Source organism: Gossypium raimondii, chromosome 13 (assembly GCF_025698545.1).
Source record: "Gossypium raimondii isolate GPD5lz chromosome 13, ASM2569854v1, whole genome shotgun sequence".
In the NCBI taxonomy this organism is placed as follows: Eukaryota; Viridiplantae; Streptophyta; class Magnoliopsida; order Malvales; family Malvaceae; genus Gossypium; species Gossypium raimondii.
The window spans coordinates 46,491,766-46,563,854 of record NC_068577.1 but is presented as its reverse complement, the minus strand read 5'-3'; the positions used below and the strand labels follow the sequence as shown (position 1 = coordinate 46,563,854).

Genomic DNA, 72,089 nt, shown 5'->3' with positions numbered 1-72,089 from the left:
TGGGCGGTGCGTTTAGCCGTGGTTAGTGTAAAAATAGCACTAGCAGTGAAATTAGATATTATAGCGTGAGACAAAAAAAGAAGAAGCTAAACACACCGCAGATCCAGACCACCCTAACATTGTTAAAATACATTGACATGGTGTTGATGTGGCATTGATGGCCAATAGTATGTTAACACTGTGACAACCTCATTTTTTGACATGTGACAAAAAAAATTTCTATTAAATATTAAATATTTTTTATTTTTGCTACGTGTCAAAAATTACATTTCTTTTGAAGATAGTAGATAAACCGTTTTTATTTTTACAATAATTAAGAAATTGTTTTTTTATAAGAATACGTGGAATTCAGCTAATTTTTTAGTAAAAAAGAAACTTCACTATCAAATAACATTTTATAGATTATTCTTTTCTTAAAATCACTATTCCACCAACAACTACAAACTTGTTAATATCAAACAAATATTTCTCTCTTAATTTGCTAATATTTTGGTTTCAATAAAATAAAGAAAAATAATTAATACTATATTAATGGTAGAATTTTTAAATTCTGAATTATATTTATATTTAAATGTTTACTAAAACTAAAATATAGATTAGTCTTTAAACCCATCTTACAAAATCTAAAAAAAATTACTAACTAAATAAAAGATTTTAAATTCTATAGTGAAGGGAAAAGGAAAACCCAAAGAAACGAGAAATAAAACAAAATAAGGAAGCAAAAGCAAAAAGGGAAAAGTAGAGGAGGCAAATAAAGCCAATCTACAAATCCAGATATGAAGAGGGATAGGCATTGGGTGTTGGTGGTTAATAGTAGAAATTGCCTTGGCAATATCAAATTTTTCAAAATAAGAACGCATCTTGTTCGCCTTAAAATCCAAAAATCTCACAACACGTCGCGTCGATGATTATGAGAGCCAACGCATGGATAATACAAGTACAAAAATACCCCTTTAAAAAGCCTTTTATGTCAATTTTTAAATTAAAATTTTCAAGTCTTCACATTTACAAGAAATATATATATGTTATAATGTACAAAACGTACAACAATATTGTAGTTGTGGTTGACAATGTAGGGGTTAGGGGGTGCGAAAAGTCGAAATGGAGGTGACTCATATGGTAAATTATGTAAATAGCCATTAAAAACATTTATTGAGAGAAGCTTAGAAGAGTACAGGTTTCATATGCTATATGAGTTTTCTCTTGTCTCGATGCTAAGAAGAGAGTATTTGTAGAAGGAGACTAGTTTGGACTTGGCACTATAGAAAACTATTGGAATTGACTTAAAGGAACTAGACAAAATGTGCACCAAGTTAATGATGCAATAGATTAACAGATGTTATCAAAAACTCTTTCCAATATATCTTTAGAGGATCGTGATGTTTAGGCAAAACATTTTTAAGATGGGACTGTTCTCCTAGCAAGACCATGAGGACAAGTTTTGTTGTGTTTCCACAATCATTAGACATTCTAACGAAGTGTGCTATGGCAAGAGTATAACCATAACTTCAAATTTTTCAATCTCCAACTTATTATATATATACTCATTTATCTTTTTATTTGCAATACTCGGTAGATTGATTGGCCATAAAAAAGGTGTGCATTTAAATGTAATTAAGTTCCATTATATTGAGACAGTTACATAAGCAGTGACTTACGTAGTGCCACAAGCAGTGCTCACTACGCTTAACTCTATACAAGTTATATAAATTGCTTTATTTGGTGATTAACAATTTTTTGTAACAAAATTTTTGGGATGTAATCATTGCTAATATTTTTGTAACATCCCAAACCCGGCCTGGACATTATGGTCGAATTTGACGATGTCACATGATAGTCTGTTTAATGCTCGTGTTTAAAAAATCGTAACTTTGCTTAAAACATTTTCCGTTTAGATATCGTCGTTGTCCTTTATTAATCCTAAAATAGCGATTTTCTATTTAGTCGTTAGTTTGTAAAATATTGTACGTTGCGGTAGGTGCATATTTTGTTAAAACATTTGATTGGTTTTAAAAACTCGATTATCCCTACTACTAGCAGTTGTAAGTAAAAACAAAATAAAAACCCCAATTTAAAAGTCAAAATCCAAAGAGGCCATTATTATAGTAAAATACCACCAAAATAAAAGCAAAATTATTATTAAGTACTAAGTCAAATAAAATAGGTCATGTGGCCACTATTAAGTCCTCCGTCACACCGAACTGTCTATGTCTGGGGATTACCTGTACAGATTAAACAGAAGGGGTGAGTTTACGTAAACTCAGTGTGTAAGTCCCCATGCAAACAAACAGACAATAACGGATAATCTCAGTTTGGGCCTAAGCCCATTTCATTATTAATAAGCATTAGGGCCTTGGCTCATCACAATATAGTAACAATGATAGTTATGCAATTATAATATCCTACCCAACCAGCCTCTACACTCCATCTCCGTCCAACCCTACACTCCATGTGGGGATATAATCAACCCACCTAACCCTACACTCCAAGTAGTACCGAATACGACACTAGACAGTAGTTGTAGCTGAGCTGCCAGTAAGTTAGGCTAAAAGCCTTTCAGTACACTTCCTCCAATTAATATCAATCCCCGACCTAATGCAATGTAATAAAACAGTTATGACATGCTATATAATGGCAACAATGCATACAATGTCAATTCATTAAATATCATCATACTCGATAACATGTAAATGTATATATCAGCCATAGTCATTTCAGTCAATTAGAGGTCTAGGTAAGCTTACCGACCCTACAGTAGGTCCACAGTTGACTCGGGTGACCCGTGCAACCTTAACAAAAAAATAGTAAAAATAGGCCCACGGGCCCATATTGCAAGCCTATATGGGCCCACACGCTTGTGTGACCCATACGGCCCCAAATGGCCTTGACCGTGTGGATCACACGGCCTAGCCAAATATTTCCACACACATGTGTAGTTCACACGTGTGGTTCACACACGCCCATGTGGCCCACACGACCCAATTCAGCCCGGCCCATGAATCGCTCACGGTCAACCTCGTCGATCACACGCCCATATTCGATCACACGGCCTACCATAAGGGCGGCCTCATACCAGAGTGGCGTTGACAATCATTTCTTTTCGGTTTTTCGTAGATTTCTGCTTCCAATATTGTGTTTACACACCTGTATTACTTTTGACGTGTAAGCACTCCCAAGCGCATCGAAGCCCTAAAAAAATCATTATACACAACATCGATTAGCCATTAAAAGATTTAAAACTAACGAATTCATTGATTAAGGAATTGCCCAAACTTGACTTACCGCCGACATAGGACCTTTATAACCACTTCTCAATCCAAGAACGAACTTACTGCTCCACAATCTTCCCCTAAACCATCAATTCCAAAGAAAACTTTAGATTCCCACTCAAACGACAATACTTGTTACAAGAAGGGAATGATAATTACAATAAAATAGAAAAAGAAAAAAAAACAGGGAGGATTCATGGAGAATTTTGACAAAAATGAAAGAAAAAGAAAAACAAAGCCGAAGAGGAAGAACAGAGAAATTCGACAATATGCAAGATGAAACTGAAAAAAAAGCAGAATTTTGGAATTAGGGAGAGAAAAATAACTTTTCAAAAGGAGAGAAAAATCTGAGCTAAATCAAATAACCCTTCAATCTTTCAATCTGCTCCCACACTCTCCCATTATAACTCAAACACGCTAAAACTGTCCACCACTTTCTCCCTATCCAAAATCCATTAATTATCTCCATCAACCTCTTCATGATCAAAATGTTAGTCTATCACAAACTCATACATGGCACAGGAAGCAAAATAAAACCCCTTGTTTGCATAGAAATTCGAACTCAAGACCCCCAGCACACTGACACTGCACTTAACCATCAGACTAGCAGACCCATTCTGATATAAATTTACAACCTTTAAAATATCAGCCTATTGAACCCAGTTAAGGCTTTATTCATAACAATACCAAAATTTTTTCCAAGTTAAGGTTTGAACTTGAAACCACATACAGACATCTAGAACACTTAACCACTAAAGTAGACAAATATTTGTGTCATAAAAACACAAAAATAAATATAAGAGATTTTTTTGGGTGTTACAACTCTAGCCCCTAAAAGAAAAATTTCGGCCTCGAAATTTTACCTGATAAGAACAGATGAGGATACTGTTGTCGCATCGCATCCTCAGGCTCCCACGTGGCCTCTTCAGAGCTATGATTACACCAAAGAACTTTAACCAGTGGGATGGATTTTCTTTTTAAAACCTTTACATCTCGCTCCAATATCTGAACTGACTCCTCCTCAATGGTCAGATCTGGCTTGACCTCGATTTCCTCAATAAGAACAATATGCATGGGATCAGAGCGGTAGCGCCTCAATATCGAGACGTGAAAAACATCGTGTGTGCGATCCAACTTTGGAGGTAATTCCAACTGATATGTCACTGGCCTCACTCGTTTCAGAATGTGATAAGGCCCAATAAATCTAGGGCTCAGCTTGCCCTTGCGGCCAAACCTCAATACTTTCTTCCATGGTGAGACCTTGAGAAAAATGAAGTCCCCTACAGAATACTCTATCTCTGACGCTTTAGGTCTGTATACAACTTCTGCCTATCAGATGCTGCTTTCAGTAGATCTCGAATCAATCTAACTTTATCATCGGTATCTGAAACTAGTTCAGGGCCTAGAACACGTCACTCACCCAACTCAGTCCAACATGAAGGTGTGCAACACCTATGACCATATAATGCCTCGTAGGGTGCCATCTGAATGCTAGACTGATAGCTGTTGTTATAAGAAAATTCTGCTAACGGCAGGTAATCCTCCCAACTGCCTTGGAAGTCAATCACTCAACTTCTCAACATATCCTCCAGTATCTGAATCACCCTCTTTGACTGACCGTCCTTCTGAGGATAGAACGTAGTACTGAAGTCCAATCTTGTACCTAGATCTTCATGTAGGTTCTTCCAGAATCGAGAATTGAAGTGAGGATTCCTATAAGATATTATTGAAACCGGTACCCCATGCAATCTAACTATCTTAGACACATACAATTTAGCCAGCTTCTGCAGAGAGTAGTCAGTACGAACCGGTATAAAGTAGGCAAATTTGGTCAATCGATCTACGATGACCCATACAGAATCCTTCTTAGTAGGTGTGAGGGGTAACCCACTAACGAAGTCCATAGTCACTCTCTCCCACTTCCAAAGCGAAATCTTGACTGGTTGCAACCAACCCGAAGGTAACTGATGCTCAGCCTTAACCTGCTGGCATGTCAGACATTTACCCACAAAATCTGTAATCTCACGCTTAAGACCTGGCCACCAACATAACTTACGAAGGTCGCGGTACATCTTATTTCCGCCAGGATACATAACATATGGGCTATTATGCACCTCTTTCAGTATCAATTACCTCAATTCAGTATCCTTCGGTACACAGATTCTCCCATGAAAACAAAGCACTCATTCGCTATTTAGTCTAAAATCCTCGGTATTTCCATTCTCAACCTATCGAAAATGAAGCCCTAGCGACTCATCATCTATATGTTTACTCTTAATCTGCTCTACCCACATCGGTTTAACTTGAAGTTTTGCTAACAAACCAGCATCATCAAATAAACTAATGCGAGCAAGCGTCGCCCTCAGGTCAGTCATAGCTCTACGGCTCAGTGCGTCGGCCACCACATTAGCCTTACCAAGATGGTATTCAATAGTAAAATTGTAGTCCTTAAGCAGATTAATCCACCTACGCTGCTTAAGATTTAGCTCTTTCTGAGTAATGAGGTACTTGAGACTCTTGTGATCAGTGTAGATGATACACTTCTCACCATACAGATAATGCCTCCAATTTTTTAGTGTGAAAACCACTGCGGCCAATTCCAAGTCATGTGTTGGATAATTCACCTCATGAGTCTTAAGTTGACAAGACGCGTACACTACCACCTTACCCTCTTGCATCAATACACATCCTAAACTGACATGTGATACATCGCTGTACACAGTAAACTCTTTTTCAAACTCTAACTGTATTAGAACAGGGGCCTCAGTCAGTACAATCTTGAGCTTCTCAAAGCTTTCTTGCTGCGAATCAGTCCAGTTAAACGACACACATTTACACAAAAACTTAGTCAAGGGTGTGGCAATCAGAGAAAACCCCTCCACGAATCGTCGATAATACCCTACCAGTCCCAGAAAACTGCGAATCTCAGATATAGTCTTAGGCTGCTTTCAATCCAAGACAGCCTCAATCTTTCGAGGATCGACTCTAATCCCCTCAGCAGAAACCACATGTCCCAAAAACGTTACTTCACGTAACCAAAACTCACATTTACTGAATTTGGCGTACAATTGTTTCTCTCGCAGAATTTTTAGAACCACTCTGAGGTGTTCATCGTGTTCATCCTCAATTTTCGAATACACCAGTATATTATCAATAAATACCACTACGAACCGATTTAGATAAGGCTGGAAGACTCGGTTCATCAGATCATAAAAGTTGTCAGTGCATTCGTCAGTCCAAATGGAATCACTAGGAACTCGTAGTGACCATAGCGAGTCTTGAATGTCGTCTTATTCACGTCAGCCTCTGTAACTCTTAACTGATCATACCCTGACCGTAGATCAATCTTAGAGAAAATTGAAGCACCTCAAAACTAATCAAAGAGATCATCTATCCTCAGTAGGGGGTACTTATTCTTTATGGTCAACTTGTTCAGTTACCGGTAATCAATACACATACGTATGGATTCATCCGTCTTTGTCACAAACAGAACCGGTACTTCCCACGGAGACACTAGATCAGATGAACCCACGATCCAATAGCTCTTGGATTTGGGCCTTAAGCTCCACAAGCTCTTTTGGTGCCATTCTATAAGGAGCGATGGATACCGAAGCTGTACCAGGAAAGAGCTCAATCCCAAACTCTACTTCCCGATTTGGAGGTAACCCAGGTAGCTCTTCAAGAAAAATTTCTGGAAACTCCTTAACCGTCTTAATTTCTATAACCGAAGAATCTACAGAATCTGAAACACTAATATAAGCCAGATACGCCTCACATCCCTTACAAACCAACTTTTCGGCCCTCAATGTAGAAATCACATTCGATAAGTAGTCCTGACGTTCCCCAATTACAACTACCTCACTGTCCTCCTCAGTTCTCAGTAAAACCCGTTTAGTGGCACAATCCAAGCTCACTCGGTGTTTAACTAGCCAGTCCATGCCCAGTATCAGATCAAATTCTCTAAACAACAGTTCCATAAGATCATCCAGAAAGACTCCTAGAAGATAGAGTCATAGATGTGACTGATTGAATTGACAGTATATCGGATAGGACCCAAGCAGAATACATCCTAAATCCGTTTATAGATTTATTCATTTGTGATATTCATAGTGTGGCATACCTTAATCCTGAGTGGATTATGGACTATGTATGCGTGACTCGTATACTTTGACGTAAGTAAAAGCCTAAGTTCAAATAGAAAAGAAACCGAAAGCTAGTGCGTTGGATACACGACTTTTGCAATATGTAGCATCATTCACAATAGTGGAATTCATAACCCAAGAAATGGGTAAATGATATCCTCTCATTAGCATTACATGATAGACGAAAAGTAAAAGTGGCCACAAGTCATTTGTCTTTGTTATAAACGACATAAATACTATTTGATAGTTATTGACTTTTCATGAAGAAAGATGTAATGGTTATCATAAGATAAAATAGGATCATAATGGGAGAACGAATTTATCCTAAAAAGATTAAGGATATCCTATAAGGGTGACACACTTATGACAAGTTCATTGAACGAGCAGTGATGGAGTAACTTTTGTAATGATATGTAATTAGGGAGGGCTCAGTGACAATACTATAGTCAAATGATTTCGTGACTAAATGAGTTTATAATTAATAGGCGAAAAGTTGGAACTTAATTATAAATCATTTGAACCCTTATTACATATGTTCAATCGATCCATCCGCTAGCTCGTTGAAACCATAAATGAATTGCATGTAAAATCAAATGAACAAAAATGGATAGAATTTGATAGAGTTAGATAAACATGTTACATTCGAAAATTAATGTGGTTTCTTACCAAGTATGGAAATGATCTAAAAATTAATTTAAAGTTTTTGAATTATTATTTAATTAAATAATTGAAGTTCAAAATGGAATTAAATTAATCGGTCATTATGAATCCGTTGAATATTGAAATTAAATATATTTTCTCATAGATTCTTTTACGGTAAAGTTGCCACAACTTTGACGGAATTAGAATTGGGTTGAAATCATTTAATTGGAAAATTAATTTATTTAAATTAATTTAATAAATAATATTTATTTTGGGAAATAGAAAAACATGTACTGGGTTGGATTAAATTATAAAATGGTGGATTAAAAGTCCAAGAAGTACATATAATTGAACCCAATAAATGAGAGGCGCAATAGTACCCCTTCTCTCCTAATAGAATTAGGGAACTAGTTTTTCTATTAGACAAGATTATTCTATCTCTCATTATAAATAGATGACATTGGTAAGGTTAAAATCGTAAGTTTTTAGTACTGTTATTCTGCCCAAAAATAATGGGAATTTGTAACACCCCAAACCCAGCCTAGACGTTATGGCCGAATCTAGAAATGTTACATAAATATTTATCAATTCGGCTTTCTCTTTTTTTTAAAAAAATAAACGTCATGAACCTTTGCCATTTAAAACCCTATTTTTTTTTAAACATTTGTCATACTTAAAATTTAAAATCGTTAATTGTTTACAATTTCTAAATACATCGAATAATTTGCAACGGAAGTTCTTAAGATGTTATATTTTGGAAAAAATCGAGTTTGTTTTCTTAAAAACAGTTGACCGGCGAAACATAGCTATTTCTTGAAAAACCCTTTTATCAAATGTCATGCCAAAACCTAAAATAAAAGTCCAAATCTAAAAATAATCTCAAATGTCTAGAGGAATGAACACTACCGAGTTCCCGTCGCACCGAACCGCCTAAGTTTGAGAGTTACCTGAAATTATCAGACAAACAGAGAGTGAGTTTTTATAACTCAGTCTGTAACTTGAAAGAAAACAAAGTTTTAGACTTAATCACATGGCAGAACAGATATAAACAAACACCTTATAGAGAATAATATCAGAATAGTACAAAATGTAGATATATGTTTTATCCTACCCCCATCCTCTACACACCAACTCCGACCATCCCAACACACCATGTGGAGTATAAAGCACCCAGCCAGTAGTGCTATCAGTATAATGGCGAGATGTCGGCTCACATAGAACACTTCCTCCACATAATATATGTCCCACCCCATAATCAGTCATAAACAGAAATAACAGAAATATCAAATATCAGAATTCACTTATCATACATGCTCGTTTAACAAATGTAGAACATGCTTTATACATAACAGACCATACATATCTCACCACAATACATGAATTTAAACGCTAATTACGTCAAGTCTTATACTAGCAGATTAACAAAATTCATTATTTATTGCTTACATAACCACATACCAACCCTACGAAAGGCCCACAGGCAATTGGGACGACATGTACGGCCCTAGGAACAATTTTTGAATTTTATTTCCACACACGCTTGTGGCCCACATGACCCACACATGACTGTGTGTCGTGCATGACCTACCACACGGTCATGTAGCGCGCACGACCTACCACACGGCCGTGTGGCGCGCATAACCTACCACACGGCCGTGTGGCATCGACAAGCCCCAAATTCGGCTTTCGTCATTCGTTGTTTTTTGAGTTTCTCATTACACACCTAATTCAATTGTGACGTGAACGCAACCCCGAGATAATGAATACCTGAAAACAACAATTAATCATCCAAAATTAGCCACTCATTCCCCCAATTTTACCAAACAACTTACTTGACTTGAATGCACAAACAACAATTCCAACACCAAAATTAAACTCCACAATGATCAAACACTTACCCAACGTCCACAACAGTTCCTAACGCAATTGAGTCGCTAGAGAAAAATCCTGAGCCTCTTGGTTTTCCCCTATTCGAGCATAAAAAGAACACAATCAACAATCTTCCCATTACAACGAGTAAAGAAAATCCCAACTACTCATCTACTATCCAAGAGTAACCTCTTTACTTACCCCGAGTACGTATCGAAATGAACAACAAAAATATATTCGAAAACAATGGAGTCGCAAAAAAAATGTATCGATAAATTGAAGGAATTGCAATCAAGATTAAACTTGAATTTGCTGGAAAATAAATAAAACAAATGGCAACAAAGACTGATAAACCCCAAGCAATAAAAAGAAAATGAGGGAAAATTAAAAAAACGTGGAAGCAAATTGATTTTTAGAAAACAAAATTAAGTAAAAAGAAGTAAAAATAAAATAAAATTAACTAACACAATATCCCCTGAACCCCTATAATTAAGCTATTAATTTAAATTTAAACCAACTCTAACTACCCACTAACCAACTCTAACTTCCAAGAGTTAAATTTTAACTCAACTTCCTCCATCTGACTAGCACAAAACGAAAATACCCAAAATGCTCTCTCATGGACTCGAACTAGCAACTCCAACCTCCACACTGAAGCAACCACCTGCTAGAACAGATTACCTTACTTGATACAATTTAACAAAACAAAGTACATAAGCAAAAGAAAAATTGGGGTGTTACAAATTTTATTTCTAAGTATAAATTCTATTTTTCAAAATAACAATTTTGTCAATTTGTATAAAGAGAGAGATTTACTTTCTTACTAAAAGTAAGAAAATTATTTTTGGTTTCGTATATGATTCGTGATTATTCAAGCCCACACTCAAAAGTGGCTCGTGGTACGAGAATAGCATAGAAGGTCGTTCAGTTGAAAATCAGGAACGTTTAAGATTTGTCTCACACAGGGCACAAGTACTTTTCTGGAAAAGTTTATTGCTATAAATATCATAGTTCAACTCGATTGTCAAATTTTAAATTTTTTGTTGTGATAGAAAACCGTTTTTGAACCGTATTTTTTCCAACAATACCTACACCTAGAAAGCTCATCCCACATCCTATCCACCTTATAGGTTAATGCCATTTATTAGAATCATCTTACGAGCTAATGAAACCTATGAAGACTTCGTGAGCTCACGACCTTACGATCCCACAATCTTGCAAGTAGGGGTGTAAGTGAGATATTAGTGCTCACAATGTAACACCCCAGCCTAGATGTTATGGCCGTATCTGGCAATGTCACACGATAATGTTTTTGAAACCTCTTTGTTACGATGAAAAAATTCCATGTTATTATATTTAGTAAACCTTTGTTAGAACTTAGGAAGTCGTCTTTATTCATTTAAAACATTTGTTTTGAAACATCCCTCGTTGCGGAAGCTTTAATAAAAAAGACGAAGTGATCATGCATTTAGAAAATACTTTAACTTTTTGAAAACCGAATTTCCTACAACCAGCAGGTATAAATCCATAAAGTAAAATAAATAAATACCTAAAATTTAAACCCAAAATCCTAGAGGGTCCTTAAATTACAAGCCAAATAATCAATAATAATCAAATCATAAATCTTAATTAAAAACCATGAAGTCCAAAAATTATTGTGGTCACCGCTGAGTCTTCCGTTGCACAGATCCATCTAAGTTTGGGGATTACCTGTGCACATTAAACAACAAGGGTGAGTTTACATAAACTCAGTGTGTAATCCTGTAGAAACAAACAAATAATCAAAATTCATAGTGCACAGTTGAACCGTTTTGGGCCTAAGCCCTTTTCAGTATCAGTGATAGCTTGGGCCTTAGCCCATCTCAATACAGTGTCAAAAATGCAATAGGGCCTTAGCCCATCACAATATCAGTAGCAGTAACAGTTAAGAAATAGCAAAATCCTACCCAACCAACCTCTACACACCATCTCCGTCCAACCCTACACTCCATATGGGTATATAATCAACCCACCAATCCCTACACTCCAAGTAGTACTGAATGCGGCACAAATCAGTAGTTTGCAACTGAGCTGCCAGTAAATTAGGCTTAAAGCCTTTCATTACACTTCCTCCAAATAATAACCCCCAACCCATGGATGCAATGCAACATACCATGGATGATATGCTATTATGCTATTTCAGTACGTATATTCAGTTCAGATATTAACATGCTTAGTAAAAATATCATTCAGTCAATTTCACACATTTAGGGGTCTAAGTAGCGCTTACCGACCTTATAGTAGGTTCATAGTCGACTTGGGCGACCCGTGCAACCTTACAAAACATTTCGATAAAAATGGGCCCACACGCCCGTGTGTGCTCACGTAGCCCACTCGGCCCAATTTGGCCTTGGTCGTGTGATCCATTTTTACTGTAACCCATGCTAGCTAAATATTCATTTATGTTTCCACTACTTACTAATATGATCATTCAGAGCTATCTACTTGAATTATTGTCACTAAATTATTTATAACTTGAGCTACAAAATTCCAAATTAAGATCCGCTTGATGTTTTCGAAACTAGACTCAAATACATTTCTACCCTAAAATTTTCAAAATTTATAGCTTACCAAATAATTACAGTAAAATCTTCAAAGTTATCCCTATTTTGTTGTTTGACAACTTCGACCTTTCCTTACTAAAAATTATTTGTCTCTTAGTACGAAATTTGGATGATGTTTCTGTTTGTTTCTCTTGAAAGTAGACTCATTAAGGATTTAAAGGTATATGTTTAATCCCTTATATTTTTTTTTTTACAAATTTTGATGATTTTCCAAACTCAAAACAAGGGAACCCGAAACCATTCTGACATTGTCTCACAAAATTCATTATATCTCATAACTTACAATTTCATTGCTTACACTATTTCTTCCATGAAAAACTAGACATAATAAACTTTAATTTCATATTTTATTCAACCTCTAACTCAATTCTTACTATTTTTTATGATTTTTAAAATTTAGACTACTGCTGCTGTCCAAAACTATTTTAGTGCAGAATGTTGATTTCCAAGTTTATAACACCCTTATTTCCTTTCTCTACAATTTTTCGTATCATTTTCTCTTAATTCTCTTATTTCACGACAGCAAGAAATTTCAAATTTTCGTCAAATCTCATTTTCTGCTTTTTGGGTACACACCTGGTATTTATTCGCTGTGCAAAGTAACCCAAGCCTTTAGAAACCGTGACGAATCTGATAACCAGTCGTCTCCACACACTAGAATATCCGCTTTAAAACTTTGAATAGCACTGAAACAGATGAAGTCGAAAGTTGCACCCAAAGAGATGACTCGTAAAAAAATACAGAAACAAAAAAGAGGGGAAAGAGAAGAAATAAGATTCGGCCAAAGGGGAACAAAAACCAAAAGTGAACAAGAAGGGAAAAAACACGGTAGAGAAACAAAAGTCTAACATCAAAAAATTTGTTGTGAAAAGAAAAAAAAATAGAAAATAGAAAACTGATAAGGAGAAAATCTTATTTTGATAGTGTCTCCCCAATTATCCCACTAAAACACAACTACTCAACAGTCCAGTTTAATTTGAACTCCACCAAGCCACACGCCTCAAACAAAAATTAATTCCCTTGCTTGCGCAGGGACCCGAACATAGGACCTCCTACATACTACCACTCCGCTTAACCACCAGACCAGCAGGGCCATTTTGATAATTTTTTACCAACAATCAAATAAAAGCCTACTGAACAAGAGTAAGGCCTAATTCATTCAAAATACCAAAATTTTCCCAAGTGAAGGCTTGAACTTGGGACTTCCCAAACACTCCCAGAACTCATAGCCACTAAAGCTGACAAATATTTATGTCATATTTTCACAATAATGAAATTAGAAATTTTGGGGCGTTACACACAAGCTACTTAAACTTGACCTAAAAAACTCAAAATCAATTTGATAATTATCTAGTAGAGCTTGAGTTATCAATCAAGCAATTCAAGCTATTGGTCGAGTCGAGTTCAAGCTTAGTAATATTCATCTCAAATTGCTTGCAAACCTTATCGAGTTTTACATTTTTAATATATTTTTATTATTGATCTGCCACAAATCTTAGTGACACATTAAGTACTTTTCGGCACTTAACGAGCTTATTTTCTAGTCATTTTAATTTATTTTCACATTTCTTAGTTTATATTCAAAATATTGCAAAATAAGTGTTTCTACGCATTATTTCAAGTTAGTTGACCTATTGGGCCAATACTAGGCTTAATGTAGTTTTAATGATTTAATTGAGTGTATAGGATACTCACTTTGAGGCCCAAAAGCATCAAGAACAACAGTCAGGCCTTAACACAAGCTTCCGGTGTTTCAACAAAACCGAACCAGTGCAGGATTTCATACTCGAAGTTTTATGTCGCGACACAGGTGCGACGATGGAAAAAATTAAGCGAGGGTGTTTTCGCTTGCACAGCTCATATTGTATGTGATTATAACTTATAAGTGACCTAATTAGGGCAGCTAAACTTTGTCTACAAACAATTAAGTTATGGCATAGCTTAGGGAGCTTTTTGCCAAGCTATTTTAGGGTTTTAGTTAGTAGTTTTAGGATTTTATTTAGTTTAGTTTATTTTCTTATTCTTTGACTTGGATTCGATTTAAATACAAGTCTTCATTATTAAGTATTTCAATATTTTTCTTTCATTTCTTGTTTGCAACCGACGATACCTCAATCAGTGTCAAAGGATTTCGCAATTCTAAGCACGTCAAGTTCATCAAACGGACAATTTCTATCTCTTTCTCTTTTACATTAATTTGTGTTATTGCATGATTAATTTAATTACGGAAAAGAAGGTTGTTAAGGCGATGAGTGGCTAGATCCTTAAGGAGATTAACGAGTGGGTGTGTGAGTGATTAACGAAGGAATTAGAGTTTTCCAAAAAAATTAGTTGGTAGAAATTCATGTGCGTTTAAACCCTAGGATTGACGGCCCTAGGAAGTAATATAGGATAAACGAGATCGAGAGATAAGTTTACTGAGTAAATCGTGGATTTATCCCGGTCAAGAAAGTGAGGTCGAGAGATAAGTGTGTACTAATTGATTAGCTAAGTAGTAGAGGCCGAGAGGTAATACTGGTTAATTAATAATTAATTCCCTAATAAAACACGAATTCTGAAGTTAATTGCAACCACTAAAGCGAGTTAATCTTCTGACCGTTAATTGAGAGATCTTCGTTGTTAACTTTATTTTAAGTAGTTAGTTTTTATTTTACAATCTCCATCTTTAATTTTAATTATCTTATTATGATTTTTGGTGATTACTGTTTAGACCTGCTACTATAGATAATATATTTAGATTTAATTTAATCTCCCTTGGATACGATCTTTAAAATACTTCCCTGTGTTTCGCTGTAATACTAAACTATATTACAATTTGACTTGTCGTTTGCAGATATGCACTGATTTTATATATTTTATTTAAACAGTTTTTTACTCTAAACGTTCGCAAGTTTGGAGGCGATAAATTATTAAATTACATTATTGCCCTTAATATAATATTAACCATAAGCTTAATTATTAAGCTAAGCTTGAGCTTGAATACATTCTAACTTAATTATTAAGCTTGAACAAAAATATAATCCCAAAAAATGGACTCGAGCAAAAAAATAAGGCCCATTTAGAAAATGGATTGAGCCTCAGGTAAGCTTTTTTTTGGCTTGAGCTTGGCCCGATGCAACCTAAATTTGCAAAAAAAATTGTTGTTATTTTCCTATTGTTTTGTTGTTGTTTTTCCACTATTTTGCTATCATTTCACTATTATATTACTACTATTTTGTTATTATTTGGATATTGTATAACTCTTATTTTATTGTTAATTTTGCTACTATTTTAGAGGCATTTATTTGTTAAGTTGCACATATCTTAGTGTTATTTAAGTTGCGCAGCGGAAGCGTGGTGGGCTTATAATCCACAAGTCCCAGGATTGAAACCTGACTCTGATACCACCAAATGTAACACCATATACCCATCCCAATCGCTAAGCCCGAATATCAGGATAACACACCACCATCACACATCATAAGCATTACAAATGGTCTCGTTATTCAGCATACATCTTCCAATTTAGCTTTTGAATTATTACAAGTCATACGTATTCCAGTCATCATTAAAATATGCTCAACATTCATCAACTGAACTTAAAACGAGAATTAAACATGCTTTTAGACCACCAAACAAAAATTCACAATTATTCACGTAGGTATCGATATTAAAATTGGGGTATCGATAATTTTCTTATATGGTATTGATATTGCTTAGAAAATCAAGACCAAAATAGCATTTTGTTTCTCGTCTAAAATCAAAACACAAGAAAATATCGGTACATTTCAAAAAGTATCAGTTTAATTACCTCGAGTATTGATACTTGTGGTATGGTACCGATACCAAATTACAATATTGACTTCCTACACATCGAAATATCATGGAGGTATCATTTTTAAAACCCAAATTTCATTACCTCTACTCTAAAAAATAAAAATACAACATATAAAAGCAATTAGTTCAACTTATCTTAAATCTAATCAGCATGCAACTTTCACCTCATCAAACAATCATCGAAACGACTATAATAATAGTTCAAAACATCAAAAACATATCTGAGAAAAAAATCAACATATCAAGGTCCAAGTCCTTAAATCCTAAGAACAAATAAGCTATGAAAACATCCATAACATCATGACAATATTTATGCAACAAATCTACCACATTATTCAACGTCTATTGACCATACATAGAGTTCATGGCACTTCAACATATCAAATATTCAAACCAAAATATTACCAATGAAATAATTATAACATCTATCAAAAGTGCTAGAAAACTAAAACCATAAAATATCATGAGGACCACAATTATAATTGATAAAAGTCTAACCACATTGTCTTATCCCTATAGTTCAAAGAATAATAATAATACCACTTACACAAATACTAAAGCCTAACTTATATAACTTCCTTGGTATCCCTGCACCGCTCACACTGGAAACGCTAAATATCTGCAATGGTTTAAAAAGGAATGAGTAAGCTTAAACAAGCTTAGTGAATGTCAGAGTAACCATAAAGTGTACACGATACCAAAGGTTAAACAAGAGCATGCTACAACACATTCACAACCATATTCTAACCAAGTCATAATAACATATTCACGTTTCATTAAATCATACAACTAGCATATACTTTTACGTACAACTACACTCAAATTATATACAAATATTTCATTTTACAATTCATCAAGACTGAACATCGTATACGTGCTTTAATAGCTCACAAGTCTAGCTTATATATTCACATGCATTCACAAGTTAAATGAAAATGACCCAAACTATAATTACATACACAATTTACCATGAGAACATACTAACATTTTCATGAAACTTAAATCAACTCATTTAGCATATTATTCACAACTTTGTGCATCCATCTTACATCCTATTATCACAATATATAATATCACATTTAAACGACAATTTGACACTTGAGGCTATGAAACATAAAAGTGGGCTCTACCACCACACATCAGATACATGGATCTCCAACACACCAATTGACTCATAGAGTCGAACATATCCCAAAAAGTGAAGCATAAAGCTAACACTCTCCAACACACCAAACATGTCATGTTGAATGGAGCTTAACTCACATTCTCTTATCTCTCCAACCTATCCCAAGGCCTCAGTGCCCAAAAGCACAATACATATAAGTGAGTACTCACAATACTATGGCATGCCAACTATATCCAACGGTTTCAAGAGATCATAAGGCCAAAATATTCACAATTACACATTTTTAATTACTAATTTAATGCACATCATCCATGTTCATATTCATCAATTTAAATCACAACTTGTACACAATGTATGCTTATCAGATTCACATTTAATTTCACTTTAAGTGCCACAATAATGCTCATTGAGCCATCACATATGTCACAGCCCGATTTTAGCTAAATCAGAATAGTCATTTTGGGACAACAAATTCAAAGTAAAAATATTTATTTTATTATTTTATTATGGTTTAAAGCATGATAGAATTATTGTGTGAAATTTTCGTAAAGAAATTTTACCGTTTAAGTGTTTAATTCGATAAAAAGGACTAAATCGCGTAAAGCGTGAAAGTTGTGTTCTATAAGCTAAAGGTATCAAATATCTATAGAACTTAAAAGTGAAGGTCCTTATGTAGTAAATATCCAGTTTATGAGATAGCGGATGATAGTGGAGTGGCAATTGGTGTTATTATTAATGTTTTTAAAGGGTAAAAGGGTAAAAAAAAGTAATTAATGATAAGTTAAATAAAATAAAAACAAAACATCATCATCTTTTCACCATTTTCAGTCGAAACTTAAAGAGGAAGAAGCCATTTTTATGTTCAACATTCGACAACCTTTATCCCTTCAATTAGGTATGAATTCTTAACCCGTTTTTAATGATTTTTACGTTTTTGATATCGTTGCTTCGTAATCTAGCTAGCCCGTGTCTCTAAATTCGAAACTGTTAAAGATTTAACATGTTTCCATTGTTGAATTCTTGAGTAAATTGATGATTTATGATAGATTATGAATATTTGATGTTAGATTTGCATCTTTTATAAAGTGGTTTTTGAGAAAAATGTCAATTTTGGACTAAATTGTGAAATATGGAAATTTAGTGGTTAAAATATGAAATAAATTGAAAATATGGGCTGATAGTAAGATATGGAAAATTCAGCTAGCTTAGGTTTTTGTTTAATTTCATGAAATTGTGATTTTATGTGATAAGGACTAAATTACAAAAATGTGAAATAATAGGGGCAAAATTGTAATTTTAACAAAATTTGTAAATTGTGCTAAATTATATGAAATGATGATTAAATAAGTAAATTTTGATATTATATAGATTGAGATAAACTAGATTTGGACTTAGAACGGAGGAAAACAAAGTATCGGATTAGTCGACCTAATTTGTCGTTTCAGCAAATGAGGTAAGTTCGTATGTTTAATAAGCATTAAATTATACATGTTTAAATTCTCAATTGAGATAATTATGGTGAATGCTTAAATATTGAATTTAATTGTGATTACAATGATCTGAAAATGTTCAACAGAGATTCGACAAAGTAAAAGTCCCAGTTGAACCTTAGGAATTGATAGGATACAAATGTCATGACATTAGGGTTACTAAGATTACGTGTAAGACCATATCTGGGATATGGCATCGATATGATAATTTGTGTAAGACCATATCTGGGATATTGGCATAGATATGTGATTTCGCGTAAGACCATGGCTGGGCTATTGGCATCAATACGAGATTACATGTAAGACCATATCTAGAATATGACATTGTTACGGTACTATGTGTACGAGATCCCCGAGTATCCTTTAGTATTCCAAATGGTTTAACGGGAAAAGTGGATAAAACATGGTTATAAGTGATGGTACAATGAAAGTAACGTATTCGTGACAGAAATCAACAAGTAAGTGAAAGTTGAGAATGAAAGTACGATTGAGTTAAGCAAGACAGGTACGTACAGAACCTATGTGAGAATCGAATGAAAGTGAATTGGTGAGTTCATACCGTATCATGTATATGAAATGAGAAAGGTATGTGTTTAAATATGTTGTATACCAAAATGTGCTCATTTGGCTATATGGAAGTATGAATTGAATGTTATATGAGAATTAAATTGATTAAACTTGTGAAAGCTAAGGTTAGCTATGTAAATGATTATATGATTGAGAATGAAATGAAATATGATCTATATGAATTGTATAGATGAAATATGATATGTGTTATGAGGATATATGGAACTGGAAACGAAATTTTATAAAATGTATGAAAGAAATCATAAAAAGTAAAATTTGTAATAAAATAGTTTTGGACAACAGCAGTTGTATAACTTTAAAAATCACTAAACATTATGGAAATCACATTAGAGGTTAAATAAGACTTGAAATTAAAGCTTATTGAGTCTAGTTTCACATAGAAGAAAGGTGTAAGCAAAAAATATTGTATTATGAGATATTTGAATTTTTTGAGATAAGGTTAGAATAATTTTGGAATCCTCTATTTTGACTTTAGAAAATCATTAAAATTGTATAAAAATAATTATGGGTTAGAATTTATATGATTAAAATTCTTAATGAGTCTATTTTAAGAGAAATAAACAAGAATATCATCTGAATCCCGTACTAAGAGATAATTAATTTTTAGAGAAGAAGGGTCGGAACTATCAGACAGAAGAATAGGGACAACTTTGAAGAATTAACTGTATTTATTGGCTAAACAAAAAATTCTAAAAATTTTATGGTAAGAATATATATGAGTCTAGTTTTGAGAAAATTAAACGGATATTAATTTGGAGTTCCATAGCATAAGATATAAATAATTTAATGACTATGACTCGAGTAGACAGCTTGACGTGAACATGAGTAAATAGTGGAACTATGTGCAATTTTGATTGTATTATCTTGAGAACATGTTGTGAGGATTGGTAAAAGCAGGTTAACAGATTACTTATGATTTACATATCAACTTACTAAGCTTTATAGCTTACTTTGTGTTATTTTTCTATGTTTATAGTGTTCCGAAGGCTCGCTCGGGTTGGAAATCTTCGGTGATCCCATCACACTATCCAGCTATGGTTTTAGTATTTAAAAGGTTTGTAATTTTGGTTATATGGCATGTATAGGCTAGTTGGTTTGTTAAGTGTATAAGTAATTTTGGTTATTGGTGCCTATATGTTTGAAATGTATTGAGCCATGAGATTTGGCTTGTTTATGATGTGAGGTTTGATATGTAGATGGCCTTATAATTAGAATGTGCTTGTGTAGGGTTGACCCTTATGGTTGGCGAATTGGCCTTGCAAATGGCCTATAGTCGTCCACGCAGCTGTTCACATGGGCGTGAGACGTCTGTTACTTAGAAAATTCTTAAAGTTTCAAAAAATTTTATGTGAAACCAGTTTGGTCCCAAACCTTCTTAAAAGCATGATTTAGATCTCGTAAACCTATTTAAGGTACAATATGATTATGAATGAATGTGATATGATGATACATGATCAATGTATATGAAATATTTGTATAATGATGTGAATTGTTCGATAATGCCTCTTAACCCTAGTCTGACGATGAATACAGATTAGGGGTGTTACAACATATCTGACTATATATGTGTGCATTAAAATCAGTACATCATATATCATGTATAAGTATTCTCACATATTACCTATCATAATAATATCACGTTCCACAATTCAACACACATGTACTTACCGAAATATCGCTTACTTCCATTGCATATTTGCATTATTAACATATCATTATCATAGTCATTTGGCATGTATATCATGCCTACAACACAACTCAATTCACAATAGTCATCACACATGTTTCATATCACATTATCGCATCCTAATAATCAATACACAATTATTCACATAACCACATAATTTGCCAAAATAAAGCACAGGAAAATAGAAAGCTTACACTCGAAACTTAGGATAGGGGTTTAGGCTATTCCTAAGCTCTCAATTAACATTATGAATCGTGTCTAGAAGTAGCGATTCCAAACACTCATCGATCACGCTTTCACCCAATTGCCGAAAGCTTAAACTAGCTTTTCATTGCCTTTATCTTTACTCGTTGAAGCTTGTAACGATTCCAAAGCTTCAACAAGGTAAATCATACAACATAATTAACGATCAGCCAAAGACTCACTTCAAACAATCAAAACACAAGCCCAAGCTAAATTCCCATGTAATCGAAACCTTCGACATAACAAACATGAATTTCAATTATCTTAGTCTATCATAATCTTTTTGCCTAAAACTGATTACATTCATCTAATTATTCACCTAAGATAGATTCTCAACCTTTAAACTACATAAAATTACCCAATTCATGGTATCAAAATTTTCGACATGTTTAATGAATTTTCACGAAAATTCATAAAAATGTTTGAAATCTTCAACAAAACTTTAAAGTAAGTTTAGAAACCTTCTAATCATGTTAAAAATAATTGAAAAATACTTTGAAACCACTTTTTTACCCAAAATCTAGAAATCCACCATTAACGACCCAACTTTTAGCTTTTTATTTAAAATATGCGATTTAATAGCTAAAAACTCAATTTAAAGGATCAAATAACATCAAAAACTAATAAGGAATCGAATTAATACCTTAATTGACGAAAAACTGAACATTTGATCGAAAACCTAAAAAACCCAAAAAATTAACAATGGAGAAATCTATAATGTTCTTGGATGTTTTTCTTGAAATACTATGCAGATTTATGGCTTGGGAAGTGATAGGAATCTAAGGAATTAAGTTTAGGAATCAAAATTGAATGAGAGGAGTTTTGGAATGCAATAGACGGCAAAATAAAAATATGGAGAAGAGACTAATGTGGTTTTTATAAAGATGAAGGGGGGAAATAGGGTGAAAATTAAAATTTGGATTAATTGTCTTTTAAAAACTCATAATTTAGACCCTTTTACAAAATCAATCCTTATTTCAAAGTTAAAAGTCTTTTGAACATTATTTTTAAAAATTGTTTTAATTTCCAAAATGCCATGGACAAAAACATTTTCGTATACCATGCTAACGAAATTGCCGAGCTCACTAGAGCTAAAATCTCGATTTTACCCTTGAAACTTCTAGGCCCAATTTTGAGGTGTGACAATTTTCAATTTGTTGAGAAACATTTATTTTAATGTTTTTAGTGTATTTGATGTATTATATTTTTAGATTTATTTTTATAGAAAAAATTAATACGATTTAAGCTTTTTTATTCGAGTTGGGTTTCAGTAAAATTTTAGGCCCATTTTTCGAGTTGAACCCAGACCCAGGCCTATCAAACGGGCTTAAAATTTTGTTACGGCCCGACTCATGATCACCTCTAGTTTGAAGGTGTCGATTGAGATGAAAAAAGGAGTAGATGATCAAATTGAGCCTATAGAGACCCATGAGAAGGGTAGGAAAGCTACTTGATTGAGGGATATGTTGTCGACTTTAGAAAGTTGAGTGGTTAATCTTGAGGAATCCATGGGGGATGTGAGGGAGACCCTCAAGATAGTTGAGGGATGCATTGATAAGTTGGACTCGATAAAAGAGTAGCTCATCGAATTTGTGGAGTCATTCAATTACAATGTGGAAGCAATACAATGGATGCTCAATTCCACTGCAAATAAGCTAACAATAAAGGACGATGCTCTTGAAGTTATGGTGACGAATTTGAAAGAATATATGAAGGAGCTCAAGGGGGAGCTCATTATCTACAAAGTCACTTTAGGTAATGGGATGTTGGCTGCGACACCCAAGCATAAGGTGGATGTCCCTAAGCCAAAAGAGTTTAAGAGAACAAGGTTCGCAAAGGATGTGGACGAGTTCTTATAAGGAATTGAGCAATACTTCCATACCAAAGGCATCATGGATGATGCTACTAAGGTAAATACTACTGCTATGTATTTCAGTGATGTTATTTTTTTATGGTGGCATCGTAGGTCCACAGATGATAAACATGGTAGAGCCATAATTGAGACATGAAAGGAGTTCCAAAAGAAATTTAAGGGGTAATTTTACTCAAAATATGCCAAGGATAAGGCTCAGGCTAAGTTGCGTCAGCTAGCGCAACAAGGCTCAATTAAGGAGTATGTGCGGGAGTCTAGTGAACTCATATTCCAAATTTTTTTATTAGGATGAAGCCTTAGACAAAGAAAGAGTTGTAACACTGAGGAGTCATGGAACTTACCAAAGCCATGGTCATAGCAGAGTCCTTGATTGAGCTTGTTCCGAGGAAAGACAAGTTTGAGTAATCCAAGCTTAAAGATGAAAAAAACTGGCTAAATGGCAATAGTGGCAATGGAAAACCACCTAACAAGAAGTGGAGACCCAACAACCATCTGAAAGACAAAGAGAATGAAAAGAAACCAATACAATGCTTCTTATATAGTGGGTTGCATAGGGTGAAGGATTGCCCATAGTAATCTATGTTATTTGCGATTGCTAAAGAAGATGAAGTGGAGCCTGATAAGAGTAGGCTATTGAAGCTTGGATCAATAATACTCAATTAGGCTAAAATAAATAGGGATCTCAAGTAGAAATAGTTTATGTTTGTGGACATTAATATCGCAAGTCGAAGAGAGAGTGTTCTCGTGGATACAGGGGCATCTGATAGGTTTATATTAGATAAATTCGTGGGAAAACTTGGTCTCTCAATTAGAAAATCAACTAAGAGGATTAAGACGGTTAATTCTAAAGAGGTTTCAACTATAGGAGTAGTACAAGAAGTTGAGCTACAAATTGGCAATTGGAAAAGCAATGAAGAATTTTAGGTAATTCATTTAGATGATTACGATTTCGAGCTTGGCTTGAATTTCCTTAACTGGATTAATGTTCTATTGGTTCCTTTTGTCGATTGCATTTGTATCTTAGATACTCATCAATGACAATGCGTTGTGCCAGTGAGTCATGATGAGAAATATGGAACCAAGGTACTATCGGTAATCTAGCTAGCTGAGGATTTTCATTGTGGCAAAAACATCAAGTTGGTAAATTAGAGTGCTAAGGAGACCCCCTTGGAAATGCTAGAGGCGTGGCAAATTGATGTGAAGCATGTTGAGTTATCAGTGGGGCTACCACTTGTGAGAAATGTGGGTCATGCATCAAACTTTGGTGGAAAAGTGGTGATGCAAACTGACAGTCAAATTGAGTAAATGCTATGAATGAGGTATATCTCAAACACTTATCTAGTGTTTTACATTATAAGTTACCATTAGCTTGGCAAAGACACAAAGACCCTTTTAGAGTTATGAAGCGAATAAGCCAAATAGCTTACAAACTAGAATTGGCGGCTACACTGAAGGTTAACTCAGTGTTTAATATGGGCATGTCGAAGCCTATTTGTGAGGATCAAGGGAACCTTAATCAAGGCAAATCACAATGGGGGCAAGTAAGAATAGTGGACTCTTACGAACGATATGTACCAATGAGAGTAATGATTCGAGTTAGGAGATAGCGAAAGCCCAAGCAAATGTTCTAAGGGGCGGAACTACTCGGTAGAGACACTAGTTGGAAACCGATCGATGCATTGAGAAAGTTCTGAGATGAGTCAAACTAGTGTCCCGTAGATGCAACGAGGGCGTCGCGATAATAGATGGGGGAAGAATGTCACGGGCCGCAGATCAAAGCCCATGACTAATACACAAAGAATGTCCTATGGAGGTTAATTAATTAAATGGGGCTCATTTGACCCCTTTGAACTGGCCTGATTCGTAGAACATGTGGAGAAGCTCATCTACATGAACCCTTAGTGGTCTAGTGAAGCACTTAAAGAAAACTAGGGTTACCATAGTAAATATGAGAAGTAATCTTACAAGATTTGTAATATTAGAATATTTAATCTGTAATCTTAGGGGATCATGTAAATCCCCTAAAATCTCAAATTGTAGATTGGCTTCGATCTCAACCGTCGATGTAAATTAAATTATATTGTTGGATCTAGGATAGCTCAACTATAGATAGAAGTCTTCCCCCCTCATTTGTAATCATCATTTTGTATCCAATTGATAGTAATTGAATACTATTGAGATCATTTACTCAAATACCTTGCGAATGTTGTTTTCTTGTGGTTTTTTCTATTTTCTCGTTGTTTATTTGTCTTTGAGTTGTTTCCACTTTATTTTCTGTGCTTTGGAGAATTTCTATCGAGAAATCTCACTTTACAAGAGTTAGATTGAATTAGGTTGATTTAAAATAAAAAAATAAACTAAAGTCACACAAATTGTAAAACTAAAGTTATAACCCCGTGAGCTTCCAACTTTTTGGCTTCCCTTATGCTATCCTCCAATGATAGCTATTAAGATGCTTTTAAGGGTTAGAGTTTTATGGTATTGTTGGGGTTGGGCTTCTATTGCCCATTTTAAACCATGTGCTCTTTTGTGTATTTTTTGTATTTTTTTTGGGGGGGGGGTTCTGTTGTATTTATTCTCTTTCATTAAGAAAGCTAATGTTTGAAAAATAATTGCTTATAAAAAATGAAAAAGAAATTCTCAATCATCTACACATCAGTTTCATCCTCTGTCAGTCTTCCTCTTTCAACCTCTCTTATTTACTTGAACATTATAGGTTATTAATATAATGCGAGTTTTGGGTGGAATCAAAATTGATTGTGCACCCAAAAAATCAAATAGAAAATGGTGGGGTTTTTTCTGTTGAGAGAAAAAAACGAAGATGAAACGAGAAAGACAGTGAAGATGATAAAAACTAATTTAATTTGTTGGATTATTTAGTAATTTGTCCAACTATTTGGGTGAATTCAGATCTGATCTTCAATTAAGTCTTTCAGAGGCGGATACGCCCAGGTGAATTCAAATCCAATATTTTGAGAATTTTTCATTTTCAGAAAATTTTCATTGAATTCTCCAAAATTCTAGAAAATTCCGTTTATTCTTTGATTTTTAGAATATTTTAATTAGACCCTTCAATTTTTAAAAATTTCGTTACACTTTTTTATTTTTATGAAAATTTTAATTAGTTTAAAAAATTATCATTAAAATCTTACAATTTTAAAAATTTTACTAGATACTCCAAAATTTAATTCCAAAATCCGTCACTGATAATACAAGTGGTCTCAATCTAAATAAAAATAAAATAAGATTGTTATTTCAATTTAATTATATAAATATTAAGAAAGGTAAATTATTACTTTTCAGTTCCTTTTAATAATGAAATGAAGTTTTATTGCTAAAGTCGGTGCAAACCAAATTTGAATTAAGGATTTTCAGAAAAAGAAAAAGTTTGAGTGTAGCCCAATCTTATTTTAATCGGATCGGATCAGTTGATTGAATCTTGTTTTAATTAGATCGGAATAGTTAATTGAATTGATTAGATTGAAAATCGATCAAATCTTGATTTAGAAAAATTAATTCGGAAATTGATACAGATTGATTAAACTAAATTATTTAATATTTTATTATTTTTAAATTTTTAATAATTTTTAATCCACAACTAACTGATAATCAAAGTTGTTGGATTTAAAAAACATCGGTGTAGCACAACACCATGGGTGGAGTCTTAAATACTCAAAACTTTACCCATTTGATTGTGTGATGTTAAGGATTTGATTCTTTGTAAAAAAGATTAGATGAATGTACCCAAATGAAAGTAGTGTTTTTGCTAATATAAATGGATCCATCAAGCTCATCATAAAATTTGTTACTGCAGATCAATTTGTCTGATTTAATTCAATAAATTATTAAAAATCAATTCATTTCTCAATCTAAACCATCCAATTGAAGGAATAATAATTAAAGTGGCCTGGCTTTGAAATATTATATGGACATTTTTCGAATGTTTTGAGTGAATATGGAGTTTTCGAGGGATGAAATTTTCAACATTAATTTAAATAAAGGATAGTAATTGATAAGTTGTCGGTTAAATATTTTAATTTTATAAATTTTATCTGACATCTGTTATCCTTAAAATTTGCCTCTAAAATTTCATCTCAATTTAAAAAAAAACAACAACAAAAATCAAACGGGCAAAATATTATTCATTATTTTGTTTAATTAGACTTACAAATAATTACTTTTTATTTGCTTTTGTTCTTTTAAGTATTATTCAAGTGTTTAATTTTAAAAGGAATTTATTAATCACATGAAATTCCCTTTCTTTTGGCAATCAAAGTTGGAGGAATTCTTCTGGCTAATATATATAGGTATAATGATTTATTTGGTGATTTAATTTTATAAAAATGTTATTTTAATTTTTTATTTTTTAATTATTAAATTTGTACTTTTGTCAAATCACTTCAAAATAGATAAAAAAAGTTACGTTTATTAATTTTCTTGACATGACATATACATAGATTGCCACGTGGATAATATGTCATCATTTAATTAATTTTTTAAATATTAAAACATATATATTTTATAATTTTATACTTTTTTAATAATTTTACTGATTTTTATTTTTTAAAATTTATAATTATTTTTGAATTTTAAAATTTAAAAATTAATTAAATGTTTATGTGTCATCCACATGGCAATCTACATGTATCTTACATCAACAAAGTTAAAAATGTAAATATTTTCATTAATTTTGGGGTGATTTGACAAAAATGCAAGTTTAAGAGCTAAAAGAGATGAAAAATTAAATGAATGACTAAAGTAATTTTTTTTAAGTTAGAAGGCCAGATAAATCATTATGCCAAATATATATGAGAAAGGATGTACCAACACGTATTTAAGGATGTACCAACACGTATTTAATTCTAGATTTGGAGTTGACTTGGTACATGTATTATTTATCTATAAAGAAAGGATTATTATCCTATACATTGCTAGTAGAATAAAACAAAACTCCACAAGCGAGTTTGAGTTGATGCCACCTATTTTTAGAGTGTATTAAAATAATAATAATATAATCGAAAAACACTTGACATCTTCCTAAATTTGCTTGTGAATTTCTTTTACTCCATTAACACTGAATAGAATAATTACCTTAAAAGAAATTTTAATTGAAACCAACTAAGATTAAACCATATAATTGTACATATCATCTTCATCATCACCAAGGATATACATACCAAGTAATATTGAAAATAATATTATTAATAATTTTCTTGTGCAAACAAATAATAATTAAGGACTTATATGATTAAATTACAAATAAATGTTGGGTGCAGTGGTAAGGCATATTGTACTTTTAAGGAGAGAGCTCAAATTCGAAGTTTGGAGATGATATTGTTGAGAAAGGTAGCCATGAATCTCAAAAGGATTAGTCTTCATGGACAATAAAATGAACATGAAGGATACATTGGTCACACCTTCAATAAATAAATAAATAAATCATTGTTGATAGAAGGTTTAATATGGTTCACTCGGAGAGAAAAAATTTGTAGGAGAGCTAGGATGATTGGAGAATGAGTCTCGAGGAATGATTGGAGAAGAGAAAAGTGTATAACATAGTTGAGAGCTTTCTTAGAAAGAGTAGGTGCATTGGTCCCTTTTCTTGGTGCTTGTAAGCCTTTAAGGGGGTTTTGGTAGTTCTTGATGTGCCATATGTTGTCTACGTATTGGTTTCGAACTCTTTACAAGTCAGTCGACAGGTAGGTTATCCTAAATTAGCCTTCATTATGAGCTACCATGTATGAGAAATGAATATATGCAACATGTGAGTGACAAATGTCTCATCCATGTCAGGCATGTGGTCTTGATGGTTCAGGCCTGCAAGTATATAGGCTCACAAAAATTATTTTCCTTAGCCAAAAGTGTTGACTTGTGATGTATGGGCTCGCAAGGTGGGCTCTTACAGTATGAGTATAAAAATTATCCCTTATTAGATAAGAGGTTATAAAGAAACTTTCCATAAGACATTAGACTTCTGCGACTTGTTATCAAGGGTGATGAGGATGTTTTCAAATGTCACGAGGTATTTGATGCTCTGAGGTGTACTCTCCTTAGGGAATGTATGGATATTTGGAATCAAAAAAAAATTTGAGGGGCATTTCAAGAGCCCGAAAGTTTGAAAATATTTGAGACTTGAGATAAATGATAATTCGATGAAAACAATTACCAATATGCCTTCTCAAGCACTCAACAAGGCGTTCTCACTGTGTGAATTCGTCGTCTCTTTAATGCGCTCAGGCACTCGACAAAATCACTCTATTAACTCGCTCAAACCTAAGCACTTTAGATTTCAGAACCAAAATGAAAATTAGTTAAAATTAAGTGACTAAAATAAAAATATTTGTTAATAATAATGCCCAATTTGCAAATTTTTCATTTGTAGTGCCCAAAATTAAAACTTGCATAGTTTTCCAAAAGGGCAAAATGTGAAGGTGGGCAAAGTCAAGGGAGATATGTTGGATGCGATCCAACCGTCCGCATTAAATCACGGAAGTCGGCAGTTGATCTAAAATGGTGAAGCAGAAGCCCTCATTAAATTCATTGACTTCAAAATGGAAATGATAAAAAGAGGCCCACTGATCAACAGCAGAAGTTCTTTACCCGATTTCCCAAATCAGAATCAGACGGTTGGCAATCAACGATGATGTCTAGCGTAATTATTGGGTGTACAGGTAACGTCATCAGCCGATCGAATCTTTCGATTTCCCCGCCTTTTGTTTCCCTTAAAGAATGTCCGTTTATTGCAACGTGGCGACTTTTGGAAGGGTGAGCTGTACTGAGGATTGATTGCTGCTCTGCATCTCACTCACACACAACCAATTTTTTATAATTAAATAAAATATTAAATAACCCAACGCTCTCTTTAATGTAAAATCGGATAACTTACGGTAAATTTTATTGTGGCTTTAGTGGTAACAATTAATTACTACAAACTTTAACTGCTCGGTGTAATTGCTACATAAATGACAGTTGACCATTAACGTTAGGTAAAAACATTTACCTATTTTTCTTAGTTTATTCACCACGTATCCTCATACTATTATTGGTATTTTAAATTGGTCCTCAAACTTCAAAACATTCTAATTATATCTCAAACAATTAATATTATATCAATCATGTCCATCTATTATTGAAACCGTTAATTTAACCATTGAATGAAACATAAATCTTATATGACATAATTTAAAATAAAAATTTTAATAAAAAATAAAATGTTGCTGCATAAATTTTAAAATTAAAAACTAAAATTAAGGTAAGACCGAAAAGAGAGAGTGAACAATAGAATCAGTAAAACTTTGAAAACCTCAAAATCGAGATTTTACAATATTCATTTTCTTTAAATTATGTCACATAAGATCTAACATATTATTTAATGGTTAAATTAATTATTTTAATAATAGATGGACCTTATTAATATAACATCGATGGTTTGAAAATGTAATTAGGATGTTTTAAAGTTTGAGAATCAATTAGAATAAAAGTCATAGTTTAAAGATATTTTATTCATTATAGGTTGAACTTTGGTCTCGAGGCATATAAAATTTTGATTTAAATTTAATTTTACATGTTTAATAAAATAAATACATCCATTTTTAAATATAAGTAATTTTTTGTATATATAATATGTAAAAATAAATAATGTTTCGTTGATAGTAATGCATGCAATAAATTTATGAAAATTGAATCCAATAAAAAATATGTATAAATTTATATAAAATTAAAGTTCATGTACAGTATTTTATATTAAAGGTATATTTGAATAACACGAAGTAATTAGATGAAAATGTAATTACCATCCTAATTACACTCTTTTGTAATTATAAAGAATTGTAATTCCCTAGACATGTTTAGCTAACACAGTGTAATTACATCGTAATTCCTTATGTTATGTTTAGTAATACAAACCTAATCGACACAATTTCATAATTTATAATTTATAGAAAATATTAATTACTATAAAAACTATTAATATGATTAAAAATTCTAAACGAAGTACTAAGAATTAAAATCAAATCAACATATGTAATATGTTAGTCTAAGAAAGTACTCGATAATACAATTACTAATAAAATAAACATCATAAGCAATTTTCTTTAATTAATCTACCATTCCATATTTGTTGGGATATTCCTTTTAACATTTAACATATCTTCTTTATCATCATCTATTAGTCATTGACAGAGTTCTTCATCATCCTAATTTATATAATTAATATTAGGTTAAAATATGTCACAAGTCCATGTATTTTTCATTATTTTGGAATTTAGTCCCTATAACTTTATTTCTAATAGTTTAGTTCTTTTACTTTTGTATTTCAAAATTTAGATTCAACTATTAATACTGTTAATTTTTTTTTGTTAAACTTGTCGATGTGGCATTTTGAAATAAAAAAGATTCATTTGGTAGCAATGTAAATAAAAAAATGGTGTTGTAATGAATCTTAATTTAACAACATAATTTAAAAATGTCAACAGTTGGACCTAAATTTTGAAATTTAAAAATTAGAGAGACTAAATTCTTAGAAATAAAAGTACAAAGACTAAATTCTAAATTTGCAAAGAGTATCGGACGTGTGGCATATTTTAACCTTAATATTACAAATTCTTCTTCTTTCATGTACTCTTCAAAGTATAGATCATCCTAGTGTTACGTATGCAACATCCCAGTATGATCCAACCTTATTATTTTTTATGTTATATAGAAGTGATGTTATTAATATGAGAAAATTTTTTTAGGACAAAAACGTCTTCTCAACCACATTTCGAAGTTTTGAATGTCTCAAATTAAAGAGTTCACAAGTTGTCTCCGGTGCTTGTGTCTGACTTCATTCTCCCAAATGGTATTGTATACCATGATATGGTGTAAGAAAATTTTTTATATTTACATGACTAGCATCTATAGATAATATTTGGGTTCATAACGTAAAGAGTCTGTAGTTTTTATTATAAAAACTTGTATAAGCATACTAAAAAAATAAAAATCTTGTATAAACTTAATTTAGAGAAAGACTTATACTAGGTTATAACCCTTTTATAATACACAAATTAGGTTAAAATAATATGAAATTTATAATATATAACATTTATTAAAAAAGTTTTATAAACTTTTCAATAACTTTCATAACACTTCTTATAAATAATATAATATTTCGTCACAACTTTGGAATATTTTTTATAAATAAATATATTATTTTAATAATATATAGCATGAACACGTAAATAAGTTATGTACTTGCTTTTTTGGCATAACTTTTTTTTATAAATAAGTATATTATAACATTTTTATAACATGTAAATTATTTTTACAATATACTTTTTGACGATAATTGTAGAATTTTTAAGATTTAAATAATATACTTTTGCTATAGTGTTATAAAATACACACAAATTATTTTTTTATAATATTTTTTTAGGAATTATAAAATGGCTTTAAAAATTTTTGGCTATAACCATCCCAAACACTCATACGAGTTTATGTTTATAATATAATTTTTATAAATTAAATTTGTATAAAAATATTTTTTAAAGTTATATAATACAGGTGTGCTTGGAAGCCATAAGGTAAATGGATTTGGGTGTAATTGCCCGTGAACCCGTGTAATTACTCCAATGCTCACACTCCCCTTTAGAATTGAAAGTCGTAATTGGTGTGGTCCAATTACACACAATTCAGTGAGACCTATAAATTATAATGGTTACTCAAGCATTTCACTTCTGTGTAGTTACAAACAGTTACACCCAAATCTAATTATTAAGTCGCTTTTCAAACACTAAATAAATCAAAATTCATATGTAATTTGGTATTTATTCATTTTATTATTTAAAATATTTTATAAGTCTAAAATTCAATTTAAAATAATATTTTCTTATTTCGTGAATAATTTGGATAGGAATCATTTTAAATTGAAATTAGAACGAAGATACTTTTTAAGAGATTAAAACTATTAACTTATTACAACATGTTAAGACATTCTTTTCTTAAATTAATGTTGAGCCAAGTCAAATTATATTAAAATTAAATATAAACTTTTAATTACTAGGGTCTGATGGTTTAATTGAAAATGGTTTTGGAAAATGATTTACGAAAAATGATTTATTTTTTGAAAAAGTTAATATTTTTGGTATTTAAATTAATCTCTATAAAATATTTTACATTGTTTGATGATTTCTGAAAATATTTTATAAAAACTGTTTTAAATGAAACAAACATACATTTAAAAATTATTATCTTTTATTATTTAATTAAATTTATTTTATATCTATTAAATTTATAGTTTACATTGTTTTTGTATATTTTGTAATGATTTATTTATAAATAAATACATCAAATCAAATATATAATAGCAACCAATTATTAAGCAATATATGGGTCATTATTGCTCTTTAGTCTATCAACTAAAGTCCTCGAGAGATCCTCTATCTCTTTCGCATATCGGAGAGCCTCATAATTGGCTTGGCACCTTAGCCTTTGAATGGAGTTTGGAAGGTCATTATTAGCAAGCCTTGAATTTGTATGCATGAACTTGATCACCTTGTGTCGTTTTTGTAACGAGAGCAGTTCTCTCTTGTAGTAATTAGTTTGCAAATGAAGTCATCTAAGACACCTTTCCAAAAACAATAAACCAAATGGAATATATTTAACGCCAATTTTCGATCCCTTCAATACCTTAGACTAAGAAACAGGGGCCTTTACCAGGGGCTTTATTGTTGAGTACTTAACGGGAAGATACTCAACGATTTCAATATCATCTTTCAGTACATTAATGAAGTGCGTCCAGTAAAAAAATATCCTCAAAACCATTGTGCACAATGTATTCAAAACATTAATGAAAAGTTGGCAAAATAGGTCTAGGTGCACTGGTATGCCTAAGTGTTGCATAACTAAACCCCTTTGGCCCTATGAAAAATCTTGTCTATAGAACCAATGCTGCGCCACTCGTTGCACTCACTTTTCTAGTTGAAAGTGTCTTCCTATCAAATAATTCAAGGTCTATTTATAGAAAGCAAATGCAATTCATCTAACATATACATCTTGATTTCACAGACCATAATATAAAAATATCCCTCTAGATTGAGTTTCACTGATCATCTAAATCAGACTCAGTTGACAAAAAATATTTTCAACAATAGTATCTTAGAGGTTAACTATACTGCCAACTTAGATAAGCATGCTCACCATTTAACAATGGCAATTTAGTGAGTCAACAAAGAACCGCTTCTATTGCATGTCTTGCATTTAAGTAAGCCACGAGATCCACAAGTTGCACAAGGTATCTTTTCCATCACATTTTGTGCATCTGTAGAGATATAATCAATTATCAGTGAAAAAAATGGATCATGTAAAGAAATCATACCTCAACAATATATGTTTGGAAGAAAAGAAATTAACAAGAAACCAAATATCAAACTAATGTTTACAAAGTTCAATATGGGCATCATTAAGCAAAAGTTTCAAACTTAGAACACCCAGATAGGAAATTAGGAAGGATAATTACACGCAAATATGGTTCCTTGAAAGAATGCATAGTTGTAAACTACTAGTTCTACCATTAGTAACCATCTTGGGTACCAATTTCATTAGCAAGGAAGAAAGTTGAAGAAGATCATGTGACTAATGCTAGGGATGTGAAGAGGGGAAAGATTGGAATTTATTTTCCATCAAATAAACATGGGAAAACAGTATCTTTTATATGATCTTTTATGGATAAAGAAACAAACCCTAAACGTAGGAATTTGGAACATACCAAAAACTTTTTTAAAATATTAGTACATGCACCGCAATTTAACCAATCTACTAATATTTGAGAAACAAACTTCAACCAAACTAAACACTCTTAGGTGACCAATTTCTTTTCATTTAATGCAATCATTAATAAATTCATATCTAAGCATCCTCCCACGTTAAGCTTCCACCTCGCAGCCCTTTTCTACTATTTTATTGTTTTCAAATAAAATATCGAAATTTTTTTTCTGGAATCTTCAATTGCATTTTTTTTGTATTCCGAAGCTTGATCTCAATTTTTATTTTTATTTATGTCATGAAAATCACGTTGATGTGAGCAAAGATTTGAAATTTTGGGATTTTAAGTTAGAGTTGTGCAATATTATTTGTGTTATTTTGAATAATTTTATTTGTTTAACAAATAAATTTTAGTATAGTAATTATAATTAAATATTATTATAAACAACACAGGAGTTTAAGAAAAAGAAAAAAATATTGGATAAATCCATTCATTCAATCTTAATGTTTAGAATTATATAGTGGTCATATTTAGTAAGATTATCCTTTTATTTTACTAAAAAATCAATATTCTCCATTTATCACTTTTTGGAAGAGAAATATATATATATATTTATCTCATTCATAAGTCAAAAATAGCAGCAATTGAAACACATTCTTTTCCAATTCAATTACAAATTCGAATTAATTGATATTAGTCGAAAACATTTCTTTTGTTTTTAAGTGTAGATATAAAATAAATTTCTAGAAAATGAAAAACAATGTAATGGGGACCTTCCACCTTGTTCCCATGTAGGTTTTTATTTTTATTTGCTAGTCATTGGTCAATCTAATTTGGTCTACATTTACATGGACTCCCCAGGTTAAGGGGTAGAAAGAGAGTTAAAAAGAAGCACAAAGAGAGAGAGAGAGACATTCTTTCTTCTTTAATTAACATTTACTCAAAACTCTGTTGTTTCACACACCAATTAAAACAAACCCCCCCCCAAAAAAACACCATTTTTCCTTGGAAGACACAGTCTTTTGTTGTCTTACCTCCATCAAAAGTCAGGTTTGTTTCTAAATTAGCTTCATTTCCATGTCTTCTTTTTTTGTTTTTATGTTTTCTTCTTCATGATGTTTTTCCAAGTTTATATTCATTCAACTGTAGTTTTCTTTTTTATTCTTTTAAAGTTTTCAAATTTAGTTTCTTTTTTTTTTTTTTCCATTAATACCTAAGCTTTCAGATTTGGGTTTTGTTTCTTTTGTCTCAAGACTTGAGATCTTTACTGATTTTCTGTTTCTGGGGGTTGCTTATATTGAATGGTAGCTTTGAATCTTTAACCAGATTTAGATTCCCAGATTTGGTGGTCTTAAGAAAATTCTGATTCAGATTTGTTCTTTTAAGCATTTCCCTCTTACTGTCTTTTTCTTAAGAAATCAGATACCTTAGAACAGCAGCTTAATGACAATGTATATTTAACTACTTGTTCAATCTTTTTAATGATGTTTTAGAAAATTGATTGTTTTTGTCTGCTTCTTTATTTAGTCTTGCCGTCCATTTTTATGTTTTACTTTTTGTATGTTTCATATTTTATTTACTTTTTTTCTTTTTCATCAGTAGCAAGTTTTATTTATTTATTATTTTCTTTTATTACTTGTTTATGTTTGGTTCGTGGAGTGGATCAAGTTTCAATTACTTTATGTTCCGGGAATTAGCATAACAGGCTATCATAACATAAAATAATTTTCTATGATTCATAAACTAATATTAATGGTGGTTGTTCGTTTAACAGCTATATTCAAACGTATATTTTGGAATTATATATTGGAGGAAAAGGTGTTTGATCCGAAGATTGATGGTATTTGCGGTTTCGATTTGTATCTGAATCAGTGATGACCGATAGCTTTGCTGTTAAGGTTATTTGTTAGATCCTATGATAAGGTCTGGCAATGGTGTCTATGTTGAACATGGAGAAGAAATGGGTGTTTCCCCTTGTTATAACTTCTCTCATATGCACCATCCTTGTTGTTACTTGCTTCAATATGGGGCTTGTTTCTTCGGTTCACAAAATCAACTCGATCTTCTCCATTTTCCCTGCTCATATTTCGATGAATCAAAGGAAGCCGGGCTATGCTGAATCAAAGATTGACACAGGTCCCTTGCCGCCACCTTCCGGTCCTGCATTACCTCGTTTTGCATACTTGGTTTCTGGATCGAAAGGTGATCTGGAAAAGCTTTGGAGAACTCTTCATGCTCTGTATCATCCTCGAAATCAATATGTTGTTCATTTGGACCTCGAGGCACCTGCCGTGGAAAGAGTGACACTTGCTTCCAGAATAGCCAACCATACTGTTTTTTCGAAAGTCGGGAATGTTTATATGATCACCAAGGCTAATATGGTTACTTATCGAGGGCCAACCATGGTCGCCAATACTCTCCATGCTTGTGCCATTCATCTCAATAGAAGTAAAAATTGGGATTGGTTTATCAATCTCAGTGCTTCAGATTATCCTCTCGTGACCCAAGATGGTAATTCTCTATCATATGCCTTATTTATTCTCAGTGCTTCTGAGCTGGTGGATCTTGTTTCGGGTGATCAATCAGTTTGTAATTTGCAGATCTTATTGATGCATTTTCGGATTTAAACCGGAACCTTAATTTTATTGAACACACAAGTCAGCTTGGTTGGAAAGCGTATGTTCTTTCGTTCTTGCATCTCTGTTTAAAACCTTTTCATATGTTGAATACTGACATATTTCGCTGGTTCTTGTGCAGGGATAAAAGGGCTATGCCTTTGATTATAGATCCCGGACTCTACATGTCAACCAAGTCCGATATATTTTGGACCTCACAGAGAAGAGCATTACCTACTGCATTTAAATTGTTTACTGGTTAGTACACTGTTGTATGCCGCATTTATTTAATTTAGTATCCGTAATTCAAACTTTTAGTTGCCTTCAATCCTCTCCATTTAAGAATTAGAGGATTGCTATGTTTAAAAGAAAGCAGTGACACAGATTTGAAATTTCACGTGAATTGTGACTAGGGTATAGATTCCATCTTCTTATTGGCCGATGAGATTATTGTTTCTGATCTCATTTACAGACCAAGTGTCCTTTTATGTTATCATTATTATCTGAAAGTGATTTTATAATGGTGTTTAGTTGTAAATTATGCTCATTAAGCAAGCTCGGTTGAAACATTTGAAAACATATACGCATTGGTTTAGTGATGCAGCTGGATGGATCCTCGATCTTAAAGCAGTGCCCCGCTTTTGTTCTGCAGTTTAAGTTGGAACCACACATTACATTCCTACATATAGATAGCATATACGGAAACCTTGCTCGTATGAGGTAAATTTGTTTTGCTTTACGAAATTGGGTCCTCTTTGGTTGCAGGTTCAGCATGGACAGTTTTGTCGCATTCATTTGTTGAGTTTTGTGTTTGGGGTTGGGATAATCTACCGAGAACTCTTCTCATGTACTACACGAACTTTCTCTCCTCCCCTGAAGGTTACTTTCAGACTGTCGTATGCAATGTTCCAGAGTTTGCTAAGACTGTTGTCAATCATGATTTGCATTATATTTCATGGGACACTCCCCCTAAACAGCATCCGCACATCCTTACCCTTAATGACATGGACAAGATGATTCGAAGTAATGCTGCTTTTGCTAGGAAATTCAGTCAAGATGATCCCGTGTTGGATAAGATTGATAAGGACTTGCTTGGCCGGGAAAAGGGGAGCTTTACCCCTGGTGCTTGGTGTTCAGGCGAGCCAAAATGTTTGAAAGTTGGAGACATGAACAAGATCAAGCCAGGTCCAGGAGCGCAAAGGGTTCGCCAACTCATAGCTAAGTTATCTACAAAAGCTATTCTCGGTCGAGATCAGTGTAAATAGGTTTTGTTATGGGGATGTTCGATCAATGAGGCTGACACGGCTGAGAAATTTGTATCTAATAGTTTTGTTGCAACCAGTAGGTATTTGAACTCGTAGCATGTTCAGGTTAAAAAATGGCACTCAATAATTTGGTAAGACTTGAATTCGATGAAACAAAGGTTTTATACTTCTATATCCTGGACTTGTTCTTCGATATTTTTCTTCCAGAGAGCAATAAAGTTTCGATATATTGTCGATTACTTGGTGATTCTTGATGTTGACGTTTCTTTTCTGATTATGAAAAGATCCCAATACTATTTTTCTGCAGGATTGCCAGTTTTGAAATTTTTTTGTTTAGCAGGATTGAAGCCCTCAAATGTGTTTCTTTACATCCGATGAATTACACCGTCTAGGTCAAAGTTGAAAAATCCTGCTATGGAAACTCGAAAATTTATCGAAAGATTTATGAGTTTAGGTTATCATCTTTGCCTGTTCTTGCTCCACATGAAGCTAATGCCAAAGAAAAGAAATAAGATAAAATGACAAATATGTTTTTGCCATTTTGGTATTCGGCCAATGTAAGATAAGCCTCTTTTTGTTTTATTTATTTATTTATCACCACATAGAGCTGTTAACGTGCTATATGGAATACCTTTAGCAACATTCTTAACATTGAACCTCCAACTATTCTTTCTTTAAACGATATGTACCAGCCGATACAATTAATAACTCTGGTACCAATAAATACAATTTTCAAGTCTAAGACTTTACAAATCTAGAACACAACAATATCTTGACAAAAAGCTCTACAAGGCTGGACCATATCTATGCAGAATTGCAGTTGCTGAGTGGAAAGAAATGCACAAATGATGAATCACGGACAAAAGGTTTTCTTAACAAGCTACAAGCTTAGCTAGATATATGCCCACTACTAAGCCAGCTTCCTAAAAACACCGACCCTCTCACCATATCTTACTCCTAAATAACTCGGAAATGCCTTTCAAATACATGACACAACTTAAAAAACTTGAACATACTCGTGCGAGAATCATATTCATACCTGTATCTGCCACTAATGCCTGAGTCCGAGTAACAAAGCACTATCCTATACAAAAAAAGTATCCACTGGACTACTTGAGTGGATATTTGACAAGAGAATCAGCAGCCAAATTATTTGCAGTGATCATCTTGACAATGCTCAACTATGATTTGCTGTTTACAAAGTTTAGTTCAACGACCAGACACAAATAATGAAGTGGTTGACATATGGTTCGCTTCTAACTGAACTTTTCTCTTCTTTGCTTTATCGAGTCGTGCTCGCCGAACAGCTTCTTGGATTTGGCGATCGTGATCCTTGAGCATCTGATCCACATTGCCAGATGGAACTAATAATGGACCCGAATAGTGAATTTTGTTACCCTTTGATCCATAACCAAGCTGGATATAAACATCATTCAGAAGCATGTATCAGATACTTGAAAATGGATAAAAGGTAAGCAATATAAGCATACAAGCTTGTTGAACTGCAAAATTGGAAAACATAAAATACAAGAATCAACAAATTTTAACAAATAACCCCACATTACTTACCAGAACTGGGTCATTGTTGTCACTTCTTCCATCTTCTTTCTGCTGCACATTATGTTCCTGATCATGTTGGATGAAGGATTCTGAGGCCTCTTTAAAAGACCCTGGAAACCTAGCAAATAATTTTGGAGCTTCTGACTGCGAAGAACCAGAGCTTTCTCTGTGATCTTCAGAAATAAGATTATTTCTCCTTGCTGCCACTAAACCGGACATCATCGACAAATCAGCCCCGGTCAAAATTTTTGGAGGATCATCTCGGTTCTTCCCAGACTTTGCCCATGCAGCTCGGTGAGACAGTGGCCCTGAATGGGAGCCTCTCTTGGGATGATTCCCATGTGCATCTGCATTTGATTCTACTGCTTGTGATGGTCTAGGTGGATCTATAGGAAAGCCTGAGGCAATTTCTTCAGGATGAGGATTAAACTTCTCACTCCGGCTCTTCGAATTGGATTGATTTTGTCTTTTCTGGAATGTAAAAACAATGTTAGTATTGTCAAATTAATGTAACTGCTCTGAAAGAGGAAAAGTTTTATAAAATTGGAATGACAAACTATATTTCAACTGCCACCTTGATTTTACTCAGATTTCCGGAATCAGAAGTTTGATTCTGCTTCCTTTGTTATTTCATTTTCTTTTCAGAGATAAATTTCTGCTTATTATAAATTAGTGAAAGCCCACCCTTGATTGAACGAAGGAAAGGAGAAAGAATTATATCTCAGCCATGTTTAAAAAAAGAGGGATAACTTAAGAACATGCCTAGAATGGATGTTCTCCATTGTCATAAAACTTAAAGATCTTGTGAGTTGTGACATCAGGCAATATCTTGATGTGTGCATACAATGGTTAAGGCTGCCCATTACCAAACATGTAGAACAAAGGGCAAGCAAATGCAGACACTATTAACCAGATTATAAATTACCTGCATTGACAAGACTAGTTCAGCATTAGCATCGGGTGCTGGGGCAGCTCTAGACTCTCTTGTTGCTTTCCTCTCAAGTTCAGGTCTCTGGCCCTTGGTTCCGGCTGCTCCTTGTCTAAGAACACAAAACAAAAGTAGTTTATTAGCACCTAGAACCACTCAAGATTTCCGGCCATCAAGCAGCGGTCAAACAGCTTAAGGAAAAAAATAGCTCATCCAGTAAAAACAAACACCAAGTTTACAGCAGTTCAGCATAGGCTGAAGAACAAAGAGATTCAATTATTTGATAGCTGAACTGACATGTAATTACAAGGTTTCCAATGATCGTTTTGAAGCACTCAATTTTCTTTGGGAGTAAATGCCTCAGAAGTATCTAAGAGTTTGAAGAAAATTTTCCTCAAGAAGCATGGGATTTTCCTTATAACATAAGTAACTACATTCACACACACAAAAATATATATTACATGTTATTGTAATAAAATATGTAATATACACCTTCTAGCTTCTTCATTCCTCATCTTTGCATCAAACTCTTTGCTCGGAGGATACTTTGGCAAGCTCGAAGGACCACAGGGAAGAGGCTTTGTTGTAAAGAACTGAAAAACATAAATATAAACAAGCACACTACCATAAATAAATAATATTGATCAATCATTAGAATATAAAAGTGTAATAATGTGATTTTGGACTAAAAGAATTACATCCTACCATTTAGAAAATGCATACACAGATATGCTTTGCTAAAATGCATGGATTAAAATCTATGCTACTCGATCTTGGGTGAAAATCTTGTATATGAGCATGTGTTGACACAAGTATGATCAATTTTCTAAAAGTTTTTCCATGTATTTGGATGGTGGGCATATCAACATGCCCTTGCCTGAAAAAAGATGAAGACTTGAAGAGACACAGAATATAATTGTCTAAAACTTCAATGACACATAATTTTTCAAAAACATTATACCTCACTCTTGAGAGCAGAAGCTGCAGATCCACGATCAGAAGGGTCAATGGAAAGTAAGGTTTCCATGAGAGCTAAAGCTGGTGCAGGAAATTCCTTAAATGTTTCTGCAACACAACGTCTATAAGGCCGCTGCGGCTTAAAAATGGTTGCATGAGGCAACTTTGATTTTCTCCAATAATCTTCAGAAGGTGAGCCACAAAGTTTGAAAATTTTATGCAGCTGCTCCACCTGCAAATTTCATGAGCACTTAGATCAGGGGAAGATGCCATTCATTCTACACTAGCTGAAGACTCCCTTCATGATCTAACAGCAACAGCTTGCTTTGAGCTGCTCTAATAAAGCCTAAATGATTGGCAAAACTCCCAATTAGGGACAGATGTTTTGACCTAAATCAGTACCTTGATAAAATCACATCACTTGTATGATAATACTAGCCAGCAAGCAATTTGATGCTCTAACAACCACATATCAAACATTTGTCACTAATATAGTTATCATGCATCTCACATTTCACTAAAGTTTCTGCTTAAAACTCTCAATGCTTAGTAGGAAACCTTTCATTTAAATGACAAAAGCACACCTCAGTTCTTCCGGGCATAATAGGCTTGCCAGCATATAACTCAGCAAGTATGCAGCCTGTACTCCATAAATCCACAGCAGTACCATAGTAAGTGGCACCAAGCAAAAGCTCAGGTGGTCTATACCAAAGAGTTACAACACGGCTTGTGAAGGGCTGATTTTGAAGGGGATCATAAAAACTAGCCAGACCAAAGTCCGCAATCTTCAAGATGCCATTGTTGTCAAGTAGAAGGTTGGAACCCTTAATGTCACGATGTAGGACACCGCGGCTGTGACAATGATCGAGACCACACAGAAGTTGCTGCATGTAACACTTAACCTGCCCAAGAATTCAATAAACTGAACATCAGAATAGCCCTTCAATGCAAATCATAGGATATTGCAGAACATTTTCTACTCACTAAAACTGCAACTTTAAAAAACAAAGGAAAAGCAAAATCACCTAATCCACATGTTTGAAGGACATGCTGTGAAACTTATTTCAGACCATATTTACTACTTAGTACTTACAAGCAAGTAAACCTTTGGAAAAAAGATATCAAATTGCAGCTAAAGAAAACAGAAAAAAAGAAGAAAGCAAAACGATCAGAAGTACCTGCGGTTCTGAAAACTTGAGACCAGGGTTTGAAGCAAGACCAGCCAAATCATGTTCCATGTACTCAAAAACAAGGTACAAGCTGCAAGACATCCTTGAGGTAACGAGACCTTCCAGCTTTATAACATTTGGATGATCAAGTCTACGCAAAATGTGAATCTCCCTCGCCATGAATCGAACACTCTCTGGCTCGAGGTTATCAAATCTTACTTTCTTCAGAGCAACAACTTTCTTCTGATCTAAATCACGAGCCCTATAAACATTACTATAAGTTCCTTGGCCAATCTACATAGAAAATACACGTTCATGTAAAGATGTGATGACTAGCCAAAAGAAACTGTCAATTTAAAGAATAGTGTTAAGTTATAAGACAACAGAAATTCCCACAGAGTTCCAGTAGCATGGGACCAACAAAACAAACTGAATTCCAAAAGTCTACCTTCTTAAGCTTCATTTTCCCAAACTCCCAATTACACATCTAGAAGGTTGCAATACCATGAGTGGTGGAGAATGAAAAAAGTGTTACGATACCTTAATGTTGAATAAAGGTATGATGTCGCAGGATTTATAGAGAATTATTGCTTCTAGTTGCAAATTGGTAGTGTGTTGATTTTATTGAGCTTGATTTAGCACAAGGTGCGCATATTTCGGTGTTTATCTGTGCAACTAAGATTTAGAATATAATAGCACAAAGGCAAATCTCATCAACTGATAAGTCAATGAAGAAATTATCAATGATATTTGCAAAACATGAGGACCAACCATATACAACAAGCAACAATGTAACAAAAGAACTACATTAAAGTAAGAGCATGATTTATAATTACCTTATCTAGCTTCTCGAATGAGTCTGCACGCCGTGGTATCCATCCTTGGATTGCTTCTCCTGCCACTGCAGCTAACCAAGCAGGCCACCCGGCAGCTACCTGCTCCCCTTCTATAGCTTTTGGAACACTACCCCTCCCTGGGTGTTGCCGGACAACACACTCCACCTTCTCCCTCTTCCTATCCAAATTCTCCCCATGAATTCGAACCGAACCATTCACTTGTTTATCAATCAGCATTGTCCTCCCTTCACTGTTACCATATCGGTCCTTTGTTCTCTGTGAATCCTCCCTCCTTGAAGAAGTTGCCATTGATACCCTAACATCTAATGAGACCTTACTCGTAGGACTCTGCTTACTATCTTCAATAGCAGATGGCTTACAACAAATGCAACCCATGATAATCCACACCTCGATAAAACCTTCTTCTGTTCTTACAATCAATCACTACCCCTTCATTCGTTCAAGAAATTTTTACTTTTCCAATATTTTTATACTCATCCAATCCCACCATACACAAAAAGCTTAAAAGCTCAAACTAAATCTAAATCTCATATTTCATTAATCCAACTTCACCAAAAATCCCATTTCCTCACCAGCATTCAACCGAATGAATAATCAATTACCCATTTTCCTGAGAAAAAAAAGGGGGACAAAGCCGATAACTACACTGAAACCCAATATTCAATGCAAATCATCCAATCTAATCAAATCACATTTCTTTAACAACATTTTACGCAAAATGAACAAATGAGAAGAACCCATTTCTCCAAAAACAGAATAAAGAAAACTACAACCTTTAAAGAAGATAAAATAAAATCCACTTCCAAAAACAAGCTTCAAAATGAACAAAACAATGCAAATTCAATAGCACCGCTTAAAAATGAAAGTTATTTATACACTTTAATTTTCTCCTACTCTCCTTAACCAATAAAATGATTCAAAACCCACAATGCTGAACTACCTAAAAGCCTAAAGAAAAAAAAAACGCTAAAATTCTTCACTTTTTTTTTTCAGGCACCTTCAAGAAAAAGCTTGATCTTTTGCAGTTAAAGGGGAAGAAAAGAGATTGGAACTCTGAAAATCCTAGAGAGAGTCAAGTGGAAGTAAAAATGGAAAGAGAGAAAAATGGATCTAAAAAGGCAAAAATAGCAAGCTTGGTGTCTTTTCCTATTTTGAGAGGGGTTTTTTTTTTTGTAACACAGGGAAAAGACAATCCTAAAGGGTGGAAAAGGAGAAATTATGATATTTGGTGGCCAATAATTTATGAACAAATAATTTAACACATTGTCGGATAGAGGAGTTTATGATTCGGCTGCCCTTGGTCCGCAAAGTCTTGCAATCTCATAATTTATTTTAATCTTAAAAAATCATATATTAACATTTATATGATTTAACATAATTAAAATTAAAAAATGTTTTAAAGTGAGGGCTATTTTAATATTTCGGTTAAAAAGTATTTTTTAACAGTTTAGTTGGAAAAAAAATGTATGCTGTTGTAGTGTTGTGGAAATGTTAAAATGATTATTTAAAATTTGTTGTTATTCATTCTACTTTTACAGAATTTGAAATTGGTATCTTTACTTAAAAATCTTAAAATTCAATCTTCCTTTTTTTTAATTCAATTATTATAATTGATAATTTCTATTATATTTTCTTAATTTAACATGTTTATTTTCTATTAATTATATGTCAGAACAATTCAATTATTATAATTTAAATATATAAATTATATTTTTGGTATTAAAATCAAATATGAACAAAACTCTTACAAATTAATAAAATTTCATGATTTATGAATTTATTAAGTTAAATGCAAAGTACGTTTTTTTCCTGTCTTTATTGTTATTTGTTCCTTAAGACAAAAATTAAGAGTAAAAACTAAGGGACACAATGGATTGGTATTTTTTTTCCCTCCAAACAAGTTTTTAAAAATATTGGTAATTATTGTCAATTCAGTCTTAATTCGATTGACATCGACATTGTTGTCAATGCAGGAGGATGTGGGTTCGAGTGCGCTGAAGCATATTATCCTCATTTTTAAGAGTTGGGGAGGGGTTATAAGTAAATTTAGGTATTGTAATAAAAAGAGTAGATATGATAAAAAAACCTATAATGAAAGTAATGTTGAAAAAAAATTGATTGTTTAGTATTACTTATGAGGTCAAAAATTACTTTTTATGTTCATAGGTATTTTTTTTAAATTTTAGGGTAAAAAAATTAACAATTTACCCAAATTAAAAAAAAAACTCAACCCTTATAATGGATTAAATGTTAGTCAAAGTTAAAGTTTGTAAGTAAATGAAAATGTCATTAGCATTAGTAATTGTAATTAAATTATTCAAAAAAAAAAAAGGGTGAAGAACCGAGTCACATGGATCCAATGAAAGTCATGTGCTGGTACAGTGTTTTGTTAAAAAGAAAGACAGAAACAATGTCACCAATAGTAGCTGTCCAAATAGATTAAATTACAAATAAGTTGTTTCTTTATCCCATATGACCAAAGGCATGTGTGAAATTTATGGCTTATGTCTTGTTTCAGTCAGACAATTTAACAAACACTTGGGGCCCATTTTATAACTCTAAATTGTTGGCTTCTGTATTACCCATGTCTCCATTCATTTCAACACTTTGGTAAAGCTTCTCATTATTATACTTTTTCATCCTCTTATTTACCAACTCCATTATTTTATGCAGACAATTTTAGGAATTTTTTAATATAAAAAATCAGATCGGTTGGGAATATGATTTTTAATTAAAAATAAATTAAATATTAAATAGAAGGGTAAACTATAAAAATAGTCACTCAACTTTATACTTGGTTCTATTTTGATCACCTAAATATTAAATTTTTTAGTTAGCTACGAAAAATGTTTTGTAAAATTAAACGTGATGAACATAAATGGAATTTTAACTTTAATTGAATAAGCACCTGTTTAAACCCACATAAACCCAAAAGTATTTTTAACAGTTTTTCAAACATTAAATTTACTATCTTAATTCAAATCCATATAAATATAAAATTATTTTATATTTTCATGTTCTATTATATATATAAGAGTTATTAAACATATTTTCAAAATAAAATTTTATTCTTATTTATAAAAAAATAAATTCTAAAAATAGAAAATGGTAATTGTTTTTGAAAATCATAAACAAATAAAACAATATTTTCAAAAACCAAACGGAGGCTAAAGTTCGTTTGGTTTCAAAAACGTCATTTTCATTTTGTGAAAATATATTTGGTCGAAAATTATAAAAATCATTTTTGAAAATAAAATATGTAAAATTTAGAAAATAATAAAAAATTGTTTTCATTATTTTGACTAAAAATATTTTGTAAAACTAAAAAATTGAAAATAAAAGTTTTTAACTTCAAACAAATTGACAGTAATTTAAATCCATCTATAACATATATAAAAACATGAGTTTGAACTTTTTTTTAATCTGACGATAATACCTTTTATTTTCTTTCATATTACTGAATTCACTTTTACAAATAATTACTATAATACCCTATTTTGGCCTGGGTCTAAAGGGCCCGAATTATAAACGGGCCTATGTGGCCCAAACCAAACAGATGCCCAAAATTAATCAGGCCCAAAACAATAGACAGAAACCCTAGGGTTTCTAAGGAAATCTTCTTGCGCCGCAACCAGGATCTTCGCACGAGCCGCGTCCCCGTACCTGCACATAAAGAAAGAAACAACAGTATATGGAAAGAAAAGATTGCGAATCAAAGAAAACAAATTTGATTCCTTTATGATATTGTTTCATTCGGCTATAAAAAAGCCACCAATATACTGTAATGGGGGGCCCGAAAATCAATAAAAAACAAATATTTTCACAGCACATAGAGAGTCAATCGGAACCAAATGTTGATATACATTTTTGTTTTACTATTTATTTTCTTTTTATTGTTTTTTTATTATATACAAATATAAAATAAAATAAAAGTGAAAGACGCTCACCTTCATTCGGATCTGTCACACCGTTTGGTAGATCGAGGGAGCCACCCCCAAGGATCGGTGGCCGGAAACCGAAAGGTTTCTTGATTTTTTAGGGTATTTTTCGTCAATTTTCGAAGGATTTGAGCCCGGATTCGAGTTAAGGGGGGCCGAGAAGGCCGAATAAGGAGTTTTCCTTTTTAAGCACCACAGACGGTGTGTCTTGGCCGAGATCGGTATGATGACCGAACCTAGGCTAGACGATTGGGGATGGAGAGCTTTTTTGAAAGGTTTTTTTTTTTGTTTTGTTTTTGAAAATATAAAGGCTTGTTTTGGGGAGGCCGACCCGACTCCGACCCGAACCGGCCTAGGATCCGCGTGTTTTTGAGCGGAAGGGTAAATTGCACTTTTAACCCCTCCGCCATTTTAATATTTTACAATTAAGTTTTTGATATTTTTTAAAATTCGCTTTTAATTTATTTTAATTTTAATTTGGTCCCTATTGAACGACGCCGTTTAGAGGGAAAGGGAAAATTTCCCTTCCAGCCCCTCCATGATTATACGCACATTCAATACAGTCCTTTGGGCTTTATTTATTTGCGGATTTACCCCAGACTTTTTATTTGCAGTTCAATTTAGTCCTTTTTTTATATCTTTCTTAAAATTAGTTAATTTTAATGATGTAATTATTATTATTTTTCTTTTCTGTAATTATTTTTAACTTATATATATATATGTATATTTATTGTTTTCTTATGTACATACTTATTTTTTTCCTCTCTCAACTAATGTTTTTTCTCATATTTATATATATACATATATTTTTTATTAATTTTGATAATGTAGATATTATTTAATTATTTTAATGTATTTTACATGTATATATATTCATTTTTAATGACTATTCTATTATATATATATATATATATATATATATATATACCTATGTTTTTTATTTATTTTCAAAAATGTTTTATTACCTACTTATATTTTTAACACATATTTTATAATTTATGTATATATATGCATATATTTATATTTTCTTTGGTTTTCATAAATGCATTATGTATTTTATATATATATATATATATATATATATATAAGTTTTAATAACTCAAAATTTTATCATATTTGTATTTTTAATCTTCACAATTTCTATGTGTATACTATATACCTTCTTTTCTTTATTTATTTTGCTTGCTTTCTTCATTCATTGTTTAATTGTGTTTACATTTATATTCTTTATTCATTTTATATTTTGTATGTCGTGGATTATTATTTTATATATTCATTTTGTTTATTTATTTTTTATATTATTTATATGCCATTGTTGTATTTGTTATTGTGACATTCATACATACAATAAAACATTACGTCATCTTTTTACTCGAATTTAAAATAGAAATTTTCAAAATAGAGATAATACTCGTATTTAAGATTTTCAAGAAAATTGAGCCCTCACGTATTGGGTTACGATTTTCTTCGTTAAATCTAACAATCGAGAATTGCTCTTTGATAAAAAAAAGCTTATTGTTGGGAATTTAATATGTTGTGTCCTAACGCATTGGATGTGACGTATTGATTTCTCGAGACAAAGATTTTTTTATATTTTTTTATAAAAAATAAAGGAAATATTCAATGTTTGGGATTTTAAGAAATTGTGCCCTAACGTATTGGGTTGCAATTTCTTCATAAGTTTTAAACGATTAAATATTTTCTTAAATTTTATTACACGAGTTTTTTGGACCAACTCGTCTTGAAAAGAATAAAATATTGTGCTCTAACGCATTGGGTGTGATATTTTCTTTTTTCAAAATGAGAAAGTCTTAATAAATAATTTAATTTAATTAAGGATCATTTTTTAACTCTCGACTCTAAGACATTAATTAATCAATTTGGTACCAATTTTTGGGCGTTACGAGGGTGCTAATCCTTCCTCATACATAACTGACTCCCGAATCTACTTTTTCTGAAACTCGTAGACATAAGTCGTTTTTTTAGGTGATCCAATCACACCTTAATAAAAGATTGGTGACGACTCCTAATTTTTTTTTAGTCAACAACTAATTTTTATTTTTTTTTTCCAAAATAAAAATGGTTTCGACAATTACAATATTTAATTTAGAATTATTAGATAAAATTTTAAATAAAATAGAAGTTGTGATAATTATACATTAAAAATAATTATAATTTGTTGATTGAGTCTTAGCTTGATTGACATCAACATTATCGTTAGTGCAGGAGGTCGTGGGTTAGAGTGCGCTGAAGCCCATTATCTTCCTATTTAAGGGTTGGAGAGGTGTTATGGGCAGTTCTAGACATTTTATCAAAAATAGCTGATATGATAAGGACCTATAATGAGATTAAATTAAAAAAAAGAATAAATTTTAAATTATAATTATTAATTAAAAAGTTGTGTTAATTTTAAAATAGAGATATTACTTGAATATAATTTTAAGCATGAAATATAAGGAAAAAGGTTGTGACAATTATAATTTTATTATTAATATTTTATCATTAAGAGGATGTCCATTAATATCAAGATGAATTTGATATATTTTAGGACTCTAATATTCATTAGAAGTAGAGTTTTATTCCATTTATACTTCTTATGTTTGTAAATATAAACCTTAGAGAAGCATTGTAAAAATCACTATTGATCAACAAAATATGTACTTCTCTTTTACTCTCTTTGGTATTTATTTCATAACAAACTTACCATTATCAATTAAAATTTTTGACATAAACAAAGGTTGTGCTAATTTTACTATTTGAATAGAATTCTAAGCATATTAACTATCACTTAATTAATATTTGAGTTAATTAGTTATTATTTTAAATAATATTACTTTTCATTAATTACTTAAAGTAAAACTATATTGCGAGTTGAATATATTAAAATGTTTTAATTATTATTTGGCAATTTTCGATATAATATTTGAATTGATAAGTTAATATATTTTAATTATATTCAATAATTCAGATAAGAAACATTATTTTATGTTAATTATTGTAATTAAAAGTATAACATTTAAAAATTAATTAAATATTAAATGTGTAAAATTACATGCAATGCATGTGACATTAGAAGCTAGTAAACTATAAATGCACAAGATGTTTTTATTTTTCAATGGTTTTTAAATATCAAACATGTTACCATGATTCAAATCTATATAAATGTAGGAATTTTTATTTTATTTCTTATGTTCCTATTATAGGAAAATAAATACCAAATATTATCACACCTCAAATCTGGCGGATCCGAGAAGAAGATGTATAGATGTGAAATTATCTGTTTGGCATAGTGTAATCCGCCAATTAACAGTCTTCTGGTGGATTAGAGTTTGACGTAAAGTATCCGTCGTTGAAGGAGTTAAATATTTTATCTCAGGTTATTCTGTAATTTAAGAAAAGAATATGACAAGCGAAGGGTAAGCCTGGTGAGAATTACCACCAAATGTATAGTACATCTAGTTCGTCTGAGCACTGTGCTAATAGGGTTTTGTAACGAGATCTGGTTAGGAGCCAACTGAGTTGATGGTTCTTCTTTCTTCAAAATTTTTCTCTAACTCTTCTTCTTAAACTTATATGTTCTTTTCTTTTTTATTAAGCTGGAAGCTAAGGTTTCTGAATTAATCAGTGGATGTCCCACCTCCTGATAAGTTTGATAGCTTTGCATGTTAAGTTTTTGAAAGAATTAGGCTATTAAGAAGCATATAGACAATAAGTTATGAATACAAGGCCCTGCATGGGGGGTCGTCTGTAGTTGAGATGTTAGTAATTTGTCCATAAATGGGTTTTAATGGTGGTTACATACATCCAATTTTTCAGTGGTGTCAGAAACAGTGGTTTCGGGACCACAATTTCGATGAGTGAGTACGTAATTTTTATTTAATTTGATAATTTTTATTTAATTGGATAATTAGTTAAGTACAAGTTGGTTGTCCATAAAGTCAAGTTGTTTTTAAAAAAAAAGAGGTATTGGGACCTCGTTTCCATAAATCGAGATATTTATAGAGTTTTTGTATATGTGTATTAAATTTTGGTCCAAAAATTTTAACGTTTGGATGGTTAATTAAGGAAAAAATTAAATTGTAAAAGACGTAAAATTTAGTGGCTATTGAATTTTAATGATTAAATGGCTTAATTAATATAAGTGGAAGGACTTATAAGTCAATAATACCTTAATGTACATATAGTGGACGGTTAGTGATGTATTTTGATTAATTTTATATTTTAATTATATGTTATTAATATTTATAATTAATAAAAAGTAAAAAAGGATGATAACAAAATATTTTCATCTTTCTTCTTCAACTTAAGAAACTTGAAACACCATGGATGAAAATCCAAAAGCTTCGGTCATCTTCTTTACTTTACATGGTAAGCCATTTTTCACCTGTTTCTCCTAATTTTTATGTTTTTGAGATCGTTACAACTAGATCTAGCTAACCCGTATCTCCGTTTTCAAAACTGTTAAAGTTTGTTAAAATTACCATTGATGATTTTTGGATGTTCTTGATATTAAATGGAAGATTTTGAAGCTTGGAAATGTTTTAGGACTATTCTGTTAAGTAAATTTTGTTAGTTTTGCATTTAAGGACTAATATGTAAATATGTTAAACTTAGAATGAAAATATTGTAATTTTCAACTGATTGAAGGCTGAGCATGGATGGAATTAGAATCGATTATGTGTATTGGGGCTTAAATTTGAATTTTTAATAGTTTCAATTTTAGAGACTAAATTGAATAAAATGTAAAAGTTTAGGGGTAAATTTGTAAAATATGATTAAAAGGGTTTAAATGCATAAATTTGATTTTTTATGTGGTTTAAACTGATTTAATTGAATTAAACTATACTTTAGATCAAGAATCTCATCGACCAGAGGACGTATGAGGAAAAAGAAAAAATTGTCGATTAGTCCTTGATAGTTAAATTCCTTTGATAGGTAAGTCTATACAATTTTCTGTGGTTACAATTTGTTATTAAATGTTAATTATTTATATATATAAACTACTAAATAGATATCAAGCTATATGGTAACAAATTGAATTATGAAATAATTTCGATGGATTGAGTAAAAGTCTTATACACGGGATTTTTGAATGATTCCCGTTCTAGATCGAGCTCCAACATTTGTTGCAGACTCGGATATACATGTGACATAAATTTAGCTTGGACTGCTAATCTGTTGTCGTTTTAAAGGTTTAGCATAGACTGGTAACCTTACATGTATACATAGCCCTAACTAGGCTATTTTTCTGTGTTGTCAATGGTTTAGCCTGGATGGGTAACCTAACACATATATTTTTGTATATGACTAGCTCGGACGAGCATCATATGTTACCTGTACTGTGTATTGAGTTCTTTAACAAAGTTCCATCGAAAAATCAAAGGATATACAATGTGAAATTGTATCGTTTATGTGGATGAAATACGAACTCTGAATATCCGTATATTCATTATTTATTGACCCGAAAATGTTGAACTATGTCATGATATGAATAAATATGACAATTATATATTATGCAGTTTTTTTAAGGATGAAAGTGATGCAAAGTGATAAATTGGAAAATGGATTCATGATGAATTTTGAGTTAAACTTGGTATTTTACCATTGGAAATTATATATGTGGTTTAGACTAAATCTCATACGATTGATGTTTTGAATACTATGATAGGTGAATTTGTTTCATATTGATTCATGTAATTATTGAATGGTTAAGGTAAGAAATTTGTTTATAATTTATAAGCTTACTAAGTATTTTATAAACTTACTCGGGTTACTATTTTTTGTAGATTTTCAATGTCCGAAACATGTTAATCGGGTCAGCAAGAAGCTTACACCTACCGTCACTTGATCCGGTAGACTTTTGAATTTTAAAAGTTGGTTACTTGTGACATGTATATAGGATGTTTACTTTGCAAGTATTGATTAATTTTTGGTATTTTGGTTGTAGATGTACTTATATGCAAACTTGATGTATGTAATGCCTAATGCATATTTAGTATTTTGGTAATATGTTGCTTTAAGTCAAGCTGAATGGCACTTTAGGTGTTTATGTGATAGCAAGCTTTGGCATTAATATTGCTAATTTTTTATGCTAGAATGAATAAGTTAAATGATTTGGATGATTGTTGTTTTATGATTGTAATGTGGTGCCATTGAGGGCATATTGGTTAGGCTTAGATTGATTGTCTAATTAGCTTGTTTTGGCATGTTTTAATGAGTTCTAAGTTGGTATAAATAGATGTAAATAGTATAGCTTGAATTCTAAGAAAAGGTGTATGTCATTGCTTAAGTTTAATGATGTTTTAGGTACACACGGCTTGTGACACAGTCTGCTATACGACCGTTTGCCCCACACGGTTGTGTACAGAACTGCGTGTTCTGTTCAAAATTTTGAAATTTTAGGTCCACACGGCATCGGTTAGTTACACGATCTAGAGACATGGCCGTGTGTCTCCTTTCACACAGTCAAAGCTCTGCCACACGGTTGAGCCACACGACTATGTCCCTGCACCACACTGTCCCTACCTTGTCACATGGCCTGGCTACATGGCCGTGTGACCCTTATTTTAATTATTTGCTTATATTTTGTAAAAGTTTTGTTTTAATCCAGAATCATTCTGATTATTTTAAAAGTTTCGTAAGTTCGATTTAGGTCATGATATGATTGAATAACATAGAGATGATTGTAATTTTATTATGAATTGATCTTTTTGGGCCTTTTTAAGTGGTTGGCAACCCTTTTTTTTTGCATTTTACCTATTATTTTGTAAATGATTCAGATTTGTCCTGATTTAGTTATGAACTTTTTCAAAGGTTTTCGTAAGCCATACTAAGACTTGGTTTTGATTGTAATGCATTTTTAACATGGAATTAACTTGTATTTATTGATTATTGAATAATAATGAATAAATTTCTTGTGAATGTTTCGATTTTCTATTGTAGCATCCTATAGCTTGGGTTCGGTGACCGGACCGAGTATAGGGTGTTACATGGTTGCTGTTGGTTCGAGAGGGATGTTCGAGTTTGAAACTCCAAGCTGCAATATAGGTGAGTATCAGTTGAGTCCCTAGTCTCAACTCCTACAAGTCATTTTAGAATGTTCTTCTTATGGTTGATGTTCTAGTAACGATGCATGAGTCCTTGAGTGATTGCTGAACATAAATGTATGATCTTCGTATAGTATCTATGTCAGTTTAAGTTTGTGAAGTTTTGTATGTATGTGTGCATGTGATCCTATAAAGTAACGGTATGTGTATACATGGAATGTGTGCTGTGATGCATGATCGTGATGATGTGTGTTAAGAATTTAAAAATGTATGATTCAGTTATGAATATGAGTATAGTTGATCTGTTGTAATTCAGTGTAGCAGATTAAACTAGTTTTTATATTTTAAGAGCTTGAACATAACCATTTCAGTTACGTTTTAATTACATTTTTGTAAGTTTAGCTAAGTTTAATAAAATGTATAATTTGAGTCTTTTATTGACCTTAGGGGCCGTATGAGGCCTAAGTGTGAGCTAATATACTTTGTGAGTGTAAGAGGCCATTAGAATGTGCACTAACTCGATACTGGTCGCTAGGTTGCAACATAGAGCATTTGATGTCACAACATAGGGAGCAAAATAGAAGAATTCTAAGACTGCCTTCAATGTCGCGACATACCCCTGAAGTCACCCTGAAGTTGAGCATACTGCCCTCGATGTCATGACACAGGACTTGGTGTGTCACGACATCGGCTCTGTATAGGAAATAATTACGAGCCAGGGGCATATTGGTCTGCACAATCAAATGTTAAGCACAAGGATGATAGCTGACCTATGGTTAAGGTCGACGACCACCCTAAATTCTATAAATAGGCTCATTTAGCACATGTTAGAGACACATTTTAAATTGTAGAATTTTCTCTTTAGATTTAGTCTTTAGTTTTTCTCTTTTCTTAGGTTTTAGATTTTATTTTTGTTCTTGTTATTTACTTTTACAGAGAACTCAGATTCTGGAATTATTGTCAAACTATATGTTCATTATTTCCATCAAGTTTATATCGTTTATTAGATCTATGAGGAACTAATCCTCTTGTGAGGGATTAGTGAGTGGAGGTATGAATAATTAACTGTTTTGTAGGGATTCTTAACAGATTAGCTTTTTAGGAAAAGAAGAATCTAAACCATAGGCCTGACAACCCTAGGAAGTCATCAATGTGGGAATTAACCCAAATTTGGTATAGCCTATCAGTGACCACCTTAACCCTGAACTGCTAGACTGTGAGGTCGAAAGATAAGTAGTTCTTACCAACTAAGTATTTTAGTGGAAGAATCAGAAGATCCTGTTGGGGGTATTAACTAGTTGATTGAACAAGAAAACCTGAGATGACAGTTGATTATGGCTACCAAAGTGAGCTAATCACCCATGCCCAGATTTGATGCATATTTGATTATTTGATCTCTCGGTTTTCATTTATTTCTTTTCTTATTATTTCTAGTATAGTTCATAAAAAAAATTATTTTAATTCTTCATAATATAATTCGATTAAAGTACTAGTTAGATCTATTTATGTTTGAATTAGAATTAATTTAGTGCTCGCCTCCATTGGATACGATCCTCGGAGTACTTACCTAGCCTGTTGTAATTGTATTAGAACCTAACCTGTATACTTGCGGATACTACTTTTCATATCTTTTGTACAAGATTTCTACTTTAGACGTTGGTATGTCCAGAGGTGGTCAAGTTGTTGGCACTGTTTCCGGAGAGGCAATGTCACTATATTAATTTTAATTTTTGCATACTAATAGAATAATTAGGAAATTTTTAGGTTATAGTTACAAATTTAATTTTATTATTTTCTACTAATTTTATCTTTTTGGGTTTAGTGTATGACTCATAGTAGGGGAACTCCTATAAAGCCAGTCACAGATCCAAAAAGAATAATATGCAGAAATCGTCGACAGCAACAAAAATAGTAGTAGCAGATGTAAAATCCACCACCTGCTGTAGGCAATGTACCTCATGAGAATTTACTATTCGATGAGGCTAACAATAATGATCTAGAAGATCCACCACCACCACCACTACAACTACTCGCAAATATAAATATGACGCTTAACGAGAGGACTCTGAAAGAGTATGCGCTATCGAATCTGGATATGGTTTAAGGGAGTATAACTAGGCCAGCCATCACGACCAATAATTTCGAGGTTAAGCTAGCTTGATCCAGATGATCCGAAATAATTTTCAATTTTGCGAAACAATGATAGAGGATCTGACTCAGCATCTAAAACGGTTCCTCCAGCTTTGTGATACCTGTGGATACAATGGGTTCACTGATGACACTATTCGTCTTCGGTTGTTCCCCTTTTCATTAATCAATAACACCTTTTCTTGGCTAGATTCGCAGGCACCAAGATCAACCATTACATGGAATGAACTCGCAGAGAAATTCCTACTAAAGTTCTTCCCCATTAGAAAGACGGTCCAACTAAGAAGGGAAATTTTGATGTTAAAACAGTTAGAGGGGGAAAGTTTTTATGATGCATGTGAGCATTTTAAAATGCTGATTCAAAAATGCCTACACCATGGTTTTCCTGAATGATTACGATTGCAAATTTTCTGTAATGGGTTAGATGTGCATTCAAGATCAGGATTAGATGGAGTAGTAGGAGGTGCCCTCATGAACAGGACGTTGGAAGATACGTGCAAATTAATAAAAAGTATGGCAATAAATTTCTGCCAATGGCCAACTGAATGATATACATATAGGCAAAGACCATCTACGTTGAAGATTGTCCAAGAGGATGGTAGATATTAACAAATAGTGGAAAAACTTAACCAAATAAAGGCAGAGAAGAATGCATCGTCTGTCTATGGAGGAGACAAACCACTCTTCCACTATATTAACAATCCTATCGAGGATGTGAACTACATCAGAAATAAGGGTGGAAATACTTATTCGAATATTTACAACCCCGGATGGAGAGATCACCCGAACTTGAGTTGGGGAGGAAACCAATGAGGAGGTAATTGTTCTAACAAAATTAAAAACACTAATTATCAACCTCCTTATTTACAGAAACATTAGGAAAGAGCCAACTCGATTGACCATAGTATATATGGTCAACGTCTGGATAGAATCGAGGGAAAAATGTAGTCAATGAGAACAGATGAGAAGCAAGTGCAGTCTAAGTGCACCAACTCAATGAGAACATTGACTAAACTTGAAGACCAGATGAGCCAGTTGATGGGCTTGATGGGTGATATAAAAAGACAGATTGGCACAGGTATTCCTAGTAATACCAAATAATCTTCTTAGAGAAGGGAAGAAACATGTGAAAACAATAATGCTCTGATCGGATGAAGTACTAAATAGCCCAGGGAACCCAAATCTAGTGGTAAATATAGAGAATACTGATGATCTTCAAGAAGAACCGCTAAAAGCTGAAGATGAATCGGAGTCAGAGGAAGTAGTTACAGCAACAGTTGAACCAGAAAAAGAGACAATTAAATATTCTTTAGTTGTAAAAAATCGTTCCCTTAAAGGGTAGAGGAAAAACAAAAATGAGATGAAGATGAGTTTTTAAGTTTTTTAAACTTGTTCAAAACATTAAACTACCTTTGATTGAATTAATTGAAAAAGTTCCTAAGTACGCTAAATTTTTAAAGGAAATTATGTCTAGGCGTAGGAAAATTAAGGTAGGTGAAAAAGCCAATATAAGTACATCATGTAGTGCCATTATTTTGAGATAGGTTCCCCAAAAGTTAAAAGACTCGGGAAGTTTTACTATTTCCATAGAGATAGGGAACATTTATTTTAATATCTCTATGTGACCTAGGAGCTATCATTAATTTAATGCCTTTATCTATTTATAAAAATCTCGTGTTAGGGGACCTCAAGAATACCAAAATAACACTACAGTTGGCTAATAGATCTTCAATGCATCCGAAAAGAGTATTAAAAGACGTGTTAGTCAAAGTGCGCAGCTTAATCACCCCAATAGACTTTGAAGAATATCGAAAAATACTAATTCTGCTAGGTAAACCTTTTCTAGCCACGTGAAGGTCCACTATTGATTTAGAAAAAAATTGAATTAACAATGAAAATCAATGGTGAGACCGAAACTTTTAAGAGTGGTCACCAATAGAGAGAGGAAGGTAGAAGGAAATTAGGGGAACATTGTAATAAGATAGCAATCCTTAAATTTGATTGCCTTGAATCAAGAAGGGTATTTTATGTGAATAATGTAGGTCCAAAGAGCAGGGCTGAGGAAATGGACAAACGGATGAATGTGGAATGACATGACAGGCGCTGGACTAATACTGAGAGAAATGGAAGTGAAAAAGTTTCATCAGAGTTGTCGGATGAATTCGATAGTAAAACCTGACAAGCTTGAAATAAATTCTAATCTTATGTATCTTATTGTATATTTAACTATTTTCTTAGTTTAATTCTAACTTGTGCTAAAATTATGTTTCATAGGGATCAAGACATCTTGGGAATTGGAAATTTGGGTTAAAACAGAGTTGGTGTTGCAACACGACAACCCCGTGTCCAGAATTAAAGAATTGAGAAAATTATTTCGATGTCGCGACATGGAACCCTAATGTTGCAACATGATTTATCATAATTCGGTGTAACAGATTAAACTAGTTTTAACACTTAAAGAGCCTGAATAAAAGTATTTTCATTACATTTTAGTTAAGTTTCTTTAGTTTTACTTACATTTAATAAAATGTGCAAATTGAGTTTTTTTTTTACCTTAAGGGCCGAATGAGACCTAAGGGAGAGCTAACGTACTTTGTGAGTGTGTAAGAGACCATTAGAAGGCATTTTATTGGACAATATTTCGCAACGCAGGAGGTTTGATGTCGCAACATGGAGAGTAGAATGAAAAAAGTATGAAATTGCCTTCGATGTCGTGACATTGATTAAGGATGTGTCAAATTTGACTACCCTGAATCAAGAAGGCAATTAATCACAATCAAATTTAAGGGTGTGTTGCGACATCGAATCCCAGTGTAACGACATTAGCGATCTGACAGGGATGTCACGACACGAAACCCCTGTGTCGCGACATCGCTACAATTTTTTGTAGGGTTAGCCTGACCTGATTTTGCAACTCGGTGTGCTAAATCTGATTTAAACACTTCTTAAATCTTTAACACCCTCAAAAGCTTTCAAATTTCATAAACCCTAAATCTCACTTTTTACTTCTCATTCTTAGTTTAATAGAAAAATTTATTCTTCCAATCTTATTAGGTGAAGAGAAGGATGGGAAATACCCAAAGGAACAACAACAACTGAACTTTATGAGGAATCCAATGACTTATATGAGTTTATGAGTTCCTAACTCAACTTTTTACTATTCCATTGAAATTAATAGCTTGATATTTCATTAGTACTTTAATAACACCATGCCTCCTAGAAAGGTTTGAAGAACTAATGAACCGAAATTTTCAATAGTTCAAAACCCTTCTAGTTTTTCAAACCCAAATGTTGAAAAATATTTTGCAGAACTTTACCGAAAAACCTTCATTCAAGAGAGAGGATTTGATCCATCGATGATTATCTGCAAGGAAATAGGACCTTTAATTAGATATCATAGGTAGGAATGTTTTTTGACGATCCCAAAAGACGTTGTTATTGTCCCTATTATCCAAGAGTGTTATGCATCTTTACGAGACCAAGAGTCTAGAAATATCGAAGGTCATATGTGGGAAACGTTATCTGTGCGAGGGAAAGAAGTGCAAATAATGTAACACCCCTAACTTATATCCGTTGCTGGAACAGGGTTAAGGAGCATTACCGGAGTTTACAAAAAAATAAAATTAATTCATTTCAATTACTATTCATATCAGAAACCAATCATATTTAATCATATTACCCTTAAATGGACCCTTGAGGCCCAATTTATGCATTTGAAGAAAGTCGGGACTAAATCGGGAACTCAGTGAATTTTTCATGAAATTTCAAAATTTTTCCAAGGTGCAGGGGACATACGCCCGTGTGGCCAGGCTGTGTGGCTCACACGGCCAAGTGACACGCCCTTATCCCAGACCGTGTGTGCATTCGATGTGAGGCACATGGCTGTATCCCAGCCCGTGTCCATACTCGTGTAACTCTCTAACTTGGGTCACACGGCCAACCACACGCTCTTGTGCTAAGCCATGTAGACAATTTAATTTTTGAAAATTAGGTGTAGGGGTCACACGGCCAAGTCACATGCTCGTGTGCTAGACTTTGTGACACACATGACTGAGACACACACTCGTTTCCTCTACCTGTGTGAGCAATTCGAAACATTCTGTTTCTCAAAATTTAAGATGCATAGGACACACGACCAAACCACATGCTCGTGTGCATGGCCGTGTGTCACACACGGCTAAGACACACACCCTTGTCTATACTCGTGAAGACAAAATAAGGCCATTTCCAAGCCTTATTTCTCACCTAAATTTGCCTTGCACCTACATTAACATTTTAACACATTCCTAAACCAATTCTAAACATTTAAATCAGGCCAAAACCAATTATTATGCGTGACATATCATCACATATTTTCAAGTTACCAACTTACCAAATTGGATATTTATACCTAATATGTATATCAATTAAAGCACACAACACATATCAACATAATATGGTCTCATACACATATACATCAAAATACCGCCACTAAGCATTCCAATGGCTAATTACAACCAAATATTATTATGCCATCATTTGGTCAATTTAACCTATACATGTCATTATACCATGAGAAATTTTACTAATTATAGCAAAATGAGCTGAAGGATTGTGTGATCTTGCTCCGACCCGCTTCTAACCTTTACGAGCTTCTAAGTACTATAAAAAAGGAAATAAAACATAGTAAGCATATTATGCTTAGTAAGTTCGTATAACGGAAAATCAACTTACCAATCATTTATATTTAAGATAAACATACAAAATTTATCAAAGAAATTTGGAAATTTGCCTAAACACATATAATCTCAAGAAACTTGTTAGTCATGTATTACATATAAACATCAAGAATCAATGATGAGCTCATCATGTAATAACTTTCATAAACATATGCTTTTCATATCATATTTTCATATAACATATGCATTTCCATAAAAAATCATCTTAAGTTTAGTTTAACCATGTCAGAACTTTACTCGTTGAATTTATTTGAAATATCGATGAATACACATGTAGTACACTCAAAGTGTACAAAACTGTAATCCGTCAACTCATATTCAGGGGTACCCATTAGGGCACATAACCAGGAAACACTCTCGAGCCATATAACAGGATGCTCATGTGAGCCATGTAACAGTAAGCTTATCTGAGCTATAACAGGAAACTCATAAGAGTTTAGAATATGAAGCTTATTGAGCTTAAAAGGTAACTCTGAAGAGTTATTATCAGGGAGCTCCTGATAGCCATATAACAGGAAGTTCAAGTGAGCCATATCAGGAAGCTCACAAAGAGCCTATATCAGGATGCTCATAAAGAGTTGCGGTATGTCTGCATTATATGCAGGATCCATACTGATCATATAACAGGACGTTCACAAAGAGCTGCAGTATATTCGCAACACATGCAAGATCGATACCGATCAGGATGCTCATAGAACCATGTAATGGGAAACTCGAGAAGGCTTATAACGAGATGCTCTTTTGATCTATGGTGTGTCCGCAACGTATGCAGGACCACAACCAATACGGAAACCCTATATCCAATCGAATTTCATCCATTCAAACGTGACTTAATATTTATCGAGCTTTATTGGATATTTAATCAATTTCATATTACATAAAAATTACACAATTCACATGTACAACATTTAATTCAAACATATAAATGTACAAAATTTAGTTACACGAACTTACCTCGATAATTGTTCGTGTTCGTAGGCTATTAATTCGATACTTTTTGTTTTCCTCAATCCAATTCTGAACTATGTCTATCCAGATCTATGCGAGTAAATTTAATTCAATGTAATACAGTTCACGTTCAATTCCATCCAATTCACATTCTAGGAAAAATTACCATTTTGCCCCTATACTTTTAATTAATTCCAATTTCATCCCTAGGCTCGGAAAATAAAATTCATGTAATTTAATCCTTATTGCAAGCCTAACTGAGTTTTTCATATGACATTTAAAGCTCATGAAATTCATAAAATTTAGAAATTTTCCATGAATTTTACATCTTTACAATTTAGTCCCTAAATCATAATTTCATGAAAATTTCCTTTACAAATTTTTTTTATCTATCAACAACCTTTCATTTTCTACCATAAATTACAAAATTTTAGCATACTCATCCGTGGAAAACTTTTAATACTTTGATAACTTTACAAATTAATCCCCAAAATAGGTAGATTAGCTTACTACGATTTCGGAAATATAAAAATTACTAAAAACGGGACGAGAATGCTTACCCAATTAAGCCAATTTAGCTTGCTTGAACACTTTTCTCTTAGCTAGGGTTTCCATGTATTTTTAATTTGGGGATGAAGATGAAATAGATGACATTAGTTTATTATCATCTTTAATTATTTCAATTTCCAATTTAATCCTTTTCTTTTTCTAATTTTCCATGGATGATTCATCATAAATATTTACTAAATCCATTTAATGGTTTAATTACCATATAAGGACCTCAAGTTTGAATTCCATAGCTATTTACTACCTATAGCTAGTAGAACTCAAATTTTGCATTTTATGAATTTGGTCCTTTCTATAATTAAACATGAAATCTGTAAACTTTTGTTAACGAAATTTTCATACGTCATTCCTATCATAATGCAGACCATGCAATAATATTAAAATAAATTCCTTTCTGACTCAGATTTGTGGTCCCGAAATCATTGTTCTGATTTCACTGAAATTGGGCTGTTACAAATAAGCCCTCTATTATTTTTGAATTCTATAATGCTCCACACTATGAAAAAGATTTTATAGATGACATTGAGTTAGAGTATTTTCAAGATATAGATATGAATAATATTATAAACTTTTTAACGGAAAGAAGGGGCGATTGGAAATATCATCCAGGTACCAATATCCCAACTTCCTTGAGTCAAGCTATAATGTTTCCTGAAGATAAAATGTGGATTCAATTCTTATGCACACGAGTGATTCTTGCTTTAAATGTGTCTAATGTCAATACTTTCTAAGTGGTTTTGATTTATGCTGTTTTATAGAAAAATAGGTATGCATCAGGAAATGGATCTACCAAAATATGAAGAGATGCATCAGTGGCCAGAAGGTGGGAGTTTTCTTCCCTTACTTGGTGATGACTTTATGAAAAAGAGTAGGTGTTCCAATAGCATCCACAAAAAAAATAAAGCTATCCCGAAGCATCATCCGTGACATTTTGTTTACACAATACATTGAACTTCGAGCAAAACAGATAAATGAGTGGAACAAATGTTAACAAGAGGCGGCAGCCACCCCGACTTCATCTCAAAGGAAAGAAAAATCAACTGCTTTACAAGATGTTGGAGAGAGCGGTCATCCAAATTTGGATTGGATGATACATTGGATGCAGGAATTGGGCCCAATCTTTCAGGAGTTTTCATGACAGAACAATATTAGGACACCTAATTACACGTCAGATATGTTTGGGCCAACGCATCTTTAGTAAGAGGAAGATGCGCATGAAAGCGAAGAGGAAGGAGATGATGAGATGGATTTCGAGGAGGATAATTTAACTTATTTTGTTTAGATATTACTAAACTTTTGAGATGATTTTAATTTGTTTTTTTAGGAGTAGGATTAATAGTAGATTATTAGTTATTTTGTGTCATATTTTAATTTTCTATATGGGAACCCCACATGGAGGAGGCACAACAATTAGAGCTTCCAATGAGTAATGGAGGAAGCACCCACCAATAGCCTACGAAACTATCATGATCAATCGGGTAACTTCATTCCTTATCTTTTACAAGGCTAAATATTGAGGACAATGTGTTTTTCTAAAGTGTAGGGGGTAACATAGAAAATATGCTTTAAATTTTTATGTTTTCTTTGATTTTTTTTGTCATTTGTGTGCTTGAGCTTGTAGAAATACAAGTGATTGGTTAGGAGCATGTACATAGGTTAATTGTATTTACAATAAATTTGGCATGAGGATAGGTGATTTTAAAATTTTGATTATTAGACTATTAATTTCTATATATTACATTGAAAATATGTATTAAGTAATTGAATGTACCAAATTATATAGAGAATATAAAGAAATGAGCTTGTTGGTATGAATGATAGATTATTGAATTTGTGATTGTTTGGTTTATTAGAGTTGTGAATATTGAGATACCTAGGGATAACCTAAGGCATTGTTTGGTATAGACCCAGAGCTAAAAAGCTACCATTTATTTATCTATCCTTAGTACCTATTTTGAGCTAGAAAACCTTTCTTGATGAACCTCTATACAAAACCCGAGCTAAAAACGATGATTTGTACTTACCCTTTGTCTTGGTCCCGAACTGCATGATTATAGAAGGCTGGCTATATATAATAAAGGTTAAGTAGATGTACATTACAATGGTTTTGTAAAAACAAGAGTGACAGGAAACATTAGTAGAGTATAGTGATTATAGGTTAGCTTAAAAGTGCAAAAAGAAAAATTCAATAAGAAAATCTAACGAGTAAATGAAATGTAAAAGCAAGCATGAGTGATGTACCATGAAAATGAAAGAAAAATTGAAAAAGTCACAACTATCAAAAAACTCGTTCAAAAACTCGTGAGCTAGCTGTAGTTGTAAGAGAATGAGAAATAAGGCGGTGAGTGGGAAAGGGTCACTAAGAGGGAGCATAGGGTACAATATGATATGCCAAACTATTTTTGTGCTTGAAACTATTTGATGCTTACTATTTTTTAAAGGCCCTATGTCATCTAGGTGGACTTATTCACAATTCAAAATCATACTAAATAATTGCATTTATGATAATTTGTATTTTGCTAGGATAATCAAATTATTTGTATAATTTATTGATGGATTATTACATTTGAGACCGTTAATACTTGTATGCTTTATAATATACTGAAATTAGGTTTTTGATATCAAAAGTGGTAAGTCAATTATATCTCTTGCCAAGATTATATTTGAATATGAAATGCATATTCATGTGCTCCAAAACTAGCAGTTGTACCATACTTGTTCAAGAGTAATTTTTCATTTATTATTTTTGTTTTTGTTGCTTGAGGACAAACAATGACTTAAGTTTGGAGGATTTTGGTATGCCGCAATTTGGTGTAGTAATTAAACTAGTTTTCACATTTTAGGAGCTAGAACATAATCATTTTAGTTAAGTTTTAATTACATTTCCGTAAGTTTAGCTAAGTTTAATAAAATGTGTAATTTGAGTCTTTTATTAACCTCAGGGGCCGAATGAGGCCTAAGGGTGAGCTAATATACTTTGTGAGTGTGTAGGAGACCATTAAAAGTCGTACTAACTCGATATTGGTCACTAGGTTGCAACACAAAGCATTTGATGTCATAAAAGATGGAGCAGAATAGAAGAATTCCAAGACTACCTTCAATGTCGCGACATGGCCTGAGGATGTCACGACATACCCCTGAAGACAACCTAAAGTTGAGCATACTGCCCTCGATATCGCAACACAGGACCTGGTGTGTTGCGACATCGCCACTGTACGGGAAATAATTACAAGCTAAGGGTGTTTTGGTCCACACAATCAAAGGTTAAACAGGAGGACGACAGGTGACCAAGGACTAAGGATGACGATCACCCTAAATGCTATAAATAGGCTCATTTAGCACATGTTAGAGACACCTTTCAGGTTGTAGAATTTTCTCTTTAGGTTTAGTCTTTAGTTTTTCTCTTTTCATAGGTTTTAGATTTTATTTCTGTTCTTGTTATTTACTTTTGCAGAGAAATTATATTCTAGAATTATTGTCAAACTCTGTGAGGATTATACGTTTAATTTCAATACAAATCAGGCTCATTCTAAACTCTATTCTTGAATTGTTCTTTATGTTCATTTTTTCCATCAAGTTTATATTGTTTATTAGATCCTTGAGGAACTAATCCTCCTATGGGGGATTAGCGAGTGGAGGTATGAATAATTAATTGTTTTGTAGGGATTTGTTAACGGATCAATTATTCAGGAAAGGAAGAATCTAAACCTAGGGCTGACAACCCTAGGAAGTCATTAAGGTGGGAATGAACCCAAATTTGGTATAGCCTATACGTAATCCTGTAAAAGAATTAAAGTGAGCATTTGATTCAAATACGAGGTCATTGGACAAGGCAGTTGGATGAATTGCTTTCGTAAAGAGTATAGAATAAGGAGTTTTCAATTATGATACTTCTTGTGGACTTATTCCATGATTAAGTAAGTGCGAATTATCAGAATGATACTTCTGGACATAATTGCAATTACTAGAGCCTAATTGTATATGTCTAATTGGTCCATCTGCTAGCTCAACAAAAGCTTGATTAGACTGCATTTGAATAAGAAGAAAATTCTATGACTTTGGAAATAATTTAACTGAGTCGATTTATTCGATATGGAATTAAATTAGGTGGTCGTGAGAATTGTTCAACTAGAGAATTTGATTAAAGAATTTTCTTGAAAAAATAATTTGGAAAATCTAAGTGATTTTTGGGAAAATTAATTTTGATCAAGTAAACTTAAATTAATCAAATTAATTAAAATTAATATGATATTTTTGGAAATTAATTTTCAAGTCAGACAATTGGCCAAATGTGTAATTGAACTTGAAAATTGAACCTAAGATCGTAAATTGGGCATGGGAGCCCAAAACCGAGACCAAGACCTAAAAACTGGTCGAAATAGGCCTAGTATGTAAAATTGGGTTGACGGCCCAACTAGTGGCTAGACCGGACCGGTAGGTGGAACGACGAAAATGTGCAAATGTACACAATCGCAACAAGTAATAGAGTGACAAGTAAATGTCGAGTTATCGTACCCATAGGGACTGTAAAAAAGAATATTTATGAAATTAATGTTGAAACACTTTGGTGATGAAAAATATTTTGGTTTAAAGATGATTAAAAACTAAGGGTTAAAAACTAACTAAAAAAATTTAAAAATAAAAAGGTTCTAATGCACGATTTCAAATAAGGTTTAATCAAGATGATATAATTGTGTTTGATTAATTACATTCCTTTAACTTAGAATTATTAATCTTATGTTTGTACTACTACGAACAAATTCACGGTAACTCGGTAATTTGCTAACTACTGCTCATACATACTTATTAAATTAATCAATCTCTTGAACATTTTTCAATGTCAATCCAAGCGATTAATCAATCTTCACAAGTATATAAAAGATCACAATAATCTTGCAAGTTATGTAAGGCATATGTATCGCCAAATACAATGCTAAATTAACTTCAGCTACCTTGGAAGAATAAACATGCACTGATTAAGTATTGTGTCGACTAATTACAATTTCAATACGATTTAATAATTAATTAATTAGTTATCTAACAATTAATATTGCAAGAATAACTCAGGCATGATTTTACTTAATCAAGCTTCTTACCGAGGCCTATAACAGCACAAACACAATTTCAATAATTCAAGCAGGCAAAATATAATTAGCCCAACACGGATTAAATTCAGGCTAGATTGATTAAAATAACCATTTCAATAGCATAAATATTCATAAACATGTTTGTCAAAACAACAACGAAATTTAAAGAGATAGGGAACAAGAAGCAAATCCGGTGTTCTTTGTGCCTTGACTAATTTCTCCGTTCTTCGTTCTCCGTTGTCCTCGACTATCAAGGTGGCTTATGAAAACTTTAATTTCTGCTCAACAATGGCTGATGAGGACCTCTTTCCCAGGAGAAGAAATTGACACTTGAACAAAATGGAAAATGGGAAGGAAAAGTTGAGAGAGTGTGAGTGGAGAAGAGAGAATGAGAATGTGAGGGATGTGTTGAATGATCAGCAATGGGTGGATTTTATAGCTGATTGTGGCTGGTAAAAATAGGAAATTCCATCAGCCAAATAGACCCCCCTTGGCTGGCCACACACATGATAAAGTTGAGAGATTCAACTTTGCTGAAAAAAGCCTGGGGCAAATCCATAAAGCCACATTTTTTGGAGGGGTTTGAATGCAAGGTTGAAAGTTCTTCAAGGGCTTCTTTGCAAGATTATTTAGTCAGCTAAAATGCTTATTTGGGGCAGCATGTGGACGGTTCTGGGCAGCCCAATTGGTGGCTGGTTCGGTTCACTACATTCGGTTCAACCAATGCGATTCAACTGGACCCTTTTTTTTTCCATAATTAATTAATAATAATTTATTTAGCCCAAATTAAATTGGGAATAAATTAAAATTAATTATATTATGAATGAACACACATTTTTGGACCATCTTAGGCTGGAAATAAATTTTCCTCGATGCTTCAAATTGCTTCTCAATTTTATTCTTCGAGCATTGTCTGCCAAGCCAATTTTCGCCCTTAGTGCGAATCTGTCAAAAATAGTCAAAATTAATCAAAATTGACTATAAAATTAATTGAAATTCATCATGTTCATATTTTTAACATGATTTAATTATTTTATAATATTTAATTATTTTTCGACAAGAATTTAACCAAAATAGCATGAATTTATGTTAAAAAGGACATGTAAAAACACATAAATTTTCATGTTTCCAGTAGGGTCGTCATTGACCTGGACCGAACAGGTAGTAGTCAAACCGGCTCGGGGTGCCATAAGGGTGTCGCACCTACATCAGCAGACATGGTAGTGCCGATGGCTATGACGGCGATGTCCCGGTGGTTGGCAGCGGTTGGTCTTCGGTGGTTGAGTAGGGGAAGAGTTACACTCCTACTGAGACTCTACCAAAAAAATTGATTTCAGATTAACTATTTCAAAAATAATATTATTTTAATAGTTTAATATTAAATTTAATTTAGTACTTATCTTAATAATATTTTATTAATTTAATATTAAAGTCATTATCTTAATGTTAAATTAAATTTAATGTTTATCTTCTAGATATACATTCTATTATTTTAATAAGATTTAATATTAAATTAAATTTAATATTTATCTTTATAAATATTATATTAATTTAATATTAAAGTGATTAAGTTTGATCATATTTGAACTCTCTAAACTCTCCTTATATAAAGAGAGTCTTGGGTTATTATTTTACACACACTTAAATTCAAGAGAAAGTTATAGAGAGAAAATTTTCTGACGAAATTATTTCAGAAAATTTCTAAAGATATTTTTTTGATTTACAACTTGACCCAAAAGTTTAGAGAAATTACCCCACTGGTAATTTTTGTGAAAAGGTTTTGCAATTCAAAGCGAGCTTAAACTCGGCAGCCGTGAGCTTGAGGATAACGGAGAAGACTACTCGGTCAAAGAGCTCATCTTAGATGAATCGAAAAGGTACAATTTTGATTAACTGTTTATTACTTTAGATATCACAACCAAATTATTGTTTTGGAAAAATTTTTAAAACTCCGTTTTCCCAAAATCAGAAGATCATGTTGGGGTATTGACTAGTTGATTGAATAAGAAAACCCGAGACGACAATTGATTATGGCTACCAAAGTGAGCTAATCACCCATGGTTAGATTTGATACATATTTGATTATTTGATCTTTTGTATTTTGTTTATTATTATTTTTAGTATAGTTCATAAAACCTTTCTTTTAATTATTCATACTATAATTCGATTAAAGTACTAGTTAGATCTATTTATGTTTGAATTAAAATTAATTTAGTGCTCGCTTCCCTTGGGTACGATCCTCAGAGTACTTGCCTACTCCGTTGTAACTATATTACAACCTGACCCGTATATTTGCGGATACCGCTTTTCATATCTTTTGTGAAATATTTCTACTCTGGATGTTGGTACGTCCGGAGGTGGTCAATAGCCTACATGAGTGTGTACTTATGTTAGATGTATGATGGATGGTTGAAAATGTTGGAGAATTGGGGGTTTCACGGAGTGTCAGGAAATTACGTGATGTGAGTTTTGACACCGCGGTGGTATTTGACGTAGTTCGTTGAGACAATAAACTCGAATTTCGGTACAACAATTCTAAGGAAAGACCATGACCATTGCACATTCTGGAAATGGCGGATGAGCTGTATTTATCTACTGAGGTTTTTGCATGTCCAGGGCAATGATGGGCAAACCTCACACAATGATAATTTTAGGAAAATCTATATCGCAAGTACGACAGTTCATGTGGTACCGTGGTGGCAACCAAATAAAGCCTTTTTTGGTAGGGTATCTATGATGCTTTAATGGTGTATTCTGTGGAGCCTTTGTGGCATAATCTTTGAAGTTTTTGTGGCATATTCTGAAATGCCCTTGTGGCATATTTTGTAATGCCTTGGAGACGTATTCTGTAACTCCTTTGTGACGTATTCTGCAATGTCTTTGTGGTAAGTTTTGAATCGCTTCAGTGGCGAGTATCTATTAGCCGTTTTCGTGGCAAGGTCTGAAATTATGTTTGAAGAAATGTGTGACATAATTTTCTCTACAGGTACCTGATAATGAATCCGCTATGGTTCCGCCAGAATAGAGAATTTGATGGGTAAAAAGTTATGGGTAGTATAGGTATTTTTCAAGCCAGAGTATGTTCATGCTAAGTATCGAGATTAACTGGTTTCCAAAGTATCTGTCAAATATGGGAATCTCTTGCTATGTACTACAATGTTCTGGGATTCTATCGAATGTCTTAAAATATTGCGTCTA

The 72,089-nt window shown here is 32.8% G+C and overlaps 3 protein-coding genes and 1 non-coding gene across 5 annotated transcripts; 1 reads left to right on the top strand and 3 right to left on the bottom strand.

Annotated features, from left to right (window-relative positions):
- Window positions 1-3,090: 3,090 nt before the first annotated feature.
- On the bottom strand, window positions 3,091-5,341 carry LOC128036205 (uncharacterized). The gene is made up of 6 exons (XM_052627119.1): window positions 5,180-5,341; window positions 4,888-5,053; window positions 4,690-4,772; window positions 4,156-4,598; window positions 3,283-3,349; window positions 3,091-3,189 (listed from the first exon to the last, which is right to left on the bottom strand). The coding sequence occupies exons 1-6, from the start codon at window positions 5,339-5,341 to the stop codon at window positions 3,091-3,093; spliced, it is 1,020 nt and encodes a 339-aa protein (XP_052483079.1).
- Window positions 5,342-35,954: 30,613 nt separating this feature from the next.
- On the top strand, window positions 35,955-39,207 carry LOC105782620 (beta-glucuronosyltransferase GlcAT14A). Its single transcript, XM_012607475.2, has 5 exons — window positions 35,955-36,138; window positions 36,863-37,599; window positions 37,689-37,764; window positions 37,846-37,961; window positions 38,469-39,207. Exons 2-5 carry the CDS (start codon window positions 37,020-37,022, stop codon window positions 38,966-38,968), a joined length of 1,272 nt encoding a protein of 423 aa, XP_012462929.1. The 5' UTR covers window positions 35,955-36,138; window positions 36,863-37,019; the 3' UTR covers window positions 38,969-39,207.
- Window positions 39,208-39,610: 403 nt separating this feature from the next.
- LOC105782619 (probable serine/threonine-protein kinase At1g54610) lies at window positions 39,611-45,633 on the bottom strand. Of its 2 annotated transcripts, XM_012607474.2 has the most exons (9): window positions 45,437-45,633; window positions 44,419-45,049; window positions 43,592-43,876; window positions 42,998-43,315; window positions 42,418-42,645; window positions 41,949-42,049; window positions 41,454-41,568; window positions 40,538-40,999; window positions 39,611-40,384 (listed from the first exon to the last, which is right to left on the bottom strand). In XM_012607474.2, the coding sequence occupies exons 2-9, from the start codon at window positions 44,812-44,814 to the stop codon at window positions 40,178-40,180; spliced, it is 2,112 nt and encodes a 703-aa protein (XP_012462928.1). In that variant the 5' UTR covers window positions 44,815-45,049; window positions 45,437-45,633; the 3' UTR covers window positions 39,611-40,177. The 2 variants fall into 2 exon arrangements, with proteins under 2 accessions (XP_012462928.1, XP_012462927.1); XM_012607473.2 differs by having other exon boundaries at window positions 44,419-45,633.
- Window positions 45,634-57,847: 12,214 nt separating this feature from the next.
- On the bottom strand, window positions 57,848-57,954 carry LOC128036335 (small nucleolar RNA R71). The gene has a single exon (XR_008193133.1). It is a non-coding gene; the product is annotated as a small nucleolar RNA R71 (small nucleolar RNA).
- Between the last annotated feature and the right edge of the window lie 14,135 nt (window positions 57,955-72,089).

Bases quoted from the DNA above. Each gene is read 5' to 3' on its own strand.
- LOC105782619 (XM_012607473.2), bottom strand. From the start codon at position 44,814: ATGGGTTGCATTTGTTGTAAGCCATCTGCTATTGAAGATAGTAAGCAG. The intron at 43,316-43,591 runs GTACTTCTGATC...ATTCTTGGGCAG, and splicing joins TCAAGTTTTCAGAACCGCAG to GTTAAGTGTTACATGCAGCA. The intron at 42,050-42,417 runs GTATAATGTTTT...TATGTTTTTCAG, and splicing joins CTTCTGCTCTCAAGAGTGAG to TTCTTTACAACAAAGCCTCT.
- LOC105782620 (XM_012607475.2), top strand. From the start codon at position 37,020: ATGGTGTCTATGTTGAACATGGAGAAGAAATGGGTGTTTCCCCTTGTT. The intron at 37,765-37,845 runs GTATGTTCTTTC...GTTCTTGTGCAG, and splicing joins AGTCAGCTTGGTTGGAAAGC to GGATAAAAGGGCTATGCCTT. The intron at 37,962-38,468 runs GTTAGTACACTG...CTTTGGTTGCAG, and splicing joins TGCATTTAAATTGTTTACTG to GTTCAGCATGGACAGTTTTG.
- LOC128036205 (XM_052627119.1), bottom strand. From the start codon at position 5,341: ATGTACCGCGACCTTCGTAAGTTATGTTGGTGGCCAGGTCTTAAGCGT. The intron at 4,773-4,887 runs GTCAGTCAAAGA...TTATAACAACAG, and splicing joins GTTCTATCCTCAGAAGGACG to CTATCAGTCTAGCATTCAGA. The intron at 3,190-3,282 runs GTAAGTCAAGTT...TGATTTTTTTAG, and splicing joins ATAAAGGTCCTATGTCGGCG to GGCTTCGATGCGCTTGGGAG.